This window comes from Hibiscus syriacus, unplaced genomic scaffold, assembly GCF_006381635.1.
Source record: "Hibiscus syriacus cultivar Baekdansim isolate YM2019G1 unplaced genomic scaffold, ASM638163v2 tig00111206_pilon, whole genome shotgun sequence".
NCBI lineage: Eukaryota > Viridiplantae > Streptophyta > Magnoliopsida > Malvales > Malvaceae > Hibiscus > Hibiscus syriacus.
Genome location: NW_024063018.1, coordinates 436,935 through 509,023, shown reverse-complemented (window position 1 = coordinate 509,023; position 72,089 = coordinate 436,935). Strand labels below are relative to the sequence as shown.

The following is a 72,089-nucleotide window of genomic DNA, read 5'->3' as shown; positions in this document are numbered from 1 at the left end:
TATTTCTCCAAATGCAGCTTCATGTGAACACACTCTCAATACTCTGAGATATGCTGATAGGTATTCTTGTTTCCATAACGAGCCGCTGCAAAATGGACTTTCTTTGTTGCAGCAGATTGAAATGATGTACTCAGTTTACTGATATAGATTATTGTTATCCGAATGAACAGGGTTAAAAGTCTTTCGAAAAGTGGTAATCCCAAGAAAGATAAGGCCATGGATTCTTTACCAACAAGTAACAAGGACGCTTCTTCAGCTTCGAATCCTTCCGTTACTGCAGATATAGAAGACGTTTATGAGCGACAAACGGAAGTAAAATTTATGGATACAAGTCGAAGGGTTGTAGAAAAATATGTTTATACTGTTGGATTCGACAAACAGCCTTCATCGTTTCCGTCAAGTTACCCTTTCAACTGGAGGGAGGAAAGTGGAATGGCTTCTGGCCCAACAGACAGCGATGGAACAGAAGTTAACAATTCTTATGGTGGTTCTACAAGTCAAAGAGTTTACTCATCAAATCCTCAAAACTTGGCCGGTACGGAAGAGAATGTGCAGAAGATGTCACCACCTGGTCGGAAAGCGACTAGAGAAGAAAAATCAAAGACGGGGAACTGGACCACGAAAGATGGAAATCGACGATATGATCCTGAACCTCCCACTGATGTAAATATGAATGAAATTCTTGAGGTAGGATATCAGTAAGGTTCATTTTGTTTGATTACATTAAGGGATCAAATAATTTCCTTCATTCTTTTTGTTTGTTGCAGGAAGTAGAGGCTCTAATTGCGGCTCACAGAAAAGGAACTAAGGACACAATGGAGATTGATCGTGAAGTGAGTAAACTTGCACTTACTCTTTCTTCAAAGGCTTCATACACTATTAACTCCCTAAACTATCCTCAAATTGATTAATAGGCGCCTAATGTTTCCAACGTTACACTTTAGGTGCTTGAATTGTAATGGCTGTTAAACTTGATCGTTATCTATCGCGTGTCAAGCATATAAAATTTAAAAAAATTATTTAAAACAAATAATATTATATATTTTTTTAAAACCTCAAATTTATTTTTCCACCATTGATCAACCATCGTCAGTCTGTGACCGTCACCGTTAACACCATCAGAATCGTCTCACCATCGTGACCAAAACCCATTCCTCCACTTACCATGAAACTGCATCGATCGTCGCGAAAAAGTCGCAAAGGATCATTGGATTTCTAAGTTTTCCTTTTTTGTTTTTCGATGATTCCAACAACTACAACCCCCATCATTGAGTTTCACGCCTTGTTCCAAACAAAACCAGTAGGTGGTGACCATTCGTCGTCATTGGAGGTGAGGGGATGGGAGGGAGAGGACGACGCAGGGTTTTTATATTTATTGATATTTTGTTCTTTTTTAAAATATTTTTATTATATATATATATATATATATAATAGTGGGCACCTAAAAGTGTAACGGAAAAATATTAAACACCGAGAATCAATTTGAGGTATAATTTAGACACTTAAAAGTGTATTAAGCCTTCTTCAAATATTCATTATCCAATTAAATCATTGTTCTTTATGAAGCTTTTGGCAAAGGTGGAGTGACCAACAACCTAATAGACAATTATGTGTAGGGTTGTACAATCAGGTAATCGTTTAAGTTTCGTCGGATCCTAACAGGTCAGGTAAAATCGGATACAGGTTGAGTCAGGTCAATTTAATGGTTCGACTCGGATCAGATCGGGTCTAGGTAAAACTAGTTTGGGTCATTTTCAGATTGATTTGACATCATATTCAATTCAGGTTCAGGTCAGGTTAATTTCAATTCGGATCAATGTCAGTTTATGTCAAAATGGTTCAGGTTCGAAGTAGTTAAATATCAAGTTAATTCAGGTTCGGATGGACTTCAGTCATTTCTCGTTCAGATCAGGTGACATCATTGACAGAAAAAATTCAGGTCGGATCTTACCGGATACGGATTGACTTCAAGTCAGATCATTTTTTGGTTAATTATTTTTCGCATTTCAATGTTTAATGAACATGAGTGAGAACGTCGAATTGTAATTCGTAATTGTATATGATTTAGAATAAATTACAAAAAATATTAATAATTATGGGTCAATTTTGATAAAACTATAATTTGAAGTACCAAATTGAACAAACATGAAATTGGAAATAAAACATTAAATCAATTAAACAAAACACATGGATGAGGGATCAAATTGAATTAATTATAAAATGTAAAGTTGATATTAATATTAAAAATGGACTAAATTGCATACATTTAAAAAGTTGGTGAACATAATTTGAAATGAAATTTATTATGTGATTTACATTTTATAGGTTTGAAGTAAATTACAAAAATATAAATAAGTATGGGTCAATTTCAGATACAAATATAATTTGAAGGACTAAATTGAACAAATATGATTTTACAAATTAAAATTTAAATACAATAAACAATATAAAAGGATCAAATAAAAAAACTGTAAAATGTGAGGAAAAACTGTAAAATGGACTGAATTACATTAATTTCAAAAGTTGGAGAAAAATTAAAACAATATATATATATATATGATGAATGTTATGATAATATGATGCATGTATATATAATGTACATTATACTTATGCACAGATTAATACATTAATACATTATAAGTATATATATAAACTATAAAGTATATAATATAAAGTATTAAAGTATATAAATATAAGTATTAAGTATTAACTTATAAAATTCGTATTAAAGTATTAGAGTATAACATATAAGTATATAATATTAAGTATTATTGTATATAAATATAGAGTATTAAAGTATAATATAAACTATAAGTATATATATAAACTATAAAGTATATAATATAAAGTATTAAAGTATATAAATATAAGTATTAAGTATTAACTTATAAAATTCGTAGGATCAAATTGAAAGAATTAAAAATTAAAGCCTAAATTAATATATTTTTTGACTAAATTGAATTATTTAAAAATTAGGGGAAAGGGCTACAATCCCCATCAAAGATTTTTTTCGGGCACATGCAGGCCTAGAGGCCCGAATCTAAGCAGTATTTATAGCCAAAATTTGTTATTTTCATAAATTTTATAATTTTTTTCATTTTATTATTTTGTTCTCTCTCTAGAACCTCGTTTCTCTCAAATTCTATGTTTTCTCTATAGTATTCTTAGCCACAAACACCAAAATCCCAGAAATTTTTGAATTTTCGATCAAACACCCATTTTTCATCTATTCTTCATCCATAAAACTCGTGTTTCATTCTTACAAACACCAAAAACTTTGGCCAAACCTTTTTCAGATCAAAACCCAACCTATTCATATTTTTCTTCATGTGTTCTTCCACTTTTCTTCTTTTTGATTCTCGAAAACAGAAAAACAACTCACCTCATTTGTTTCACTCAATCAAACCCAGCCAAAATTCAAACTTTTTCATCATCTATTCCTCGTTTGATCCTTACAAACACCAAACACTTCTCCCAACATGTTTTTAAATATCAAACCCCCTCCAAATCGAAGCATTGTTTATCTTCTTCCCTAACCCTAAATCTCAAATCCCACTATTTATCCTACTTTCTCCTTCTTCAACCAAGGCTCTTCCTCTTCCCCTTCTGTTTGATCCTTACAAACACTTTTCCCCAACCTATTTTTAAAGATCAAAACCCCCCAAATCAAAGCATTGTTCATCTTCTTCCTTACCCCTAAATCCTAAATCCTATTATTTATTCCCCTTTCCCCTTCTTCAACTGAGACTCTTCCCCTTCCCCTTCCCCTTCTTTTGTTTCCCATAATCCTAAATCCCAAACATCGTTCATCCCACTGTTCATCCCCCTTTCCCCTTCTCTAACTGAGACTCTTTCTCTTTTACTTTTCTTTTTTTAGAGTTCGATGGATAGTTATCTTACGAGTTGAACTTTCCAGGTAAAATACATATTTTTTTGTTTGTTTTAAATTTTTATTAGAAGACTAATAATATTTTTGTATTTTGTAGGAGACTTACAAGCAAATCAAAATGAACAGCAGCATTCTGAAAGAGGTAAAATATGTCTTTATGTTTTTTCACTTTATGATTTTTCTATTTATTAACACTTTTTTATTTTTTAAGGGGATTTAAACGATCAACTGTCTGAAGTAGTTGATGTCAATAAATCCTCTAAGAGGAAGACAACATATTCAGCCGAGTTCGGGAGAAGAACTTCTCCTGTTTGGGAGCAGTACACCTTCATCAAATTTGCCGATGATTCTGTTTATGTCGAGCGTAAGTATTACAAAATTAAAAGGTATAAAGCTGATTCTTATATTGGTACATTTAACCCTAGAAGGCATACTTAGAAATGTCAATCTTATTAGGAATATCTTGCTGAAAATATTGCTTTGGTAAGTTCTTTTGATCAAAACAAATATTGTGAATTGTTTACTGAGGCTATTATGTGTCATGGTTATACTTTGAGCATGGTTGAGCATGAAAAACTTAGGGATTTGCATCATCACCTTAATTCTAGTGTGAAGAATATATCGAGGTATGTTGTTACTAAATATTGCATGCTGGAGCATGAAAAACATAAAAATTGCTACTTGATTTAGTGCATTCTATTTCAAGTCGTATCTATTTTACATATGATAGATGGTCTGCATGCACTTCACGTTCTTATTTTGCTCTTAATGCACATTATGTTTATAATAACTGGAAACTTCAATCTAAAATACTGAATTTTCGATGTTTTCCTTCAGCCCATGATGGCGAGTCAATTTTTAAGTTTGTGAAAAAAATGATATGTGAGTGGAGTCTTGAAAAAAAAATTACCATAACACTTGATAATGCTTCTACAAATGATAAAATGGTTAAGAGACTTAAAGATGATTTAAATGTCATTTCTCCTCTTTCCTGCAATTGTAAGTACTTCAATATAAGGTGTGTTGCCCACATTTTGAATTTGATAGTTCAAAAAGGTTTGAAGGTAATTGATTCTTCTATTATTGAATTGCGTGAAATTGTTAAGTTTATTGATTCTTCTGACTCTCGCCTTTGTGCCTTTGAATTAGCTGTTAAAGACTGTGATTCTTCTTTTCGTGATAAGTTATTATTGGATGTTCCTACTCGATGGAAAATGAGGCTATATTAGCCATAAACTTGTTTGTGAATAGGGAAAATGAGTTAGAAATCATTACTGACCATGAGTGGGAAACTGTTCAAACAATATGTGATTTTCTTGAGCCGTTTTATGAAATTACTACTCTGTTCTCTGAATCTAAGTATCTCACTTCTAACTTGTACTTGGCTAATGTTGTTGCAATTTAAAAATTGTTGTATAATGCTCATAATGATCCTTGTGAAGGTATTTCAGCAATGGCAGAACCCATGCTTGAACTATATAAGAAATATTGGTTTGATTACTCTATGATTTCGTCTTTCATTGTTTTACTCAATCCTCGATATAAATTACAACTTCTGAAGGAGTTGTACAATGTTCTTTATGTCGAGTACAAGGTTCAACGGAGGGTAAGTCTCATTTCTAATGAGTTTCTTGAGTTATATGTATTTTATTAAAAAAATGTACCTTGTGGTTCTTTTTCTTCTGTCCAAAGTAACACATCTTTAGACAGAAGTGGGTCAAATTCCAATCAACCTCGATCATTTAAAAAATTAGATCTATTTTAGGTTAGTTTTTAGAATTTCATATTCAATTTTATTTATTTTAATTTATTTTATTATGTTTTCATAATTTAATTTTTTTTATTATTATTTTTTTCCAGAATTTTGATGTCAATTTAGCTGCTTCAAGAGGTGAACGATCAAATGTTGACTCTTACATTAGTTTGCCCCTTGTCCCTCGTAGTAGAGAATCTAACTTTGATATTTTAGAGTATTGGACAAATCAAAGTATTTCTTATCTGGTACTTTCTCGCAGGGCGAGAGATATATTGGTTATTCAAATTACTTCAGTTGCATCTAAATCGTCCTTTAGTGTGGGGGACGAATTTTGAACAAGTTGAGAGTTAAACTCTTACCTAAAAATATTGAGATTTTTGTAACAACCCGTAATTGGTTGTATGGTTTTGAGCCGGAGGAAAGGGATGAAGATTATCTTACTGTAGTTAATGATTCTGCTATGTAAAGGTAAATATATATTTTTATTTTACTTTTAATTTTAATTTCATTAATATTTTGAATTGCTTATTAATGATTTTATTTTTAATTTTGTAGGGTGTTTTACAATAAGTCAAAAATTGGATTTCGTTTGTGAATGATTATGTATTGTTTCTTCCCAGGTAACTTATTTTTTTATATTTATTATGTTTATTAAATGAATTTTTCAAAGTGTTGAATAATGCTTCTATTTTTTAGGATGTCTTACAAGTTACTATAAGCATCAAACTAAATGCTTCTTGAATGATTATGTCCTGATTCTGCTTGATATTGCTTGATTTAGAAATGTTTGTTGAATGCTTGATTTTGTAAGAGTTTGAAAAAGTCAGAAATATTTGTTACTGTTGGCCATCATATTCACTTTGGCTTTACCACTGACTGGATGCTTGTTGAATGCAGAAATATTAAATGTTGAATTGATGCAATGTTGTTTATTGTTGCTTGTTGTTGCCTTGTAAATTATTGTTGGACAGATTGGAATAAATTGTTGTAACTTGTAATTTTTTTCCAAATGGTTGCTCATGTTAAATTATGTTGGTGTCATTTCGGTTTTTAAAGCTAAAAAGTTGTTTGTAACTTAATAATATTGGCAACATTTAGATCTTTTGAGATAAAAGCTAGATGATGAAATTTCTGGTAGCAAAGTAAGACTTTTAGCCTTATAAAACTTTTGTTATAAGATCTGAGAGTTTAAATTTTAACACATTTATTTTTGTTTATTTTATTGTAATTTTATTGTATTGAACTATTATAAATTTTATGTTGTTCAAATTTCAATCTCATGTTGTTCAAATTTCAATCTCATGTTATTCAAATTTTCAATATCAAGAAATTCATCTTTTATATATATGTTCAAATTTTAAGATAAATTATCTTTACATTATTAATTAATTATTACATAAAACATAAATTAAACTAATAAATATTTAAATTAATTAGTTAATTAATCATGTTCAATAAATAAATTGTTTTAACTTTTAATGATTATAGCTAATTTAATTATTCATATTCAATGCCAATAAATTATTTTAACTTGTAATGATTATAATTAATTTAATTAATCATGTCCAATAAATAAATTACTTAATAAAATTAATTTAATGATTATAATTAAGATTTATAATACAATAATCATAATCAACATAATAAGTAAATTTATTAATTTTAATTATCATAATTAATAATTTATTATAGCATTTAAAAATTAATCATATTAATTAACATGATTTATTATAAACTCAAAATCTCAACACTTCATTGAAATCTTATAATTTCATCAATGATAATTTATAAGTCAGGTAAATATCATATCAATTCAATAACAAATTGGATCATTTACAGATTGAGTCAATTACAAATCAAGTTTATAACAAGTTAGATTGAAAATAAGTCGAGTAGTATCAATTATTTACCATATTAATCTCAAGTTCGAATTCATATCATTCGGATGCAGGTTGGGTTCAATTATCATATTTTCAATTCAATTTAGGTCTTTCTCAGATCGAGTGCAGGTCGAATTTAGATCCATAATTTCCAAGTCCAACTTGAGTTCAGGTCAACACCAATTTCGACTTGAGTCGATTTCGTATCATCATACCCAGATCACAAGCAATTTTTACTCGAGTCGGTTTCAGTCAGTTTTACAGTCCGGCTCAACTTTTTACATCCCTAATTACGTGAGCCAGTTGAGTTTTGTGCTTCACACAAAGCTGCCGACCTGGTGAGCCTTCAAGTTCGCCTTGCCAGGTTCCAACGTCAACTAAAAGAGCAGGAGATACCAAGTCGGAAGAGAGTTCCTTGTTAAGTCAGTGATTTAGTCTCTTTTCATTCCAGAATTCGACCTGGACCTCATCATACATAAGATTCTTTCACCCCAGTGGGACTTCTGAGAGGAAAGTTCAGTCAGTATCAACTAAACAAGCAGGAGATACCGATAATCGGACCTAGACCTAATGTTGCTCTTCGCATGCATGATTACTGTTGACATAATTGGCAACCAGAATTTGAATGCCATCCCATTAATGATGTTTTCATGTCGGCATGTCATTGACATGCCGTCTGTCTCGATAGTCCTAATTTGAACCATCCCAATAATGGTTCAAAATCGAGATAATCCTAATGACTCAATGGTCTAAATTTTGAGGTGATCCAAATCAGAAACTGAAATTTATCAACAAAAAAAAAAAAGGATGGAAATAGCTCTTAACAGAAAAAAAGAGGGGGATGATTGGGAAATATTAAAAGCCACAGCAAAAACAAGGCAGAAATGATGTACAAAAGACAAATGAAGAGTTAGAAGAAAGAAGAGACATTATAAACAAAAAATACCTATAACATCCAGTCACAATAGCCCTTTTTTGGGGAAAGTTCTGCAGCCCTACAATCTCATGTCTTTAATCTATATTTTTCTGCTTTCGTCTTTTGTACGAGAACATCCATACGTTGTCTTAGTAATTATATAGAAAAATCGGATCCGAAGCAAACTTTTTGTACACCTTTGAAGTTCCTAGTAAATGCTTTCCAAAGTAGTTTAGAAAAGCAGGCATACCCTTGTACAGTGTATGTTCACACTTTCGATCAATCAGCTCTCAAGTTCAGAATTTCTTTGGCAGTCCTCAAACGAAAATATGGCATGTGTTCCTACAATAGCACGTGAAAAGTTCAAAAGCAAATAACAAGACCTTGTTTTTCAAATGGATGTATGTCCATCTAAGAGCATCAATATTTACTGCCTTACCTGATCAAAACAAAGACTTAAACCTCTGCTATAGAAGTCGATATATTTTAACATAAACATGCCACAATCAAACCTGTCATAAAGAAAGTTAGTTAGGGGAAACAAATCAAATTCCGACAGAAAAAGGCATATGACACCATTAAACTAGCAGTAAAAGGTAAAAAATATAGTTAGCCAAATATTCAGAACCAATTGCCATCCATGGTTAGTATAAAAAGAGTTTCATAACTATAAAGTTACCACATAATCAAATACTTAACGGTTTAAGTTATTTGTTTATCCAATAAGCTTATGAACAATAAGTATTCCAAGCACTAATACGACAGCAATAGATCTTAGAATACACACCCATTCTCCTGTGCAGGAAGGTCTTCAACATATTCTAGTTCCCAAGAACTTATATCAATGTTCTTTCCACTTTTGTCCTTCACTTCTTCAACAAAGTATTTTGCCTGGCACATTACAACAAAATATTAAGCAAGTTCGAAAGAAGTTATAGGAGGTAAGAGTAGGAAGCGTGGGCTTTAAGCCAAAAAAACTATTATTGTGAATAGGATTAAGAAAGAGTTACAGCATAAAGAAGTAGAGGGAAAATGCGTCTAGCAGCTAATGGGAGTGTAGACTCTGAATCCTCTAAACACTTGAACTATATAATACACTTTGGATCAATTACTTAAATGCATCCGAATAATATGACATCTAAAGAGAAACCCTGGAAGATCGTACCAGTGCTCTCAGCACGTTAGGATCTTTTCCTTTTAGTGAATCAAGATACTGCAATTTCTGAACTTTCTTATTGATAACTGCCAAGCACCAGTGTATGTCTTTGTGTATGGGGACAAATATCTGAGCAAAATGAATAATTAATTTAAGGATAAATGCAATGAATCATGAAAAAGAAGAAGGAAGCGGTGAAAATACCAATACTTACTTTGTCACAGTCCAATAAGCAGTACCCTAACTTCCTTTGCGAAGTCCACCTTTTGACAGCTTTATAGTTATATCCACTCTCCGGATTCACTAACTAAGCATCATAATTCAGAAGGAAAAAAGTAGTTAAGGAAATGGAATTTGCAGGGAAAAGTAATGTATGGGAACACTATACGTAGAACCGAGAAAATACCTTTTTATAGAAGAAGGTGTTGAAGAAGTGGCATTTTAGAAACTTCTCTGGCTCCCTGTTTTCGCGATCTTTAAGTAATTCAAGATATAGATTAATGACCTATAAAAGCGAAATACTAGTGTTAAAGCCAGGTTCCCGTTGCACTTAATTCCAACATGAGGTCCATGACCTAACTGAATGTGGACAAATTAAGAAATCCTTCCAGAGGCTACACTATGCAGATATACAACACAAGATATAAACATGAACAAAACAAAAACAACCTCATCATTCAACCATGCGCCCGGTTTCAGACATTGCAAAACTTCTCCTCTAATATCAATGCTTGAGTTTTGGTGAGAGACTAATATCTTTCTCCTACAAAAGCAAGCATAAACAATGATGTTAAGGTACAAGAAACAACCAATCAAATAATCAAATACTAACACAAGCATCACCACATACCAGTTTTTAGCAGAAAGGGCATTCGACACCGAAGTCGTCTCCTCCTCAGAAAGAGGAATAAAAGGCTCGGGAGGTAACACCTGGAATTCGATAAATGATCGAACAATAACAACAAACCATTAATGCCAAACATTCTTAAAAAAAATGCAATTTATCCTATTCTAGAAGCAACACAATTGTTTGAAATACACTACCAAGACAATGCAGCGCAATTTAAACAAAGCAAGCAAAAGAATCTTACCTCCACTAGCTCCTCCTCTGGTTTCTTTATGGGTCGCAATGCCTGAAGTCCAGCTTTACGCTTCTCATTCAACTCAATTTGAATATCCAATGCTTTTAACTTGGAGTTTCTCCTCTCTGCAATCTCCAGCAACTTCTTATAAGCTTCTAAATCTTGCACATTGGAAATCTCCCTTAATGAAGACATATCCAACGAACTAGCCACTCTTAAATTCCCATTATTCAACTCAGGAACAGCAGATGAAGACGATGGCTGAAAATGCCTCACTTCTTCCACATTATTCTTCCCTTTCTCAATAATCTCCACTTCTTCAACAATAAGATCATCTGGAACCGCCCCTGTTTCTTTCTTCTCATCATCTTCCACAAAAATCACTTCTTTTTCCTTCTTGAAATGGCTCGAAGTATCCCACCAAGCTTGACTTTTCACATTACTGAATCTACTACTCAAGAAATACCCCAACTCGCTTTTAGGCAAATCCTGTTTGTGTTTTGAAGCGGATAACCCAAATTTTAGATGTCTGAAAGGGGCGTGGACTGCTCTAGCGAAAGGTATCTTAGGTTCTGGGTAACGAGAGATTCTCAAGACAGTGCTGTTGGAAGGAAAATTTTCTCTTTCCAGGCTTCGATTTATCACAGACAATCTGGGTTTTTTGAAAAACTGGTAACCCAGGGAATCTGAATATGGGGGTTTCTTTTTGTGGTTGAAATTGGAATTGAAATACTCATCTCCACCGCGTTTACGATTGCTTGCTAAAGCACCCATTGACGAAATCCACAAACTTTAATCCTTAAAATCACAGTACCCGTTTAACGAAAACCATGAAACTAAATTTGAGAGGTTAGGGTTTATGTTATAAACACAAGAAAACTATTTTTAAAGTGAAAACATTGAATTTGAAAAGCCGAACCACTTCAAAACACAATAAAGGATCGGATTTTCTTAAAACTAAAACAAGCCAAGAAATTTTCAGAAAATAAAGGGGAGAATGCGGAAGAAAATCAATTAAAATTTTGAGGAATTTTCAAAGGAAACAACCGTTACTGCTAGATTTGGATCCAGATACCAGCAAAAGGTACAGATTTGAAAGAGGAATTTTGGAAATTTCGCAATTGCTTTCGCGGGACAAAAAGGAATCAACTTTGCAACGCTGCGTTTTCTAGGTTTATGTTTTGGAAACGTACGTCTGCTAGCATATAATATCCCAAAAATAAAAAGAGTAAACTACATATTTAGTCATACAACTATCGCATAAGTTCTTTTTTGGTCATTTAATTATTTTAGTTTTCAAAATCGTGTCTAATATTATATTTTGATTCTGTTTTGGTCACCTTTCGTTAAAAGATTAACGTTGATGATGTGTCACCATAAGATAATATCACTTCAAGTGATAAAATACAAGAGCGACTAGTAGGGGTCATGACTGCCCTAAATTTTAAAAATTATAATTTAGACCCCTAAATTTTTCAAAATAATTAATTTGGTCTCTCCAAAATTTTTAAAAATTCATATTAAACTTTTAAAAGTTTAAATGTTCTTAATTAAACTCCCTACCATATTTTTTAAAAATTCTCATTAAGTCTCTCAAAATTTTTAAAAAATTTAGTTATAATCTAATTTTAGAAAAAAATGTAAACTAAACCTTAAAATTTTTAAAATTTTTTAAAATTTTTAATTTAAACCTCTGAATTTTTTAAAGTTTTAAATTACCCCAAATTCAATCACCAAGTTTCGCCTCTGGTCACTTTATCATTGAAAAAATAAAAAAATTTATCACTTCAGTAATTCTATTTATTTTTTAACGAAATGTGACCAAAACGTAATGTTAGGTAATATCGATACTACCTATTATTTTGACAAAATAGAATACCAAAATGGTACCAATACTCCACATAGTATTGACATTACTTATAATAGTAGTATTGATACTCCACATGGTAGTACTGATACTTCCCTTATGTTTTTGAATTTAAACATATTTCAATATACAAAAATGATACTAATACAATCAGGGATACCAATACTACTTATAATAGTAATAATGATACTCTTCTTCCTTAACGACTATATTTTTGTATTTAACGTAGACGTCCGAGTAAAGTTCGAGTTAGGGGACATCTTCGTGATAAATCAGCTGCAAAGTTTGCTTCTCGGTGAATAAGACCATCCATGGCATAGAGGTCATGCTTGAGACTGATCGTACCGTGGCAATCGGGCTAACGTGGGAGTCGATGGAGAAGATGAGCTTGTGAGCTTTCGCACAGTCGGTTTCGTATTGAACACGTTCAAAGCCAAGATCCCAAACAATGTTGAGGCCAACAAGCATGCCCCTAGAATTTGGCGTGGAGAGGTTGAGAAACCCAATATAGTTGTAGAAACCAGTGAGCCAATAGCCATTGGAGTTGCGAAGGAGGCCTCTTGTTGCACCAAGAGAGTTTTTGGGGTTGAGAGCACTATCAGTAATTAAAGTGATCCATCCTGTGGGGGTAGACTGTCATTGGATTTCCTTCGGCTAATTGGGCATCTGGTGGCTCGAGATGGAAAGAGATGAAGAGCAATAATATGAAGCCCGAGTATTTCTGCATTGAATGATGGCATTATTTAAGAGAGTGCTATCCAAGAAGATCATCGAGTTTCGTCGCTTCCATACCTGCCAAAGAAGAGAAGAGAACATGATAATCCAAGGAACTAGAGTACCTGTATGGAGGGTGGTGGATCTGAGGTTTTGAAGGATCTAGTCTTGAAGGGGAAGCTCGAGGAAATCAAGGATTTGATGGTGTTGGGGAATGGAAAGATCTTTAGCAGTTCCGCAGTCGCGAAGAATATGCAAAGTCGTTTCATCACCGGAACCACAGACCTGTGTTGTCGGTAAGGTGACGATGCCAACGACTGAGATTAGTGAGAAACTTGTCCGTTAAGGAGAGCCAGAGGAAAAAACCTGATGCATTCAGAGACATAAATCTTTCAAATGGATTTTCATTTCTCATCACGAACATCCCAATCAGCAGCGAGCATACCAATAAAGGTATTTGATACAAGGTTGAGAATAAATACATTTTAGGCTAAACTAGCATTAGGGTATATATTATTTGAAAAATAAAAATTAGAGTATATATTAACTATAAAATTAACTAATTTTATGATTTAACTAATGTTATAATTTTATTATAATATGATTGATAATTTTAATGATATTTCAATTAGTTTTATATTTTAATATTAATTAATAATTTTCAAAAAAAAAAATAGAATATGAATTAAATTCTGACACCAATTAATATTATAATTAATATTAATATTTTAGACATATATATTTGTGTGTGTGTCGGAACCGTCTTTCGGTTGGGCCCCGGAATTGGGCTTCGACTTAGGAAAATTGATTAGGAGTCGCCACCGATCTTTTATTTTAAAACAAATAGGTAGATTGGATACCTTATTTCTTACCTGGTCTGTGTCTTTCCAAAGATGTGTCGGATTCGGGAGTCGGTTACAGTCAAGGAAGGGTTAGCACCCTTGAACTGCCCTTTCGGTACTACGCAATTCCCAGTTATCTTTAATCAACAAAATTGAAAGTTTAAATTAAATGGTAAAATAACGATCCTGATCATTTACTTCCGATTGGTTTTAAAAGTGTACCCTTAAGAGGTCGTGAAAAGTGTTAAATGGAGAAATAAATAAGAGAAAACAAAACAAAGAAAATAACTAAGACGAGACAAAGGAAAAAAAATGAAAATGTGATACATGAGATAAGTACTATAAAGATAAAATATATATGTACAAAGAATAAAGAAAATAAACAAATGAATCAAAGATAAAAAGGGATCGAGATATAAATAAAAAGTAAAAAATAAAGGTAAAAAAAAGGTAAACAAGATAAGTACCATATAAATAAAAAATAAAATAATTAAAATAAACTATAATAAGTAACACAAACGAAAGGTATATATATAATGATAATAATAAAAAAAGGAAATAAAATAAAAGTAAAATATATATGAATAATGATGAAAAAGAAATAAAAAAATATATATATTTGTAATAATAAAAATGTGAAGGGATCGATCTGCAAGAAAAACGAATCAGGGGGCCAATTTCGAAGAGAAAACGTCAAATTAGGGGGGAATTAAATTCTTTAAAAGCAGGGGGGACCAAATAGGTGATTTTCCCTTTAATACGTAAAAACACGCGGATCCTTTGCGTGGAGCGGGTCAACACGCAGATCCAACTCGGGTAACCGGGTCGCTATATATACCAACAAACGTTTTTAAAATTTCATTTCTCTCCTTCAAGCCAAACACCCCTCATCATTTATGTTTTCCTCTCATCTGTTCATCAATAAGATGAACACTGCTATGGGTTTCAACGAACCCAGAAACCGACCGCCCTCTCACCGCCTCGTTACCATCGATAAACGACGCCGACCACCGTTCATCGGCGGCGATATCTAAAAAAATATTTTTTGAAGGCTCTTTGGATTCTCTTTTTAAAAATTAAAACTATTTTCAAAAACTCGTTCTAGGAAGGCGTAGATCTAAAAAAGGGTTTTGAAAATGAGGGCCTCACTTCGTTCATCGGCTGAAAAACTTTGGTTTTTTTTAGCGAGAATAACGATGCCACCACGCATGCAAGTCACCAACGAAATGAAAGAAAAAAAGGTTATACCTTTTTTGTATTTCTTTGCTATTCGAAAAGGTATAAGTGCTTCCTTTACTCCTCTGTATTTTTCTAGTACTCTAGTAAGATTTTCGTGGTAATATCTCTGTGTAAAAACGTATGATATTTTATAGACTAGGATTTGCTAAGCATTTGATTCCTATTCTAACTTGGTTACTTGGCTATCTTTGTGGGTTGTTGGTGTTGATGCCGAGATCCTTGTGCCGGAGAACTCAGGCTGTTGGAGTGCGTGGCCGTGAAGACCGGAGTCATGGGTGAGGAAGAGTCCTCACAAGTGATATGAAAGGATTATGGAAGCATAAGGAAAAGATGTGATTTATGAGATAAGAAGATGGTGGGTTATGAAGAATCAAATAGATATAAAGAAATTAATTGGAATTGAGTGTAAAGTGTGCGTTATAGGATTGATAAGGAAGTAAGGAATGATAGATAGTGTTGTGGAAAAATGGTTTGGTTTTAGAAATATATGATTTTACCCATTTTGATGAGGAGTAAATGTTATAGATAAGAAGATAATGATTTAGTTATATGTATTAAGGAAGTTAAAGTATAATTGAAAGAATGTTTCTCTCGGTTCAGATAATGAAGGATAAGTCTGATGTGTTGCAAATGATATGGATGTATAAAGTCGGGTTATGATAATTTGAGATCAACTAAAGAGGTCATATGTGAATATGAATATGAGAAGGGTGGATAGTAGTTTAATCTATTAGTACAATGAAAATTCGAGGACGAGTTTTCTTTAAAGGAGGGGATATTTGTAACATCCTCAATACCGGGTTAATGACCAAATTATAAAGTTTCAGAAATTAGTGATTAAAGTAGGATAATTGAATAGTTCAATGATTTATTGGAAATATGATGAAGGTTATTTAATAATTATTGAATGAATTAAAGGGTAAAATGGTCAATTGACAAGTAAGATTTTTATATTCCTTTTATAAGATAAGGAACCACGTACGAAATGAGAGAATTATCCAGAGTTTTCTTTCTTCTTCTTTCTCCTCCCGTATCTCCAAGCTCAAAGGTGAGTTTCTTTGTTTATGGATTAATGGTTGATTTTAAGGTTGGGCTTTGATTATTAGATGATAACTAAGCTTTAGGAAAGCTTAAGTTATCTTAAAATCAAAGTATGATGGAGTTAGGAGGGATTAAAGATTTGAGGTTCTGGGGTGAAATCGTGAAATAGAGTTCGTAATTAGAGTTGGAAGTTAAATTTGACTTGTCAAGGGTCTAATTAAGAAGTTAGAAGCAATAGAATTGAATTTGGAACATGTTGAAAATTTAGTGTAATTCTTGAATTACATATGGAGAATAGGATTTTGGTGTTAAAGAGGTGATTAATGAATAGAAATGAGTTTGAATATGAGTATGTAAGTTAAGAATAAGAAAGGGGATGATATATAAAGTAATTAAGCTGAAAAGAGTGGATTTTCGGGCATAAATTGGAATTCTGGGCTATGTGCATCGACGCACATTCAATGTGTACCGATGCATCAAGGGTAAAACCCAGAAATTGTTCAATGTGCATCGATGCACCTGAAGTGTATCAATGTACTCCTTTAAAATAAAACATCGAATAGGATTTATGCACCGATGCATAGATAGTGCATCGATGCACCCGTCAAGGGATGCATCAATACATGGGGTAGTGCATCGATGCATGTCTTTATTAAAAGATAAAAATAGCTTTCTTTTTAGCCTAAGGAGTGATAGTTTATAATATATCAATTATAATACTGATATGGATCCATGTATGATTATGTAGATACCGAAATCGAACAAGCTTTGGAACGATCACTGAGTTAGAATTTGATCGAAAGGAAGGAAGTCATAGGAATAATTAGTAATCAGTGAGGACAAGGTGAGTGCATATTAGATAGTGTGTTATGTTTAATGGAAATAAGACTTGCGATAAGTCTATTTCCTATAGTAGAATACATGAACACATTAATATGAGCATATGTTTGACATGATACATGTGTGTTATTAGTTATTGCATATGTTAAATGATATGTGTGAATACAGGTTTATATGATATATGATGAATGTATATAGTATATATGAACACATAATGATATGAAAAAGGATATAAGAGTATTATGGGATTTATAGAAAAAATATGTGAACAATAAATAGCAATGATATACATGTTATATGAACACAATAGAAGTGTTATAAGTTACGTGATATATGCATATGAAATCGTATGAGCAGTGATAAGTACATGTGAAGATATGAAATAATAAATAATGATGCCCATGTTATATGATACAAGAGCTATAGGTATAATTGGCATGCCAAGAGTCGAGGGTTTACGCGGTCCTTTGGGACATACAATGATCCTTCGGGATATTTCATAGTGGTCCTTCGGGACAAATCTCATAGCCCCTAGTGGGACCCCATACGAGCTGTGGTGACAGCATAGTGCACAAGCTCAATAGACTCACATATCTACAGTTCTCACGTGTGTACATGGGCTAATAAACAAATAACATGTGTTGTATATGTTTTGTGATATTAATTGTATGATTTATCAGATGATACATGTATTGCTCGGTTAAATGAATCAGATGTTGATTAAAAGGCTAGGTACAAGAGGATACAATTACAAGATACAGATGATAGTAAGATTGTGATGGAACCGATATGTGATATGTATATGTATACCTTACATGATATTTTATGTTATAATGGTTTGGTATGGCATTACAAGATTACTTGTTCATGCATGTTTAAATAGTTAGAGTTTTCTTCCATATTTGATTATGCCTCACTAAGTCTATGACTTAGCATGTAAGTGATTTACACGTAGGTACCAAGAAACAAGAAGAATAGGATTAGAAGTGGCAAGGACAGCAGTACTACTAATAGATCAGATCAGAAGTAATTGACAAAGTAGGTATTTTGGGTTGTGTATAGAGTGTTGGCATGTAATAAGTTGTTAATTATGAATGCTCTGATAAATTTTGTATTTTGTGGTCTCTTTTATGTAAATTAACATATTTTGTTTTAATAAAAGTTTAAAATTTCCCTGTTTTTCTTTTAGTGTCAAAGTTTGAAAAGTCAATGTTACACTTCAGACTCGTATCCGGGTCGGGTACAGGCTCGGGGGTATTACAAACAGGCTCCATAGAGGGTGAAAGCCAAAGATACAGTCATTCGAGACTTCTTGGAACAAGTACAAAAAGCAGCTTGTCACTTACATGGTTTAGCGAGAGAAGCCAGAGTGGTTCGACAGGGTATTCAACCGGTAACAGATGAAGGAAGAAGACAACCTGCTAGAAGCTGTTCGGGGTCTAAAAGAATTAGTCAGAATATACCTTTAAGATGTTTTTGTTTCTTAAGAAATGATACTTTTGTCCCAATAAAGATAATTTATTATAACAGACATGTTTTTGGATCAATGCCTCAGACATTTCATGCATCATGTATTTATACATATTTTGCATTTTGTTATTTTTTCTTCATTCCTTTACATTCACATTAACTAACAAAAAATGTCTCATAAAAAAAGAACAAACACTTGACGTACCACCCCAAGCATTGGACACACCTCATCCACAAACACCCGTTCAAAGAAGAAGAAAATTGAAGCAAAGATAGCTCAACTCAAGGAGAACATGTTAAGGTTGTAAAGGGAGCTGGAGGGGAAAATAAGTCAGAATAATCAAAATAATTTGGAGTCGATCACCAAAAACCAAGAGTCTTTGGTTGACCAAATTGTTGCAAAATTAGCTGTCTGAATCAAGCAAGTGCACCTGGGGCAGGGACATCTAAAGGGGTAACTATGCCACCTACCCCGCAAATGGCTATTCCACCTAGAATCTTACCAGAACATCAAGGGGACTCATCCGCTACAAAAACAAAGGCCTCATCCGCTGTAAAAGTATAGACTTCTATATCCAACCCTGAGAATAATCCGGGTGATTGTCATATACCGAATTTTAATGAAGAAGATAAGGCAAAGAAAATGGAAGAGAAAATCAAGCAGTTGGAGGACCAAATGAATATGGTTAAAGAAGACCATGACTACTATGGAGTCGATGCCGCATAATTAAGTTTACTCCCAGATTTGGTTCTTCCTCTGAAATTCAAATCCCCGGAGTTCCAGAAGTTCGATGGAAACAGCTGCCTATCAGCCCACAATACTGTAACATCCCGAAATTCAGATTCAGTGACTAAATTGCAAATTTTGAAAACTATGTGCTTGATTTTGAAATAAGTTAAAAGTTCATGGATTTAATAGTAAAGCTGGAAAGTAACAAGGGTATTATGGTCTTTTCTAAGAGAAGATTTTTATTCTCTCTTTTTAAGGAATATAAAAACATGGGAAATGAGGAGATTTATCCATAGTCTTCTTCTTCAGCTTCTTCTTCTCCCTGTAAGCCTCAGTTAAAGGTGAGTTTAATTTCAGCTGTTTAATTCTTGGATTTATAAGTTGATTTTGATTCTTTGAGTATTATATAAGCTTAAGGAAAGCTTATATAAGCTTTAAACATCAATAATAGAGAATTAATAAGGAAATTATATGAAGGGTGTAGAAATGAACTTTTGTTATAGAAAGGTTTCTGAAGTTCTAAAGATGGATTTGACTTGTCAAAGGGTTAATTAAAAATTTAGAGGTGATAGAATTGAATTTAGAACACATGGAAAATTTGATGAAATTCTTTGATTCAAGAATTATGGTGAATTATGAGATATGGTGAAGTGTTATAGTATTATAAGAAGGTTTAAATATGTATAGATAAGTTTTAAGGTATAAGGAGGGATTAATAAATAGAATTTGGGGTCAAAATAAGACATTTTCGTGCTTAATATGTAATTCTGGGTAGTGTGCATCGATGCATCTTCAATGTATATCGATGCACTCTCAAATAAATGAATATCAAATGCAATTAGTACATCGATGCATAAGGAGTACATCGATGCACCCCCTTAAGATTTAAAATATCGAAGGTAATTTGTGTACCGATGCATGAGTAGGGCATCGATGCATATGTTAAAGAATTCATCGATGCACTACTCATGCATCGATGCACTACTCATGCATCGATGCACTACTCATGCATCGATACACAAATTACCTTCGATATTTTAAATCTTAAGGGGGTGCATCAATGCACTCCTTATGCATCGATGCACTAATTGCATTCGATGTTCATTTATTTGAGAGTGTATTGATACACATTGAAGATGCATCGATGCACACTACCCAAAGCACGAAAATATCTCGTTTTGACCCCAAATTCTACTTATTAATCCCTCCTTATACCTTAAAACTTATCTATACATATTTCAACCTTCTTATAATACTATAACACTTCACCATATCTCATAATTCACCATAATTCTTGAATCAAAGAATTTCATCAAATTTTCCATGTGTTCTAAATTCAATTCTATCACCTCTAACTTCTTAATTAACCCTTTGACAAGTCAAATCTATCTTTAGAACTTCAAAAACCTTTCTATAACAAAAGTTCATTTTTACACCCTTAATATAATTTCCTTTTTAATTCTCTATTCTTGATGTTTAAAGCTTATATAAGTTTTCCTTAAGCTTATATAATACTCAAAGAATCAAAATCAACTTATATATCACAGAATTAAACAGCTGAAATTAAACTCACCTTTAACTGAGGCTTACGGGGAGAAGAAGAAGCTGAAGAAGAAGACTCTGGATACATTTCCTCATTTCCCACGTTTTTATATTCCTTAAAAAGAGAGAATAAAAATCTTCTCTTAGAAAAGACCATAATACCCTTGTTACTTTCCAACTTTACTATTAAATCCATGAACTTTTAACTTATTTTGAAATCAAGCACATAGTTTTCAAAATTTGTAATTTAGTCACTGACCCTGAATTTCGAAATGTTACAAATCTCCCCTTCTTTAAAGAAAATTCATCCTTGAATTTTCACTGAACATATCAATAAGAACATATCTTCTAATGTTCTCATGCTACCTCCTTTACTTAATCTTTCCTTCCTTTATTTCTTCAACCACCTTTTTCCTTTATACATTTATCTACTGTCACTTATCATATACATAGTAACCCATAACCTCAATTCATTTCTATCTTTTCTCTCATTCGATTCTGTATTTTTCCTTTGACCTTTCTAAAATCCATATAATGTCACTCATCACATAGACAGTAACATCCATTTACATCACTCAACATCATAAATCCATCTCTAACTACCTTATAATAATAACCAAATTCGTTTTCCATCATCATTTAACCAAAAAACACGACCTTAAATCTTCTTTAAATATGATTAAACATACACTTTAAAGAATCCTTTCACATCACCTTGCACACTTTTCTTACTTCTATATCAAAATTATCGTCTACACTTCCATATAACCTTTATCGTATCTGATCCTTTAACTCAATCCCTTTCATTTCTTTATTCCCTTATTCCTTTATTTATTCCTTATACACAAATCATATATTTCCTTTCATGTTCACATACTCTTGTCCTATCACCTATACTCATCTCTGTGTAACAATCTTCATTGCATCCTCATAACTTTGATATCCTCATTTACTTATACAGAACTTTATTCTTTATCCTCTCTTGTACTTGTATTTTCTTCTTTAAAGCCACTTTTAAAACATACCAATGCTTATCTTTTTGCCTACATCATATCTGTATGATCAAAATACATAACCACATCCAGATTCATATCATACTTGATTAACTTCACTTTATCTTTTCTTCAAATCTTATAACTCTATCACCTTTACTCTAACAGCTAGTCAATAACAACTGTTCAATCTAGGGCACAAGCCCTAATCGACCAATCATATACATCATTTCTAATCGAAATTATCTCAAAATTAGTTTACTTAACTCATCAAATTCACCTTTATTCTCATACATCCTACAATTTCTGTTGTTCAAACTTAACATTCTGACTTCCTTTATCTTATAAACTGACCACTGATGTATTCGTTCTTAAACTCTTCTTATCAATCTTTAGCTTTACTCAAATATACAAATCCTCACTTCCTTTACTATATCACATTAATAGGATCCAAATATACAACTGTATCCAGATCCATTTCATATTTGGTTATCATATCCTGACAATATCTTATAATCTTATAATTCCGATACATTTTTATCACGTACTCTGGTTAGCCAACGCTAACTCTTTCCGTCTTAACTGCAAACCCTTATCATATTCGCACTCTTGCTTATACACAATATTATTTCTTTGTTTCAAATTCATAAACTCTATCTCCATATATCTTATACACTTGTCACTGATGCATTTATTCTTGAGCTCTTCTATAAGTACTCACCATGTCATTTGTTCTTTTTAACGTTCTTATGGTGACACTTATTCACCATATTCTATCTTATCCACGTACTAACAAAACTAATCCATATCATTTTTTCGATTCAAAATAATGAAGATCTTCTATCACTATTCTAATATGATTTCAATCTTCTGAAATCAACCTTTAATCTTATAGACACTTTCTGAGGTTTCTGCTTTTCATCCTGCCTGGCCAGGGTAGGTGAATTACTATCACCATCAGATTTGTCAGCTATCGATTCACTTCGATAATTTCTTTAATCAATTTCTACTATATCATACAAATCTTATTCTATTAGCAAGACATGATACTCCTTACACTATCATATCAGAAATTTTCAATTTGAGTTGGCATGTAAACATTTTTAAACCTCATTTGACTTTGGTTTAAGCCTAGAATCGCTAAACCTTAGCTCTGATACGATTATATGTAACACCCCAACTCGTATCTGACCCGGATCCAAGTCTGTGGTGTCATATTGACTTTTCAAGACTCTGTTCTTTACAAATCCAAAATCTTAATTTCATCATTTAAGGAAATGAGTATTTTACATTAATAATTACAATCAAATTGTTTCTTTAAAACGATCAGAGCATATTTAATTTAAAATCTTGTAACTACATGCCAACTAGCTCCATAAACAAAATACATATGTTCAATATGTTTCTTATCTGATCCTCATAAGGAAAATACTAACCTGTCTTGCTCCTCGCTACTTCCATTCTCGCTTCTCATACCTACGTGTGAAACATTCACATGCTAAGTCTATGACTTAGTGAGGCATTAACATTTAAATATGAAATCTCAACTCTAATTACTACTATGCACACTTCATAGAATTGTAGTAATTTAATTAAACTCATAATACCTGCAAAACATAAATTCATACATATACATATCATACCAAATTATATATCTTTGATGTACTAGTTATACCTAGACACACATATAATCATTTACATTCATAACCTTTTTATATGTTATCATCATTTCTCCCTTTTTATATTATCATGTTCTTCTTATCTTTAATACCTATACACATCATATAATAACACATCACCAAACAAACATGTAACATCACATAGAATTTTCGCATATTATATTTTTAATGGCCCATGTACACATGTGAGAACTATAGATATGTGAGTCTATAGAGTTTGTGCACTAATGTTGTCACCACAGCTCGTATAAATGCACCGGAGTGCCACGTAGAATTACACCGAAGTGCCGCGTAGAAATGCACCGTAATGCCATAAAAGATATCCCTAAGGACCACGTAGAAAATTCCTTAAGAATCATATACATATGCAAGGACCAAATATGTGTCTCAAAACACCTCATACATGTTCCAAAGAATACATATATGTCCCAAAGGACCGCGTAGACCCTCGACTCTTGGCATGCCAACTATACCCTAGCTCTCATGACACATATCATGGGCATTATCTTTTATATCCTTTTTCATATTCATGTAAACATATCACATATTCATATAAACTCGTAGCTTCATTCACATATATATTTAATCACGTAATTCATGTAAATTCTCATATCATTTCGTATTCATATATCTCATAGCATATAACACTTTTCATGTGTTCCTATAAACATGTCATACATATCAGGCATGTTTACACAACTCATTTTTATATAACTTACATGAATCTATATTCTTTTTCATATACTCATATAATCATATAATATAATATTTCATATAACCTCATGTATCACATCACATAGATACATACTCAAGTACTCATAGCTACATATCACTTAAATTATTCATATTTACATAATTCATGGTCATATAACTTTTATCACCAAGTCACTTATCTTATCTCTTATTCTCATATGTTCATATTTATCATATAACACATAAGATTTATTGCATATTTATATCATATTCCTACATCACTAATTCATAATATAATTTATATCGTATCATTTATCTTATTCTTTATTTCTTAGTATGCACTTACATTACATAACCTATATTATACTTATAAACATATATATATATATATTACTTCTATTATTTATTTTATATACAAATTAATCTATTTACTTAATTCAATTCCATATAACTCCTATAATCTTCTCATATCACTCCATAGCTTTTATCATACAACTAATATATCATAATTTTATTTAAGCATATGAATCTTTCCCATCTATCTTATCCTATATGTTCATATTATCACTTAATTGATCATACTACTATGTACTTGCCCAACTCACCTTCTTATTATTTATGTAACCTTTTCCTTTGCTTACTTAGTTCATATCATTTCTCATAACCTCACTTTTACCATATTCTCATATTATTACTTAAGTTATCTCATATCATGTATTCACGTAGTTATATTTCATTTCTATATATATCTCAAAGATCTTATATTTTATATTCATATAATTTATTATCATCTAATATGGTTTATATCATCATAACATAGCATATATTCACGTCAACCATATAATACATATATACAATAACATGTCAACACATATAATTCATACACACATATACTTCTATTTATGAATTCATGCATTTTACTATTGGAAATAAACTTGTCGTAAGTCTTATTTCCATTTAACATTATATACTACTAATATGCACTCACCTTGACCCCATTAAGTTCCAATCCACTTTTATGCTTTCCTTTTTTCAGATCGAATCTTAACATGATAATCGTTCCGAAACTTGTTCGTGCTCGATATCTACATAAACATGTATTTATACTATCAGTATCCAATTGATATACTATAATCTATCATTTCTTAGACCAAAAGAAAGGTCTATTTCTATTTCCCTTTTGGAATGCATCGATGCACTGTAGAATGTATCGATGCACTTCAAAGGGGAAATAGAAATAAACCTTTCTTTTGGTCTAAGAAATGATAGATTATAGTATATCAATTGGATACTGATAGTATAAATACATGATTGTATATATATCGAGCACGAACAAGTTCCGAAACGATTATCAAGTTAAGATTCGATCGGAAGAAAGGAAAGCATATAAGTGGATTGGAACTTAGTGGGGTCAAGGTGAGTGCATATTAGTAGTATATAATGTTAAATGGAAATAAGACTTGGGATAAGTCTATTTCCAATAGTAAAATGCATGAATTCATAAATAGAAGTATATGTGTGTATGAATTATATGTGTTGACATGTTATTGTATATATGTATTATATGGTTAACGTGAATATATGCTATGTTATGATGATATAAACCATATTAGATGATAATAAATTATATGAATATAAAAGATAAGATCTTTGAGATATATATAGAAATGAAATATAACTACGTGAATACATGATATGAGATAACTTAAGTAATAATATGAGAATATGGTAAAAGTGAGGTTATGAGAAATGATATGAACTAAGTAAGCAAAGGAAAAGGTTACATAAATAATAAGAAGGTGAGTTGGGCAAGTACATAGTAGTATGATCAATTAGGTGATAATATGAACATATATGATAAGATAGATGGGAAAGATTCATATGCTTAAATAAAATTATGATACATTAGTTGTATGATAAAAGCTATGGAGTGATATGAGAAGATTATAGGAGTTATATGGAATTGAATTAAGTAAATAGATTAATTTGTATATAAAATAAATAATAGAAGTAATATATATATATATATATATATATGTTTATAAGTATAATATAGGTTATTTAATGTAAGTGCATACTAAGAAATAAAGAATAAGATAGATGATACGATATAAATTATATTATGAATTAGTGATGTAGGAATGCGATATAAGTATGTAATAAATCTTATGTGTTATATGATAAATATGAACATATGAGAATAAGAGATAAGATAAGTGACTTGGTGATAAAAGTTATATGACCATGAATTATGTAAATATGAATAATTTAAGTGATATGTAGTTATGAGTACTTGAGTGTGTATCTATGTGATGTGATACATGAGGTTATATGAAATATTATATTATATGATTATATGAGTATATGAAAAAGAATATAGATTCATGTAAGTTATATAGAAATGAGTTGTGTAAACATGCCTGATATGTATGACATGTTTATAGGAACACATGAGAAGTGTTATATGCTATGAGATATATGAATACAAAATGATATGAGAATTTACATGAACTACGTGATTAAATGTATATGTGAATGAAGCTATGAGTTTATATGAATATGTGATATGTTTACATGAATATGAAAAAGTATATAAAAGATAATGCCCATGATATGTGTCATGAGAGCTAGGCATGCTAAGAGTCGAGGGTCTACGCGGTCCTTCGGGACATATATGTATTCTTTGGAACATGTATGAGGTGTTTTGAGACACATATTTGGTCCTTGGCATATGTATATGATTCTTAAGAAATTTTATACGTGGTCCTTAGGGACATCTTATATGGCACTACTGTGCATTTCTACGTGGCACTTCGGTGTAATTCTACGTGGCACTCTGGTGTATTTATATGAGTTGTGGTGAAAGCATTAGTGCACAACCTCTATAGACTCACATATCTATAGTTCTCACATGTGTACAAGGGTTCTATGTGATGTTACATGTTTGTTTAGTGATGTGATATTATATGATGTGTATAGGTATTAAAGATAAGAAGACCATGATAATGTAAAAAGGGAGAAACAATGATAACATATAAAAAAGTTATGAATGTAAATGATGATATGTGTGTCTAGGTATAACTAGTACATCAAAGAATATATAATTTGGTATGATATGTATATGTATGTATTTATGTTTTGCATGTATTATGAGTTTAATTAAATTACTATAATTCTATCAAGTGTGCATAGTAGTAATTAGAGTTGAGATTTCATATTTAAATATTAATGCATGTCTAAATCATAGACTTAGCGTGTGATTTTTTCACACGTAGGTATGAGAAGCGAGAATAGAAGTAGCGAGGAGCAAGACAAGTCAGTATTTTCCTTACGAGGATCAGATCAGAAACATATTGAACATATGTATTTTGTTTATGGAGCTAGTTGGCATGTAGTTACAAGATTTTAAATTAAATATGCTCTGATCGTTTTAAAGAAACAATTTGATTGTAATTATTAATGTAAAATACTCATTTCCTTAAATGATGAAATTAAGATTTTAGTGGATTTGTAAAGAATAGAGTCTTGAAAAGTTAATGTGACACCTCAGACTTGGATCCGGGTCGGATACGGGTTGGGGGTGTTACAAATACCATGTTATGTAGAAAGATGACATGATACGTAGGAAACGACCAACTCCTGATTCATTACTTCCAGGAGAGTCTGTCTGGTTCAGCCATCCGGAGGTACAACCAGTTGAATCGATCTCAAATCAATACCTGGAAGGATTTGGCCAAGTCATTCTTGGAACAATACAAACATGTAAATGATATGAGACCAGATCAAGTTATACTACAAAGTATGGAGAAGAAGCATAATGAAAGTTTCAGACAATATGCACAGAGATTGAGAGATTTAGTTGTGCAAGTTCATCCACCTTTGGATGAGAAGGAAACCAGGAAGCTCTTCGTGTAAACACTGAAGGCTCCTTACTCGGGCACCTGGTTGCAATAACATCTGGAAATTTTTCTAACTTAGTTATGGATGGGGAGATGATAGAAATGATCATAAAGCAAGGTAAGATCGATAGAGAGGAGGTTAGTAAGAAACCTCCTATGAAGAAGAGGGATGAAGAGGTCAACAACATCAACACTTACAACAACAAAGGCATTATAATCTCCAACCCAAAATCAACTGTTGTTGTACTGTCAGATACTTCTAGAAAAGATTCAAGGGAACTTAGGAAGGAAAGTGAAAGGGAACATTTCGATCCTATTCCCATAACATACAAAGAACTTTATCAGCAACTCTTTGAAACTCATGTAGTGTCACCATACCTGGTGGAACCTATGAAGCCTCCATACCCTAGGTGGTATGATGAGAACACACATTGCGAATATCATGGCGGTGTTTTAGGACACACTATTAAGAATTGCATCACATTCAAAAGGATCATGCAAAGAATACACAACAAGAATTGGATCCACTTCAAATCAGGAGCACCAAATGTTACACAAAATCCTTTTCCTAACCACCAAGAAGGCGGATTTAATGCAATTGTTGAGGAAAGGAACAAGAGAGTCAAAGCAAGTGTTGCTGAAATAACGTCTTCCCTAGCCTGGGTATGTAGACAGATGGTGAAAGCATAGTTCATGATATACAAAATTATGTCAAATTTAGAGCCTTGATCCAGCTAATGATGGATAGAAAAGAGTTGGAATGTTACGATGAAAGCAAGGACAATCCTGAAGCAGATGTTTGTGCAACTGGAGATGGGTCTGAAAAAGTAAATATTGTAACCGAAGAGTGAAGGTATCTTGGGATGAGACAAGAGGATGTCACCACTATTACCACAGAGTTGTGTTACCTATGAAATGATGTCTTGTTTGAATTTATATTTTATATGCTTGAACTTTTTTTCTAAAAAAAATGATGACATTTCTTTGAGTAATAGAGAATTGTTCGAAACTTAGTGAATATCTAGTATAATGAAATGCATATTTTGAGAAATGAGGTTATAGCCTTTTAACATATGTCGAGATTAATTTTCTTTTAAAAAACACAAGATCCATATCTTTTACCCGAAAAAGAAAAATGTTATCTCACTCATATAAATATGCAAGTAAACAAGATAGGGCATCTCCGATGCATGACATTGCAAGACCAAGTTTAGGATGTTCCCTGACGATATACAATTTTCACAAATGGAATTGTGGAATAAACAAATTTGTCTTAGATCATTTGTTAGAAATTGAGCTCTAAAGATGAAGTTTTCTGATTTCCACTAACACTCAGACTATAACAGATTTTCCCTGATAAACTTAGGAAATCTCGAAATCGAAGAATTAATGTGATATTAAAGAAAAATAATTTTAAAAATGTTGGGGGCATTCCGCTGAAAGTAGTTGGTTGTTAATCTTCAGAGGTAATGTCTGAAGCAGCTACGGTGGTAATGTCCGAGCTTTATGAAGTTCCCTAACTTTATGAATACGAGTACATTCAGATCATGAAACTAGTATATATGTGTCGAGATGAATCTCCCAGAAAAATCTAAAGTGAGGTCCTCAAGTTTAACAAAGTACAATTTAAAGAAAGGTAACAAGACCTGAAATAAATGTGGATTTGAAATTAAACTTCGATGAAAGGTGGACTAAGGGAGTCAGGAAACATCTGTTATAGTTGACTATACAAAAGTACTCCGGGGTTTTGTTTTTATATTGAAATTTTGGCGCTATCACTGCTTAAGGAATCTATGAAACTTGAACAAATGGAAGATTCTTGAGAACTAAAATAAAAATGCTCTCTAAAGGGCCTTACAGTGGAATGCATCAGTTGCTCTATTTTGTTTACATCATGTTTGAAAATCATGAAATTCAAAACCAAATCGCATGGATCTTGATACTTGTCAAATGGATATAACCTTTTTAAAATAACTTGTGTGATTCATTTATTTTATATTCACTGAATTAATACTTTGCTTCAATTGCTCTGACATCATTTTTATACCAAACCTTTTAAAAAAGAGAGATATATCTCAGACAATACATAGTTTCTCAAAAAATCGGTTGAAGGACCTAAGACGATGTAAGGTATCTCCAGGTTTCCAACCTCTTCTCTTTCTACCACCTGAGCCTCCTGACGTGGTTCCTACCAAAATAGAGCTTGACGTTGTGAAGGGTACTGTTACATCCATGGCCAGACGTGATACTAGATCGAAGGAACAAAAATAACCATTCTAACTAATCAATTCAAAATGAGTATGAGTAATATAGGTGGTTGCTTTATCTAGCACAATGTATTTCTTTACTATAAAGATGATCGTCTAGTAAGGTGCAAAGAGACCTACAACAATGAGTTGGTCAGAAAGAGTTTAGCCCATGATAACGATAAATTCATTCACTATCGGATCCTTCCTGAAGCATGAGTTCACTATTGTACTTGAGGATGTCGTACCAAAGAGAAACAATGTGAATACAAACCCTGATGATAATGACAGCCCAAATGAGCATGAAAGAAAGACGCTTTTAACTCAACGATGCTTAAGACAAGATTTGTTGCCAAAGCACTCTGCAAGAAGCACGAAGGGTGATTTATATAATTTCAAGGATGCATGCCTTATTTTTTGTTAGTCTTTTTCCATAGCAATCAGAATAATTTCACGGTCACTGGAAAAGGTAGCCTTGGCTGTAGAAGTTGCCATTTGAGCTTCCAAGCCACGTAAGGAAGCCTTTCACTGAATATTGATGTGTCAACTACAATCATGATTCAATTAGTTCCAATATTTGGTCATAAATCGAAATACAAAATAGTCTTACTTGCTCGAGTAAACAAAGGCTAAAAGAACGCTTAAGAATCTCTGGATTAAAATTGATCCATACAATCAAGAGTGTAAGATCACTGGATTGAGCTAGCAAATGAGCAAATGTCAAATATTTTCCGTGAAGCCGTCAGTGCCTGGGCATGATCGATTCCAAGGACAAGACAAGCAGACAAAGAATGAGATTCCATCCAAGAAAAAAAAACAAGAACTAATTCATTTTGCATACATCTTAGACATACTTAAGAGTATCATACTTATTATTTTTCGCATACATAATTTTTATAGTTTTAGAGTCAAGTTTCAACCTCATGATGAAGGATACTCGATTCAAAAATGCCTTAAAAAATTGGTGGTGGTTGCTTAACTCAGTAGTGAGGAGCTACACCTTAACCGACTTGACCTATAAAAAGATCAACATATCTTAGAATCAACTTCAAATCAGGTTCAAGAGCCAATTTAGTCGGGTTCGAGAGTCAATTCAGAACGGGTTCTACTTAATTCAACAGTGAATGGCTAATTAAAGTTTTCAAGCCATATTTCAACTCCACGATGGATGATATCCGGCTAATAGACTACCTCACTTGGCTTTTTTGCAAAGAGGGGTCACCTGAAGTATATAATATATGGCTTTCCTGTAAAGGGGAGTCATTCATAGATCATCTCTCCTGGTTCAAACCCACGAAGGGGAACCACCTGAAGAACATAGTACTTGGCTTTCCCTCGAAGGGGAGTCATCTAAGGAAATAAGTGTGGCATAGACCCACGAAGGGGATCCATCTTCCGCTTAGAGGAACCATTTACAACATAGCTCAAGGCGAGAAGGGTTATCTGTCAACAAAAACTTTCGAGTTCGATTCCAATCAGCTCGAGGGTGTATCAACCGCATGGTAGCAGCGAGGAACTATTTACCTGTTGAACTTTAAACCTGAGGTCTTTAAGTCAAGAAGAAGACCTAGATTGGCTACGATTTAGCAACAGGGAGCTATCTCCTAAGCCTAGTTTACAGTATAACTCAAGACAAGAAGGGTTATCTGTCAACGGAGACTTTCGAGTTTGATTCTATTTAGTGTGAAGGCATATCAACCGCATAGTAGCAATAAGGAATTACTTTTCGATCAAGTTTTCACACCGAGGTCTTCAAACTGAGAAGAAGACCAGGGTTGAGTACGATTTGACAACAAGAAGTCAATTTCTGATTCAAATTTCAAACTACTATTTCAACTTCAAAACGAAGGATATCATGTTCAAAGACAACTCAAGAGTCACCTGTAGTATGACTCAGCAACAGGGAGTCGTCTTCTTCTATTTTTTGAATCTCAACTCCACAACGGTGAGTAGTTGATAAGAATTCAACGGCAACCTTAAGTTTGATTTCAAACCCAGAATTCATCAACTATCACAGAAGCAGGCTTATTTCTAAGCCCATATGCACCGAACGAAAATTTGTGCCTTTTTGTCTTTGCCCTATTTTTGTTACATGATAATGAGCAAAGAGGGGCAGTTGTAGTCACCCATTTTCATCCGGGGTTCTATTTAATATATACATAATATATGTAATTTTGAAAACATTTTTCAAAAATATATATAATAAGTAGTTTTGAAAAAAAAATCGAAAATATATATAATATATAGTTTTGAAAACATTTTTCAAAATTATATATAATATATAGTTTTAAAACATTTTTGAAAATATATAATATATATTTTAGAAAACATGATGAAAAACTATATAATATTTGGGGTTTTAAAATGTTTTTTCGAAATATATATATTATAGTATACTTATTTTTTATTTATTTTTATTTATTTGTTTTTGTTTTTTATTTTTGTTTTTATTTTTTTAACTCCAATAAAGTCCAGCAGTGGCCCAGCAGAAAGCCCAATCGGGTAACCCTGGCCTAGAAAACTCGATTAGGTGGGCCTGACCTAGCCCAAAATCCAAAACTAGAGTTTTATATCAATCCAAAGGCACTGCACAAGGAGCACATGTGGATTCAAGCTCCCGAACAACTCGAGCACCGGTCGAATTTCTCGGCCCTTGAACAGGGAATCAGAAAAACAACAACGTGCCAACAATCGGTCGAAGGTAGTGATTGAACTATCCCTAAAACCCTAGCCAACAACGCACGAGAAAATCAGAGAAAAATACCCACAAATCCTTTTCTGAGCGGGACTCAAAAAGGGCTAAAATTGAGGAAATAAAAAGCCTCCGACGAGGCCAAGCAAGACACAAAAAACATAAGAAGAAATCTAGTGAACAACAAGCAAAATCCAAGCATAAACAACCAAAATACCCAAACACCATTCGGCCATACAACCCAAAACACAAAAAAACCAATAAGCAAAGTTCGAATAGAAAAACAAATAAACATATATCAATGGCAAGGGTGCAGAGGAGCATTGTCGGAGAAGAGAACGTCGGCAAGCTGAGAAGACGTGATGAAAAAGGTAAAAGTCGAGACCTTGTTACTTAGATCTACCCCGACTCGGCTTGTTTTAGGACGATCGAGCCTCAGATTCGTGATTACGGGGTCAGGGAGAGCATTTTCGGGTAGTTTGGGTTTTTTCCGGCCACCGGTGATGGCGATCGGAATGGTGGTCGGTGGCCACCGGCGATGGTCGGCCATCGGGGCTGATTTGAGTTGAAAGTATTTAGAAATGAGATAATTCGATTTTTTTGGAGGGAGAAGAGGAAATGAGAAATGATAATTTTGTTGTGAGTTTTGGATGGTATTTATAGAGGGACCGAAGTGTAATATGAGATTTTTAAATTATTTTTACAGTCCCTATACTTTTGATGTGTAATTCATTTTGGTCACTTGTTACAATTTTACCTCCTAATTTTCAATTATTTCAATTTAATCCTCATTATATTTATTATATTTCGCGATTTAATCCTCTAACCTTTTTTTGGCAGCTCATTTTCTAATATTAATTAGAACCATAAATATAATTTTAGTTTTTTGATCTTTATTACTCATTTATTTATTTTTTCTTTCTAGTATTTTTTTTGTTAACATTTGTCTTCCTTTTAACATTTTATTTTTTTTTCTTTTTTTTCCTCTTTTAAAATTTAACATTTTTTATTTTATTGTATTCAATTTTTTATTTTTATTTTTTATTTTATTTTATTTCTTTTCGCTTTTAATATTGTCGTATTTAACTTTTTATTTATTTTAACTTTTTTTTCTTTATATTTATTTCACGATGTAATAAGTCTTTTGATTTTTTAGGGACAATTTTAAACAATCAAAGGTAAGTAATTTGAATCGAGTCTTTAAATTTAAATTTAAATTTTCGCAATTAAGACAACCGAGAAATTAAAATGGTACCGAAAGGGCAGTTCAAGGGTGCTAATCCTTCATTGACTGTAACCGACTCCCTAATCCAACGTATTTCTGGTAAAACTCAGATCAGGTAAGATGGTGTCCGATCAACCAAACTTTTTTTACAAAAAAAAAATTATCGGTGGCGGCTCTAACGTTTTTATTCAAGTCGAAGCCCAATTACGGGCCCACCCGAAGGACGGTTACGACACCTTCTTTAATTTAAATTTCTTCAAAATTTTCTGTAAAAAAATAAAACCCATTCACGCATATTTTTCCTGGTGTTGTTCTTGGCTTCTTCTTCTTTTTCTAATTTTCATATTTTAGTTTCCTTTGTCCTATATTTCCTACATATTACTGGTACTTTATATTGATTAGGAAAATAGGTGTTATGCAAATTTTATTAATCTATGAGTTTAATATATGAAATTATTGGAAACTATATTTATACTGTGTAATACAAAATAAATTTAATATACTAACATTATTGGAAAATATATTTCTAGGCTTCTAGTGTCTTCGACAAGTGTTGAATATAATTATATAAGTGCTTTAAGTTGTCCATATAGAAAAATAATATTAATTTTTAAAAATAAGAGTACTTATGGAATTGTGTTTTTTTTTTATATTTAACTATTTTGTTTTGTATTTTTCAAACAGAAAAATGTCTAATTTATGAGATAATTATATTTCTTCAATATCTCCTGTTTGTAACTCTTCTCAGTCTCTAATCGATGGAAGTCCAATTCCAAATTATTAGGGAAACACAATTCCCTCGTTAAGTCAAACCAAAACTGTGGAGGTTGATAATGATGAATCAGTCTAATGCAACCCATAGAAGTTAAAATCTTCAGTATGTGAGCATTTTAAGAAAGAAAAAATATCAACAATGAGCGGAAGGTAATATGTCAACATTGCAAAAAAAAAAAAAGTTTAATGGTAATTTTAAGAATGTAACGAGTCATTTACGTGATCATATAACAAGGTGCAACAAGAAAGGTCAAGTAGACATTCAACAATAAGTTCTACTAAGTAATCAAAGAAAGTTGAATGAAAAATTGACATTACAAGTCGTCTCATTTAATCTAGATGCTTCAAGGATTGAGTTTACCAAGATGATAGTCATGCATAAGTATCTTTTATCAATGGTCGATCACGTACAATTCAGAAAGTATTGTTTTGACCTAAACACATGTTTGATATGCCTTCTCGCAACACTATAAAGTACAATATGATGGATATGTTTGAAAAGGGAAAGATGAAAATAATGTCTGAATTAGAGGCTAACCAAGGTATAATTGTCATCACAACTGACAAGTGGATTATTGATCACCAAAACAAAGGATACATGGTTGTTACTGCTCATTATATAGATAACTCTTGGACTTTATAAAAGCAAATCACAAGGTATATTTTTTCATGTTCAAATGCTTATTATTTTTCTACACAAATCATGCTTCTTTGTTAATGTACGTTATTTTGCCATTGTTTGTTTAAGTTTGAATACGTGCCAACTCCACATACTAAGGATATCATTGCTTCAAGTTTGATGAATTTTTTTTTTTGGATTGGAATAATGATATAGGAAACTTATATCCATCATCGTCGATAATTGTAATGTAAATGATGGTGTTGTTGAATTATTAGTTGATAGATTGAGAAATGACACACTAGTGCTTGATGAATCTTTTTCACATGTGTTGTTGTGCGCAAATATTGAACTTAATTATTAAAGATGGAGTGAGTGTGCTTGGGGATGGAATAGAAAGAATTTGATATAGTGTCTTTTTTTTTTTTTGAATAAAACTCTAAAAAGATGAGAAAATTTTGAAAAGGTTACAAGACAATTATGCGTTTCACCTTAAAAAATAATATGTGGTGATGTTAAAACACAATGAATTAAATATTTTTAATGCTTCAAACATATTTATCTTACAAGAATATTTTTCCTCGTGTGTAATTATATCGTGATCCTTTGTACAAATACTTTTCAACTGAAGATGATTAGAACTTTGCAGCAAAGATTTACGAGAAGTTAAAGTTGTTTTATGATATTTCCAAAGGTTTTTCAGGAACATAATATACAACAATAAATCTTTGTTTTTCGAGTATTTACTCAATCAGAGTGGCGTTGAAAATGGATTGTTAGTGATGATAACACTATTTTGAGCATGACAAAGCGTATGTTAGAGAAATTTGAGATGTATTGGAATGATATAAATGATATCATGGATATTGCCACACTTTTTGACCCAAGGTATAAAACAACATTATTGAAGTATTACTTTGAAGATATTTATGGGGTTGCTATGAAATATGAAGTTGAAAGAATTGTACGACTATTTCGAGATTTGGTAAAAGAGTATCAAGAAAAAATGATGTCGTTCGAAAGTGAAACTCCTTCCTTTAACATTTAGATGGTGGTGTGACTGATTTGGGAAAATTAGGTGATTATGATGCTTATGTTTCAAGGAAGAAACAAAGAAAATTAAAAGTCAAATCCGAGCTAGATCGCTATTTGGAAATAGATGTCATTCCTATAAAATCAAACAATGATATATTGAATTGGTGGAATAAAATTGGACCTAAATTTTCTATATTGCAAGCTATTGTTAGAGATATTTATGCTATACCAGTTTCTACAGTTACTTCAAAATTTTCTTTTAGTACTGGAGGAATATTGGCGAGTGTACAACGTAATAAACTTCATCCATCAACTGTAGAAGCTCGACATGTCAAAATTAGTTTTGGGCCAAATAAAGTACAACAATGTTTATCGTATAATTTTTATTATATTGTTAACTACTATTTACTTATTAAATTTTATTTTAGATTCAATTTCAAATGAAACAAACTCGTTCAATGAAGACATTGATGCAAGCGTGTAATAATGGATAACCATAATGAGTAATTTCATATTTATTAGTTTTATTATATTATTATTTATATATGTTGATTCTATGAATTTATTTATAGGATTTGTGTGATTAGTGAAGATTGGACAGTATGAAGCCGAAGTGCGGAGGATTTTCTTTTTGTGGACGTTGATGAACTTACTTTAATTTTATGTTTGAACTCATTTTATGTGAACTTGTGATTTTAATCATCTTTATGTTCAAACTCATTTTATGTGAACTTGTGGTTTTAATCATCTTTATGTTTGGATCACTTTAATTTTTGAACCACTATACTTGTTGAGCCCATTTTCTTTTTGTTTTAATTCAAAAACAAAATTTATGCATGCTTCTTGAATCTTGATAGCCTATGGTTAAGAGTGTTGTAATTTGTATGTCTTAATTATTCTGTTACTTTTGTTTTTGTAATTGTTTGTTTTGTATATGTTTGTAGAAAGTATTGTTATATAAAGTTGAATTCCTTGAAAATGATGCTTTGATTTTAATTTGTGATTCAAAATGTTACATATTATTAGATTAAATTAAATGTACCAGATTGTTTGTAAGACAATTTATATAATTGTGTTATATAAACAAGAGCATAATAATTAGTTAACATCTTATAAATGCTTGTATTTCTATTGTAAACGAAATAGATCATAATAGCATAACTTTTTTATAACACTTGTGCTGCATAGAAAGGTGAACTTCAAGTGAAAAATGAGACATTTTTATAGTTAAAAAATGTTGTTGGGTCGCGTCGGGTCGAGTCGGATATGTATATTCAATTTCAGGTCAGATCGGGTTCAGTTGAAACTATATAATCTCTCGGGTCAAGTTAGTTTTGAATGTGTAGACACCAAATTTTGTCCCATTATAATATTTAATATAAAATATATTATATATATATATATATATATTATGTGTTATATTATTTATTTATTTATTTATTGTTTTTGTTAAATTTACAGGCCCTAAAAAAAACATGAGGCCCAACAGGCACCACATGCCCAACAAACCAACTCAGATCAAGGTTTCCAGGAACCCTAGCAAGCAGCGCCACACGAAACTTCCCAAGCTCGGATTTCAGGGATGCATATCCCATCTTCAACCACTCCGATTTCTCCGACGTAAGGATTTCATGGAGATAACAAACCAACAAACAACCGAGTTAGAATTCTAATAGGGATCAAACTCTAAAATCCTAAGCTATAAATCCCATGTAACTAGAACACTCATGGGGGACACAAAAAACACACGAGTTGTACACGAAAAGAACAGAGAGGGTTTACGAGTTGCATAAGCAGGGTAAATAGGTCGCCTGTTGATTTCATCTTTTTCAGGCGACCTTCATCGTCGAAGATGCCAAAGTCTAAGCGTAACAAAATGGTTTCGCTATAAAAGACAAATAAGAAGAACATGGAACATAAAGAATCAATTTTGAATTCCATAAGCAAAGCAGGCGGGCGAGAAACAATGAGTCGGAGTTTGGGCATACCGGTGAAGCTACTACACGAGGCGTCGGGTCACTTCATAACGGTGGAACTCAAGAGTGGAGAGCTTTACAGAGGAAGCATGGCCAAGTGCAAGGATAATTGGAATTGCCAGCTTGAGAACATCACCTTCACTGCTAAAGAGGGAAAGGTTTTGCAGCTTGAGCATGTTTTCATCCGAGTCAGTAAAGTTGGGCTCACGGTCATACCGGATAGGTTAAAGAATGCTCCTATGTTAAAACGCCTTGATGCTAAAATCAAAGGGTAAGAACTCATCTCTTGGAGTGGGCCGTATATAGACGCTGAGAGCAATGCCAGACAAAATGCGGTATTTTTTTATTTTAATTATACTGTTCTCGTTGGTTTAATTTATTTTGTCAATTCTATGTCAGGAATTGAATTATTTCGAAAGAAACTTTACTGAAAAAAATATTGGGTGCTATGTCATTGTCTCGACAGTTGGCAGAACAAATGACACTTGCCAAAGCTTATTTCATAATTACAAAAGAGCAAAATAGCTTTTACATGGCCAGGGAACTTGTCGTTTCTATTTTGCTCATTTTTCAACTTTTTTTTCTTTTAATTTATATTTTTTCCTCTTTAGTTTATTTAGTATTTTTTTTAAATCTAACATTTTTAGGAAGAGAAAATCGCCTCAGTGACCAAAAAAAAGTTATAATATACGATTTTAACCAACTTTTTTTGGATTTGCCAAAATGACCAACAAAATCGCAACGCGAAATAAAAATCGCAACGCGATCCCCAGAATCGCAAATCAGTTTCCAAAATCGCAACGCGATTCTTGAAAATCGCAATGCGATAGTACAAATTCGCATTGCGATTTTCCAAAATCGCAACGCGAATATGAAAATCGCAACGCGAACACATAAATCGCAACGCGTATCCGTAAATCGCAACGTGTATCCGTAAATCGCAACGCGTATGGGTAAATCGCAATGCGTATCCGTATATCGCAACGCGTATCCGTAAATCGCAACGATAATACATAAAATCGCAACGCGTATCCGTAAATCGCAACGCGATATTTAAAGCGCCATTATAATCGCTACGCGTATTTTATTTTCAAATTACAAAAAGAATATTAAGACAAAATCCCGTAATCGCAACTCATAACCTAAAACCTAAAATCACAACTCAGTCCCATCTCCATCTCTCACTCTCTACGGCGAAGAAATCCGTCCCCATCTCTGAAGATTTCCGTCCCCATCTCCGGCGAAATCCCTCACAACCATTCACGGTCAGAAATCCCTCACAATATTCAGAAATGGAAAATCAACCTCCGAGGGTTAGTTTTTTTAATTATTTTTATTTTGAAATGTTTGCATTATTGTAGGTTTTTCATATTGAAACTGATGATAAGTTTACTGGTCATTTCAATAATAGATTAACCATTTCACTTAGATTTCATTTCGCGTTACGATTCTGTCGTTGCGATTTTCATTTCGCGTTGCTATTCTCTCGTTCCGATTTTCAAGTTAGTATTTGTCTTTGTCTTTGTTCTGTCTTTTGGTTGAAGTAATGCAATCCATTCAAGTTTCAATTTGCAGAAGAGTCGCAACGAGATAAATGAAAATCGCAACGAGAGAATGACTGTCGCAACGAGAGAAATGAAAATCGCAACGAGAGAATCGCAACGCGAAATGAAAATCGCAACGAGAGAATCGCAACGCGAAACCAAAATCGCATTGCGATTTTCATTTCGCGTTGCGATTCTCTCGTTGCGATTTTCATTTCGCGTTGCGATTCTCTCGTTGCGATTGTCATCTCGCGTTGCGATTCTCTCGTTGCGATTTTCATTTCAACCAAAAGATAAAACAGTGTTGCAAATTTTAGTTTCAAGAATAAACTACTACTTTTTATGTTTATTGTTTTTGGTATATCTTCACAGTGTAGTTTTTGGTATATCTAACTTGGTATGTTTATTGTTTTTGTAGAAATTTTTTTCGGCTCAATTGACCTTGAGAAATAAAGTCAGCCTGGCCACTACAATTGCAAAGAAGCTTTCACCTGCTCAAAGACAATTGTTTGAGGAAACCTGCTTCGGGCCATGGCTGAGAGTACAGCATCCGGGTGGAGATGCTAATTTGACCCATTTGTGGCTTCAGACCATGACATCAAATCTACCCGACAGTATACAACGTGGCTATTAGGGGTCGAAGACAATGGCTATTTCGATGGGGGGTAAGTCTTATATTTTTCTTATATTTCAATTTGATTAATTTTTTTTTTTAAATTTATGTAAGTCACTAATATATGTCTTTTTTTGTAAAACAGCATATCGATGCGTGGGTGACACGTCTTCTAATAATAAGAAAACTTAAGAAAAATAAAAATATATGATATACAATTATGCCGACGTCTTTTCACGCCGTTCACTTGAAGAATGCACGAAATGAATCATTTGATTTGGGCAATGGACAAGCTAAACTTTATCCTGCATGGTGGGAGGTCGATAAGGTTAGTATTTATTTTAGATTGAGTTTAAAGGTTTTATAAAATAAGTGCGCAAATGAATGAATTATTACTTATGATTGCAGGTGTTTATCCCTGTTTTGGAACGTAAACATTGGATTCTCGTCGAGCTTCAGCTCCCATCCCTTAAGACAATAGTGTATGACAGCATGATAAATTACATATCATTGGCTGATTTAAGAGATGTTATTAAGGGATGGAGCTCTCATTTGGCTAAATTCTTGGATGCGATCAATTATTGGACTCGTTCTGGAAACAAGAAGCCAAAGAAGCTCAATATTACAGTTATTAGAGACGAGACCGCGCCACAACAAACGAGCGGAGCCAGAGGAGATTGTGGTCCTCTCGTATGCTTGGCGTTGGAGCGTTTGACGACGGGAAGCATCAAGTATCTACCTCCCACCGATAGAGATAGAGCTGCAGTAGGCTTGTGGTTTCGGCATTATATGGCTAAATCGATATATACGAGACGCTGCCTACCTGCATCCGCGTTATAAAAATGTCCATAAACAATTGGTAAGTTTATATACTTTTGGTTTGAAAATGTTTGGTTAAGTACCTAGAATTCAATAATTTGCTGTTTGTAGGTTTTAGATGTGTAGAAAGTGTTGTTTGAGCAAATGTTTGGTTTCTGCAGGTTAATCTCAGAAGTGAACTGCGTGAAAATGATGTATGGCTGCAAAAGTTGATTCAATAGTTTAATTGATTGTTTTTTGATTGTTTAATTGATTTGTAAAAGTTGATTCAATAGTAGATGATCGGAAATAAGAATTATTGCTTATTTTTGATTGTTTAATTGATTTGTAAAAGATGATTTGTAAAAGTTGATTTGTGTAATTGATGCGAATATAATTCTTATTTGTGCTTGTTTAATTGATTGAAATGTAATGGTTGATTTTGTTGATTTCAATCTGCATTATGTTGAAGGCAAAATTGACTATCGCAATGCGAAATGAAAATCGCAATGCGAAATGAAAATCGCAACGAGAGAATCGCAATGCGAAATGAAAATCGCAATGCGGAAATGAAAATCGCAACGGGAGAATCGCAATGCGATTTTAATTTCGCATTGCGATTCTCTCGTTGCGATTTTCATTTCGCATTGCGATTTTCATTTCGCATTGCGATTCTCTCGTTGCGATTTTCATTTCGCATTGCGATTTTCATTTCGCATTGCGATTCTCTCGTTGCGATTTTCATTTCCGCATTGCGAAATGTAATGGTTGATTTTGTTGATTTCAATATGCATTATGTTGAAGGCAAAATTGACTATCGCAATGCGAAATGAAAATCGCAATGCGAAATGAAAATCGCAACGAGAGAATCGCAATGCGAAATGAAAATTGCAATGCGGAAATGAAAATCGCAACGAGAGAATCGCAATGCGATTTTCATTTCGCATTGCGATTCTCTCGTTGCGATTGTAATTTCCGTGTTGCGATAGTCAAATGCATGCCTAATAGTGATAACAACTGAATAACAAGAGTTGGTTAAGTCAAAATGGTTGGCCTGAGTCATTAATTCAACTGAAAATGTTAAAAGTTCACACATAAAATCCACATAATACAACGTTTGCATTTAAAAATCACCTAAGTTAACAGTCCCAAAAGGTGAAGCCAATTGTGATTGGGATTTTGAAGATGGTTGCCTTTTGCTTGACACCATATGAGCTTTGGATTTTGATGAGGATCCATATTTTGGTAGAGGAAAAGATGATTTTGATGGCACTGGTGATCCACATGTCAACCTTGTATGACCACTTTCCTTGCACCGACTACATGTCGATCTCTTCTTCTCTTCACCCTTAGACGGTATACGATCGTGACTTTTTGGTCGGCCAGGTAGCCTTCTGTCCATGGCTGGTGGCAAAACTGTTTGTAAGTCATCTGGTATGTCCCACTCAGAAGGATGTGGAATAGGGTAGACAATCTCGGCATAAGTCTGTCGATAAACTTCTGTAGTGTAGCAATCCATAGCGTATGCGCTTGAATCATCTTGGTTTAAATGAAGAGCAACTTTTATAACATGGCCACACGGATAACCAGATGTTTGCCATTTCATACAACTACACGTCTTTGCATTTAGATCGACTAGCCCATTTAAGTTATTATCCAGTACTTGAAACAAAGTGTTTGAACATGGTTCAACTCTCCATGACGTTGACTTCACAACACGTTTCGTTATCTTTTTTCAGTCCATGGTGTAACACGATGTTCCAATGTTCCTGTAAATTTAAATAAACAATACTTAGTAAAATATATAAATATGATAAGTTACGAATTCAAAGAAATAATACCTGCATGGTTTCTTTTCTTGTAGTACCACTGTTGAATAGAGGCTCGAAAAAACTCCATTAACATAGTAATGGGTAATTTCCGGGAATGACGACTTAGAGCGTTGATTGATTCTGCACTATTAGACGTCATGAAACCATATCTTGCTCCAAGTTGATGTACTCTTGACCATCTTTCAAACCCGACATCTTCTAGTGTTTGAGCACACTGAGGCAAAACACGTCTTAAACAATTTATATGCTTATTGAAATCCACTTCCCGATAAGCTTTTACAGCCTTCCAGTATGTCCATTTGTGCTTTTTTATACCAGCAGACCTTGATTTTAGATTTCTATACAAATGAACACCACAAAGTCCATGAAAAGCATCTGAGAAACACCTTCTAACAGCGTTGTCAATTGAGTTTGCCCTATCGGATATGATTGTCAGATTGCTAATAGGACCTATGCAATCCCTAAGATGCCCCATAAACCATGTCCATGAATCAGAGGTTTCAGATTTGCCAACCCCGTAAGCTATTGGCAATATCCCATTGTTAGCATCCATGGCTACTGCTAATAAGTTTACTCCAAGGTATCGACCTTTCAAATGTGCTCCGTCAACTATAATAACTGGGCGCATGCAAGTAATAAACGAACGAATCTACAAAATAATATACACAAGAAATATAATCATTTAAATGTGAAATGCATGTAACTAACAAAAATGAGTCAACAAAATTATATTGATTTACTAACCGTAGCACCAATGGCGATAAACAGCAACTCAAAGCGTCCATCTCTATCTGTTTTGATATGAGTTACCGACCCAGGATTTTTCAGCTTTAAATTGTGACAATAAGCCGGCAGTTGGGCAAACGATGCTTCTGGCGACCCCCTCAACAATTCCAAGGCATAACATTTGGCTCTCCAAGCTTGAGAATATGATATACTAATCTTGAACCGAGCATTCATGTCAGTCATAATTTCATGTCCCCGATATACCCTGCCATTCAAAAACATTAACTCAGCCAGAAAACCACCCAACACCTTTTTGTTTGCCTGTCTATGGTGAGGAAAAACTTGGGTTCTTGAACATGTATGTTTATCAATAAAAGTCCTAACTTGAAACATTTTGCAATCTTTTATTCTCTTTGCAATCATACGCCACGTACAGTTTTTGTCAATCATACACCTTGTTTCGAAACGATCTTTGCTTGATTTGTTAACTTTTAGTTGATAGCCATCTTCCACACATTTCGTATACAAAGCTATCTTCAAGTCTTCCTTTGTATCAAAACAATCATCTTTCTTGACACGAATAACTTTTGTGTAACAATCAACTGCTTTCTTTGCCAACTCTTCTTCCGGTAACTGAAGTAATTCTGGCATATTCCAGTTATACTCCCGTGGCATTTTCTTTCTTCGGGGACTTTTTCTTCTTCTTTTTCTTCTTCAGGATTATATGAATTACAGAATGGATGTTCAACATGTTCATTCACAGTCGTAACTTCCTCCTCATTATCATCAACAACATCTTCCTCGGCAACGGGTGTTTCATCATCAAAATTCGGGTATTGACCAATATTAAAATCATTACACACATGGTCTGTTTCTTCTTCTGAAACATCATCAAAATCCGTGTATTGACCAATATCAAAGTCCGGATATTGACCAAGACCAAATTTCGAATACTGACTAGTACTCACAATTTTTTCTGTTGGCTCATCATCGTCTAACTGGTCAATACGAAAACCGGAATTTGGTGCTGAAAGTTGATTGGGATTTGGATTAGAGAAAGGTTGTGGGTTTTGAGAAAAACTTAGTTGATTACTACCCGCTACTGACCCAACAATACTACTTCTAGGTTCAACAACATACAATGTAACATCATCTTGTGAAACACTAATGTAAGCAATGAATCGTTCAACATCTTCATTGTCGGTTAACAAATAAACTTTACCATTTCTCTGATAAGATAGCCTAAATCCACTTAGGGGCTCTAAATTCAATTTATTTGAAACACGTAGCATTAGAGTTTCATAAGTTAACTTTTTTAAAGAAAATTTTAGTTGAAGATTCATGGGTAAAGGCATATATTGTAAAACACCATGAACATTATCCCATGACCCTCCAAAACACAAATCTATCCAAACATGATCAACATTAGATGATTTCATGGTTGTAAATTAATTTACTAAACAGACGAGCTGCGAAACTAAAACCTGTTGCCGGATTGGGAAGGATGTCGTTGGATATAGGAACGGATGTCGCCGGAGAGAGTGATAGATGGAGATGGAATGAGTTGCGATTTAGGGATTTAGTTTATGATTTCAGTGTTATATACCCAAAATTTCAGTGTTGTGATTTACAGATTCTCGTTGCGATTTACGGATTATCGTTGCGATTTACAGATTCTCGTTGCGATTTACGGATTATCGTTGCGATTTACAGATTCTCGTTGCGATTTACGGATTATCGTTGCGATTTACGGATACGCGTTGCGATATACGGATACGCATTGCGATTTACGGATACGCGTTGCGATATACGGATACACGTTGCGATTTATGTGTTCGCGTTGCGATTTTCATATTCGCGTTGCGATTTTGGAAAATCGCAATGCGAATTTGTACTATCGCATTGCGATTTTCAAGAATCGCGTTGCGATTTTGGAAACTGATTTGCGATTCTGGGGATCGCGTTGCGATTTTTATTTCGCGTTGCGATTTTGTTGGTCATTTTGGCAAATCCAAAAAAAGTTGGTTAAAATCGTATATTATAACTTTTTTTTGGTCACTGAGGCGATTTTCTCTTTTAGGAATAGTTTTAACTAATCAAAGGTGAATGATTTGAATCGGGTTAAATTTTAATTTTAATTTTGAATTTTCGCAAATAAAGACAACCAGTAAATTAATTGGTACCGAAAGGGCGGTTCAAGGGTGCTAATCCTTCCTTGATTGTAACCGACTCCCGAACCCGACATATTTCTGGTAAAACGCAGATCAGGTAAGAAATAAGGTATCCGATCAACCCATTTTTTTAAAAAATAAATGATCGGTGGCGACTCCAATCCACATTTTTCAAGTCGAAACCCAATTCCGGGGCCCAACCGAAAGACGGTTGCGACAGAATGTTCATCTCCATTTTTCAGGTTCGGCTATATTCAATTTCAGGCCAGATCGGGTTCAGGTGAAACTATATAATCTCTCGGGTCAGGTTAATTTTGAATGTTCATCTCCGTTTTTCAGGTTCGGTTCGGGTCGGTAAAAAAATCAACCTGACGTGACTCATTACCATCCCTATTTGCAATTGGTTTAAGAAAAAAAATGAACGATACAAAAGAAATAAATTCATGAAGTGGTCTCAACGATAAAAAAAAATTGTTATTACTAATTTTAGGTTTAAATAATTGCATCTATAATAGGTTTAGGTTGCCAATTAAGTTAAAAAAAATTATAAAGAGATATTATATTGTAATCATCTTATGCTATTAAAAAAGATAAAGTACACAAATGATTCATCAACTTTAAGGTGTTGTTTTGTTTGAGTCCCCACTATCAAAAGTTAAAAATGGTCCCTTAATTATAGGACATTTATTTATTGAGTCCTTTGATTATCAAAAGTTACAAAACGGTCACATAACTAATAATATTTTCCAAAATCTTCATTTTATTTTAAAAAATTAACGGACGTTTGAGCTAAACGTTAACCTGCTGATTGAAATTGACTGATATCTGATCAAATAATCATTTGAGTTATATAATTGTTTGATAATCTAAGATCAATAGTCATGTGACTAAAAAAAGTAATGTACGATAGTCAAATGATCCTTTTGTACTCGATAAATAACACTATATAGTGCCCAAAAAAAGCTGTGTTTTCTGTCTGCAAATAAGCTAAAAACTTTAGCTAACTCTTTTCATCGATTCATCAAGTTTGTTTAATTATCTCTTATCTGCTTGTTTTTTCCCCCTTTACATTTTCGTCTGTTCTATTTTTTTTGTTAATTTTTTTTTAATTCATCGTGGCTTTATCATTCCTCTTTCTTTTTCTCTCAAAGAATTTGTTTTATTTTCGATTTGCAAGTTTAATGTTTAACGAAACTCAAGATTTTAGCATTTATAGGGGTGGGTATCCGAAACATCCAGATCGGTTGTCTCGACCCGGATGTTGCAGGTACCCGGTACCCGATTTTTTTTCATTTTTAAATTATTAATTTAAAAAAATATATATAAATTTAAATGTTCGAAACTTCAAATTACATACTTTAACATCCGAACATAAAATTTAAAAGTTCAAAATATAAAATTTAATAATCCATAATATAAATAATCTATTATATATATATAATAAAAAAAATAAAAACTAACGGTGTACTCGGGTAACCAGGTACACAGAAAATATTAATTTTATGACCCGGGCTCGACCTGAAAAATGTTGGGCCGGGTACCCGACCCAATTAGATAAATTTTAAAAAAATTTACCCGATTTTTAAATTCGGGTCGGCGGATTGACATGTCAAGTTAACCGGATCGGATATTTTCGTACAAGGTGGCCAGTAAGCAGAATTCATTTCGTTACTTGAATATCCCGTCTTCTCTTTCAAATTCAGCATTTCCTCTGTATTTAAGGCTCCGAACAAAAACTTCGCTGACAATAGGCCTTTGAATGTTTTTATGTTGTAGAAACCGAACTTTGAATGTTTATGCTTTGTGATATATTGAATTTCAATTTGATTTCTTAGGGTTTAACGAACTTTCTTTATTTTGTTGCTAGATTCCTATATTTGGTAATTTTTTGCTTCGACCTTAAGTGAAATGAAATCTTTTTTTTTTGGGTGATGAGTCCTGCTTACAGTTAATATTGAAGCTGAAAGACCTTCATTAGAGCAGCGCCAAGATGTCGAGAAAAGGTTTGATGAAGCAAGACTTGAGTAAACTAGATGTAACAAAGTTGCATCCGCTCTCTCTCGACGTTATATCTCGTCAAGCTACTATAAATATCGGTAATTCTTGAACTCTGTTGGGATCAAACTACTTGTAGCACATATTGTTATTGGACAAGTAGTTATGGTTATTTTAACTCATTGTTGTTGTTCCTTGTTTTATTAATTGAAAATTTGATTTGGGTTTCAATTTATCAGGCACCATAGTTCATGTGACACATGGGAAGTCAACGGTCGTGAAAGCAATATCTGGCGTGCAGGTGATCTAGCTTATTTTTAATGTACCCAAATAAGATAAGATATTGATAAGTCACCTTCAGAGAGTCTGTTTTGTAATTTTGTGCCTTTTGTATGGTGGATAGTGCTAGTGTTGCTGTTGAATTTTGGAGTCTGGTAAATGTAACATGTTATGCATTGTGCACTTTATGCACTTATGTAGACTGTTCGTTTTAAGAACGAGTTGGAGCGTAATATGACTATCAAGTTTGGATATGCAAATGCAAAGATATAAAAATGTGAAGATGAATGATGCCCTCGTCCTTAGTGCTACAAGCAGGTTGATATCTAGTAATTTTTTCTTAATAAATTTCCCGAGTATTAATAACAGCTGCAGCTGTGATCGGCATTTTGTTGTTGTAGGGCTTATGGAAGTGGAAAGGAAGATGGTCCTCTTTGTGATGTGTCTGGATTTGAAAATTCCAGGATGAAGTTGCTGAGGCATGTGTCCTTCGTAGATTGCCTGGTAAGGTCCTAAGTAGTACCCTGTGGAAATGAGGTGATTACGTTTTAGCTTTGCTGATTCATGCTTGCTCAGCCACTTTTGTCTTACTGCTCTAAAAGGGATTAGAGATTTTGCATTTTGGATTTCTAAAATTCTTCTATATAAGAAATTTTTAAGTTTTCTTCAATGGTTCCAACACGGTCACGATATTCTCATGGCTACTATGCTTAATGGAGCGGCAATTATGGATGGTGCATTACTTCTCGTAGCTGCTAATGAAAGCTGTCCACAACCTCAAACTTCTGAGCATCTGGATACTGTTGAAATCATGCGAATCCAACATATTATAATTCTTTAAAACAAGGTTGATCTTATTCAAGAGAATGTAGCTATCAACCAGAATGAAGCAATTTAGAAGTTTATTCAGGTTGTCATTTTTTTAAATAATAATAAAGTGGATGGACATTTCATTCTTGTTTTCCTTCTGAATCTTTTGGCTAAAAATAATTCATTGCAGGGTACCGTTGCTGATGGTGCACCAGTCGTACTGATTTCTGCACAGCTAAAGTGTAATATCGATGTTGTGTGTGAATACATTGTTAAGAAGATTCCTATTCCAGAGAGAAACTTCATCTCCCCCTTAACATGATCGTCATCCGATCATTTGATGTCAATAAGCCAGGGTATGAGGTTGATGAGATTAAAGGTGGTGTTGCTGGTGGAAGTATACTCCGGGTAAGTTTATATATGAGATGTTATTGTTAGTCTTATTTGGAGATGAATCATGATTGTTGGGTGCTTATTTGTGGTTATTGCACAATTTAACTTGCTAAACACTGGATACTTATTTTTTTTTGCTTGTTTTAATGCTTGTTTATAACACTGTTAAGGTCTATTTTCTAAATAATAGCTTTATTTAAACATAACATTTTAAAAAATGAGAACTATTTTTTTATAGTTGCTAGAGAATGGATTTAGAGTGAACTTATGTTGCTTTGTTTTGTACTGTGGATTATTTTGTTAATATTTGTTTGTTCTAGGGTGTTTTGAAGGTGAACCAGTTTATTGAAGGGTGAAAGCGGTAACATTAAATGCACACCCATATATTGCAGAATAGTCTCACTGTATGCTGAACAAAATGAGCTACAATTTGCTGTTCTAACTTCTAAGAGGTTTAATTAGTGTTGGAACAACCTTGGACCTGACTTTGAAACGTGCTGATAGATTGGTTGGTCAAGTCCTGGGAGAGGTTGGGTCACTCCCAAAAGTTTTTGTTGAGCTCGAGGTATATGTTGATTTTCCTCTGTAAGAAGCCATAGCGGTGAAATCAATTCTGAGCATGTTCTACCTATAATTTCTTTTTGGAATTGATTCAACACATACATGCATGCTTGCTATTATTATTTTTTCTTTTCTTAAAGAGGGGTTTGATTTGCAAGATGTGGTGGTTTCCATCGGATGCAGTCAGTGGTTGCTGCCACTGTTAACAAATACCGTAGAAATTCATACTGCTGTCAAATGGTGTCTTTTCTAATTTGTGTAGGTAAACTTCTTCCTTCTTGGAAAGCTTCTTGGTGTTAGGAAAAAGGGATCAGAGAGGTAAGGAAAGGTGTTGAAGCTAGCCAAAGGAGAGATCCTAATGTTGAACATTGGGCCGATGTAAACTGGGCACGAGTCGTAGCTGTAAAGAATGATTTGGCAAAGCTGCAACTCACGTCCCCGGTTAGCACCAGCAAGGGAGAGAATACTTCTCCGAGTAGGCGTGTTGAGAAGCATTGGTGTCTAATAGGATGGGGTAAAATTCAAGCTGGAACGACCCTTGAGGTTCGACCTTGCCCTCTTCGAGCGCCGGTTTAACAGGTATATAGAAAGCAAAAACATCTGTAGAATAAGGCAGGGAAACATAATTATTTTTTGTTGAAATGTGGGAGGCAGAAAAAACATTGAACCTGGTTTTACTATTCATCAGTCAGTCGGTTTCTTCTCTTTGATTTTGACGAATGCGTTGAGATGGAGTCTATCGATTTCAATCATCCTTCGTTCCTGCATCTGTCAGGTACGTTGGGGGTGCATCTCGTTTCGCATCAGCTTGTTGGCCTAGAAAATTATAACATTTGGATTCAATTGATGAGAATCGTTCTTCTGACAAAGAACAAACTCATTTCATTGATGGTGATTGTTGCAATGAGTCGTTTGATTCGATTCGTCATTCTCAATGAGAGAGGTGTAACGCCATTGTGTTATTGTGGATTTTGAACACGGTGAGCTCAGAGTTATTGACTAGCATTGTTTTTGCTTCAAGTGCAGCGGTTGTGTGGAAAGATTTGAAGGACTGGTTTGATAAAGTCGACGGCTATAGGGTTTTTTTCCTCCATCGCACAATTGCAACACTTACGCAAGGTGATTCTATTGTTTCGGTTTATTTCACTCTATAGTGATTTGATTTCGATTTCTGTTTGTGAGTGTGAAGTTGCACTATAAAATCAGAAACATTTTTTTAATAGAAACTATTTCAGTTTCTAAAAGGTTTAATGAGACTTACTCAGCCATTTGAAGCCAAATCCTACTCATACAACCTCTTTCGACAATCAATCAAGTGTATTCCATGACTATTCAAGAGGAGTCACACTTATTATCTCTTAGAATCAAACTTTTAAGCCCATTAAATTCTCCTTGCATATTACTTGCATCGTCAAAACCTTGTTCTCTTATTATTGAAAAACATAATTCATGAGTTGCAAACATGTTTTCGAGAGCATTCATTAGTGAAGCAACCGTAGTACTAGAAACATGAACAAGACACATAAATCGTTCAACAACTTTTCCTTTCTTATCTACATAGCATAGAAAGATAATCATTTGCTTTTTAACATATATGTCACGAGAATCATTAACTAAAAAAGCAAAAAAATCATTTCCAAGATTATCAATAATTGCACAAGTAGTTTCACTAGCAACTACATTAACAATATCTTTTTGTATAGTCGATGCTACTAGTTTAAGATTGCCATGAACATTTCTGAAAACTTTGTTACAAATTTTATTATGAGTAGCAAGAAATTGTAAAAAGCTCTAGAAAGTTACCTTGATTACAAGAATTAGAATACCCATCATGTCCACAAAAAGCCAATCCTTGTCGCAAAAGGAATCAAACACAATCAACTATAGTTGCAAGATGAGTTCGATATTCTTGCTTGACTTGATTAGATTGCTTCTTAATGACAACTTTAACATGTTGCTTCTGATTTATTGAAGCTTCACATATTCTCTAAGCTACATTATGAACACTATTAGGACCTCTAACACGAAGTTGCAATCTACTCCTCTTTTCAATTTTTAAATCCAACAACAACAAATGTATCACCTGTCCCTTACTCTCCTTTAGATTCAGATCTCATAAGGTAAAGATGTAATCAAAATGTTGCATCTTTGGATACATTATATTCTAACCAACTTTTATGTTCTTCGAATCGCTTAGGATTGAAACTTCGTAACTTATCATTATACTTCTTAGGAAATTTGTGTTCTTTTGGTTGGTAGAGACCTTTCAACAAATAAGACCTTCGAATTTCTTCATGATCATTAGGATGAAATTCTATAATCTTTGATCTTTTTTCCAGGATCCCCTTAAAGATTTCTAAAACCAACTTGTAAAAATCTTTTATTTCCTCCCGAAGATGAATCATCTGTTGTTGTCTTCCTTTAAAAATATTTTTCCATACCTAAATAAGAAAGACATAAAATTAGTTCAATTGTAACAGTAAAAAAGCACATAGAAAATAAAATGAGAAAAATGTCTTGTGTGTAATGCTATTCGTTCATGGAAAGACATAAAGTTCCTAAATTATCATGTTGATTTTTTAACAAGGAAGTGCACCAGTGTTATTATTAAATTTCAAAGAAATAAAACCAATAAACAAACTAAATTGTCATTTTGCAAATTTCCAAATGCAAGAAATAAAAACACATGAAATACAACAAAGCAATAAAGTCTCATGGAAAAAAATAAAGCAATAAAGTTTCATAGAAAGCAGTAAAGCAGTAAAGAGAGAATGAGACAACCGTTGTAAGTTTTGATCTAATTTTTGTTTTTAACATTTTAAGTTTTCAATCTTTTTTTTTTCTCTCCTAAAAGCTATGAAAATTCTGGTCGTGACTGTATGTGCAGCCAGACATCAAGTCATCAACCGTGATAGCCGTCGTTCACTGGCATCGTCCATTGCCACCGAAAACCGTTAGCGACTGTTGGGAAAAAAAAGACACCCCTTTATACATTTTTTCACGATGCACTCAAATCCAAGGTTAGTTTTTCAAAAACCATTTAGAATTGTGTAGATCTAAATTAAAAATTTGTTTCTGGTCTCAAGCTTGAAGATCTGTCGTCTGGTGGTGGTGGTCTCGGGATATCATTGCCCCACTCGTCGTAACAAAGTTTCTCACCGTACGGATTCATGAACGATTGTGTCGTTCGCCAAAAAATCTCAAAAATAGGTTTGGTCTTTTCGTTCAAATCTACTTTCTTTTCTTTCTGATTTTTAAACAAGCGTTGGATGCTTGATTGTATCCATGCAGATTTTGATGAGCAGCGACGTCTTGAGCAGCGGAGTCTCTCGCAGCGATCGATGAACACTCGAACCGAACTCGCCCATCCTTTTGGGCACAAGGGGGGCGAGAACCAATCCGAGTAATCAACCGCTTCTTTTTTAATCTGCCTCCCGCACTATACGGCTTTTTGTCTTCTTCCTTCACTTGAATTTCCAAATCCGGCTCGCTCTCGGCCACGTGTCCTTTAGCTGTCTTCGTTCATCGAGTAGGCGAATGTAAGTTTGCCTGAGTACGAGTAGAGGATTGGTTGACAGTGAGAAACCTCTATCTGGTTGTGGCAACGGTTTTCAAGCGATCGGTTAACTAAAGGGCGAAAGAGTTTCTATCATTTTTTTTTCAGGTTTTTCAACATTCAATCAAAAGTTCTAATTTAGTCTAAATTGTTCTCCAAACGTTTTGTCGTTTGGATTTTTTCTATGTTAACCGGTTGACCCAGTTGAGAACAGATGAGTATGGGACAAACCGGTAGAGGAGATACAGGTTGGGGATAAATTTAGTTTTAGTTTTGGTTAGGGCTTATTGAATAAAATTATGGGCTAAAATAAAAATTTTATTTATAATGAGAAATTTTTAGTCTTCTTCTGGGCATAAATAAATTAGAGGAGACACAAATGAAAATTAAGATAGGAACAAATGAGCAAGAGTGGGCACACATAAATTTCAAGGTGGTTCTGAATAAATAAATTGAATATATAATAGATAAACTTTTCTAAGGTGGGCACTAGCCCACTCTCAAGCATATATATATTTGCCACTGAAAGTGTAGGTTCAAATTATGGTTCATCCACTTCACCAATTTCTGTGAGTGTTCTTATGTTCACAACTAAGCAGTACAATCAAATCTTGGGCTTGTTGAATAAAGCTCCATCTAATTCCACCGTAAATCTTTCAGGTACAATAGCTAGTAGTTTACATGCTGATGATTTTTGTCTTCAATGGATCTTGGGTACAGGTGTCACTGATCTATTCTATCTGATTTTTAAGAGCTTGTGTTTTCTTGTTTAATGTTTTAAGCCTCATTTTGTACACTTGCCAAATGGTAAAATAGAAACTGTTACACACACAAGTTCTCATCATTTAACCAATGATTTTCTTCTCACAAAGGTTTTGTTTGTTTCAATTTTTTCCCACAATCTATTGTCTATTTCAAGACTTGCCAGAGATTACTCCAATGGCAAGATCCTGGGGATTGGTGGAGTCTAAGGGGTTGTATATCTTCGAGTCTGCTAAAGGAGATGCTAGTTTGTCTTTCAATGTTCAGTGTAATGGTTCTTCAGTTTCTAGTTCTAGTAGTGATAAGCATGCTAATGCTCTGTCATCATCAATGCTTACTAAAATTTTAGGTTCTTTGAGTAATAAAACCAATCTTCAGCATGCTCGTTTAGGGCATGCCTATGCTACTGCTATGAATAAAAGGCCTCTTTGTGTTTTTTATAAACTTGATCATGATTGTATATCTTATTGTCCAGTTCATCCTCTAGCAAAACAAACTAGACTGTCATTTCCTTATAGCAAGTCTAGGTCTCAAATTCCTTTTGAGCTCATCCACATAGAACTTTGGGGTCCTTATAAGGTCTCAACTCACAGTAGTCGTAGATTCTTTCTTACTATAGTAGATGACTGTTCTCAAATGACGTGTATATTTATTAAGGTAAAGAATGTTTCTATCCTCTTTCTTAAACAGTTCTTGACCTTGGTCAAAACTCAATTCACTACTAATACTAAAATAATTCGTAGTGACAATGATGAGAACTTTTTAATTTCGATTGCTCTCATATCTGCACATCTTTTAGAATTATACATCAGATGTGCATACTCCTTAACAAAATGGTGGTGTTGAAGGTCAACATAGACACTTGTTAGAAGTGGCATGAGCTTTAAGATTCCAATTAGCTGTTCCTGATAGAATTTGGGGAGAGTGCATACTAGAAGCTTGTCACATAATCAACTATGTTGCATTGATACGGATACGGGGACGGGGACGTGAAACGATAATTTTTAAAATTACAGGATACGAGGACGACAAGGGTACGACATATAAAATAATTTTAAAATTATAAATATATATATAAAAAATCATAAATAAAGTCAAATATAAAGACTCAAACCACAATATTAAGTTTAGAACAGCAAAATCCATAAACAAATCACAATATTAAAATGTCAAATTTCAAGATTCAAACCACAATATTAACTCTATTAAAGTGTCAAATCTTAAGACTCAAACCATAATATTAAGTCTAGAAAAATATTAAACCCAAATCAAACATTGTTAACATCCTAATTTAACTCTAATTAAAGTCCTAACATTTGAGCATTTTTTAAAATTATAAAATTGGTGTAACACCCTAATTTAAATCTAATTAAAAATCCTAACAATTGAGAATTTTTTCTAAATCACTAAATTAAAATTAGCACCAAGTTTAACTGTAAGCTTGGCACACACTAGGCCTGTTCATTTTAACAAATCATATTATTTTTCCAGAAAATGTAACTATGCTAGATTGTGACAGCCAATCTGGAAGAGTGGAATATGTTATTAATTACCGAATGTGAGTAATATGCTACCATGCAAGAATTTTTGCAATAAAAGTAAAGGGAAATTGAGGCATCTGCCAACAGAACACAAAACTGCATTTCGAGCTTTGCAGCATAAGCTACTAAGCTTATTATACCAAACTGTAGGAAGATAAGGAAAAGAAATTCTAAAAGAATGACCCAAAACAATTATTTTTAATTTTAGATATGGTTGAAAAAAAGACTAAAAGGAAAATGTATGTCAAAAAATCATTTCATTACAATGTACATACCGAGGAAGCCAAATCATCTTCCTTTAGAGTTTTAGCAAGCCCAAAATCCCCTAAAACAATACAGACAAGAAAGGAATTTAGGATAACAATAGCAGAATAGCCAATTAGGTAGGATATCTGACATAACTTAATAGGAAACATAGATAAAGAGAAAACCTGTAAGAAAGTAAGAAGAAAAGGGAAAAGACAAACTCACCAAGGCGAACATCTTGATCTTTAGTAAGAAAAATATTGGAACACTACCAAGAAAGTGCTGAAGTCAGCCCATAATAAATAAGTTAATAGAAAGACCAATATAAATTGACATTCGTACCTTTATGTCCCGATGCAGAACAAAATTTGAATGCAGATATTCAACTTCCAGAAGTAGCTGCGCGAACCATTTGCAGAGCTTCTGCACAATGTTCACAACCAGTGGAATTAACTGTAAGTCATAACCACCTCATCTCTTCCACAATTAGGTGAGGACCATGGAAGCGGAAACCCCAACGGGGAACCTTTTACCGTGCCACACAATTCTAAGAAGAAACTAACTTGTAAAATCAATAGGAATAGAGAGATAAGATTACCTCCTCCGAGAAATAGATCCCATTTGATTTTTTCATCAATTCATCCCTGTTAAAAACAGTTAAACAGGAAAATAATAAAATACTACAAATTTTGCAGGATGTCTAAAAACAAAAAACTCCGAATCAAACTTGTAACACCTCAATCTTTAGTTAATTATAATATTCACGTGGTTTGTTCAGAATTAGGTTTAATGTGGACAAATTATTGGGTGAGATGGGAATTTTATTATTTTTTATATATTATTATTTTATTTAGATTTCCATGAACCATACAATTGAGATATTTTGAAAGTCTCTCTTTTGTATAGTGTATATACATAATGGAGGAAATCATTTGGGAGGACAAAAATACAAACCCAAACTTATCCTTATCTTCACCCGTTCTCATGCTTCGTTGTTCTCTACGAGCTCTGCTGAACCATGGAAAGTTCTCAACCAGTCTAGGTCCAAGCTCCAGCATTATGCTGCAGCTGTGTAAGTTCCGATTGGCTTAGAAGAAAACTTTAAGGGTATTTTCGACCTTGTTCAAAAAAAAACTTACTATTTTCAAGGTTTTATCGGAGAAAATGTTATTGGTAAAGAAGTACCGGAAGAAGAAGCGGTCGCAGCGCTGATTAAGTTCACTTTCAAATATTCGCTAGTCGATGTTGCTCTTCGGATCTTACTATTTGTAGCAGCTTTAAGTTCTGTGGTGGTCATAGTTACCAGCAAGCAAACCAAGGGGTTCAGACTACAGAGGAAGAAGATGGAGCAGCTAACGATGGCTCTACTATGGTTACTACTACTGCCCCGTTAAAACCAAGAAAGAAAAGGCAGTTTGCCATTTTAAGAGAGACAGAATGAGATCCAATAGATTCTTGGAAATTCAAAAATTAAAGGAAAACAAAAAGGAATATCATATGAAGACAAAGGGAAAATGGGGTTATGATTCCAACATGAAAATTCACGTGGGTGTTGTCTAGGAAAATAAAGGGGTAAACCATAAGGTATGTCATTCAAGTTTGGTGAGATCTTTACTTTGTCTCTTAATTTCCAAGTGTTTATAGTTATGACATAATAGTTTTTACAAGATCAATTTAGTCCATGATGTGAGTAATTAAATATTACTAGCTCTTCAAGTTTTTAGTTATGCAAATTGGGTTTCCAAATTTTTAATTAGATTCTAATAAGTTATTTTTTTATAGAAAGGAAAATTATTGGAAGTCGTATTTGTACGATAAATTATCCGTGTTCGTTAGAAAAAGATTGAAAGCTAGAAATCAAGTTGGTGAGCTGGAATTTAAGACTAATATTGTGGGTTTTATTGATGTTCCGATTTTGAGGTTCGTTTTGCCAAATTCAAATTCGGTAAGCTGTTTTTCACTGATTAATCACCTAATTCGATCTGTTTTTCAGAATTAAGTTTCATTTTTGATAAAATTTCTGTTAATATGTATCTGAGGAATTATTAGAAGTCGATTTCAAGATCGAGGGCATTCGAAATTAATTTAAATGGTCGAGCAATATGGCATGGAAATCGAGGTAATACTTTACTACCTCTTTATGCTTTATGAAACATGTTGATATTGGTAAATGCATGAATAAGATAATATTGATCATTTTTGTGGAGTTGATTAAATTATACACTCGATATGAATGTGGTAGAAATTCTGTAACTGAATACGGATCGAATGACTAATATAAGAGATTGAGGAATTGTTAGAATTAAATTACAAGTTTGTGATTGGCGATAAAGAAATCAGCTCTGGATTTGTAACTTATATTTTATATCATCAAAGGTTAAATGTTAAAGGTACTTGGATGAAAAATTATGAGAATACTCTGGTATGGTAAAATTATGAAAATACCCTTATATTGTAGGATGACAAGAATTGTCCCTGAAAGGTGGTTAATAACTCTGAAAAGACATATTGATCCGATATAACTACTGATGTGCATAAGAAATCTTAGTTTTACTTGGAAATTTTGGATAATCGATTTTTAACCCCAAGAGGGTTTATGCAAGATACTAGAAGTCTGTTAAGGAATCATTTCAAGATCAGAGAAGGTTCGGGAAAACAATTAATTATAGGATTTCCAAATTATATTATTTTCGTTAAGAGATAATACCAAAAATATCTGGTTACAAATTTACGAAAATACCCTTGAGAGGTAAAAATAGTCCAAGTTGACTCTGAACGAGCAGATAACCTGAGAATTTGTAATTAAACCGATAAATTACTGATTTAATGGTTGAGATTCTACTTTTGTATGGAAATTCCTAATCATTCGTTAGTAATATTTAAAAAGACTTTTAACCTGGAAATCTCCGAGTTATGAGTAAATACCTGAAAAATAAATTATCAAGGGTGTTATTTTGTCAGAATTGTTTGAAAGGACTGGAAAAGATGATATGTTTGAATTAAATGATAAGATCAAATGGAAGGAAATTATTGGAATACACTGTATCTGTAAGATGACCAAAATACCCCTGTAATGGAAATGATTAAAGAATATCACAAAGCCAGGAATGAATGGATATCCTCAAGCTTTGAAATGAATGGAAGAACATTGAGAATAAAGATGTCCAAAATACCCTTATGACCAAGGATAAGTAAATGAATTGGATTCATTAAGGAATCCAAATAAACATGGATGTTGCATTGTTTTTTTTAAGTTATGGAACATAGTTTAAGTCGGTCGACCAACGTTAATGCTATGTCAAAACATGAATGGAATAAATACCACTTGAATGTTTGTTCATCTTCTCAAATTGGGATTGATGATAATTATGGAAGTACTCAGCTCAGCTCAACGTTAGAGCGCATTCGATATTAAGAAGTGGATATTAGTGAGATAAATCAACCACGAACACAAAATAATGATTTTAGTAAATGACCAAAGAGAACTAAGTAGAAGTACAACATGTATCCGAAACGCAGAAGCATCTGAATTACTCAGAAATATTCTGAAGTAACTGGGATATTGATTTGACTACTAAATGAACCGAGTAACTTTAATGACTGAGAATTTAGTATGTGATTGAATGAGTCTGAGAACTCCAATGATATTGCATTATATATGATTACTATGGGTTATGAACCAAGAATTAAATACGTTGACAATTCGTGATATTGTTGCCATGTGGATAGAAATAAAGATTATTTGGATTCTCTATTGCTTCCTTTAGATGTATTCAACGATGATTTTGAAGATGATTTATAAACAAGAATTGTTGGTATTAAAGTGTGAATACCCTGGAAGGGCAATGAATTGACCAGTTGAAATACATCAGTTTTAGGAGTTGTTGATAGTCCGATCGATTGACATGGATCGTAAGTGCCTTGAATATTCGTTCTTACTTTATCAGCTCAAATTACTCTGGTCATACTTGAACACTTTCCTGAGATATATGAATCATAGAGAGATTCGAAAATATCAACCATAAATGTCTGATTAGATTGGTTATTAATCGATTCTCTTCAATATGACCTCGTTCCTAGAATCAGATCAAATTTCATAAGTTTCGTGTTATCCATACTGAAAACTACAATGGCCTCTGAAAACACTTGGATTCTCTAGTGTGTTCCCTAAGTACTATTTAATTATTTTATCTATTTTAAAATATGGTACACTGAAATCTATGGTTTACTGCTTATTGATACACCACTAACTGGTGATGATTTATAGACTATGACTGATATATGATTATTGGTTTTCACTGATATATGATTACGATGTTTACGGATTTATGGAATTTATGCTTACTGCATAAATTGTATTTTTGAAATACTGATTTTGGATGGATTGAATTACAGAGTATAGCTCTAATCGAGCTGATAAACCTTACGGATCTAATGTGACTCTTGTGTAGGCTCACAGGCCCCAAGATGCTCTATTAGGTTGGCTCCCTTTGGTGTGTGCTTAGGGTAAGCCCTACGGACTTACGAACTTAAGGATACAGGACCCAAAGCCTATCCTTAGGTTGGCTTTTTTTTCACTGTATGCTTAAGGTAAGCCCTATGGATGCAGTTCTGGGAACTGCGGCTGGTGTACAAGAGAATGGTTTAAACTACGAGTTTCAAAAGTTAAACTTCATTATGATTTTATGAGATTTACTGAACTATCATTTGATTGGTGTACCTATTATGATTTTATCGTACTGATGGAACACACTAGACATCCTATTCGACCTCATGAAAACGTGGCTATATGAAAGGTTTCTTATGAACTGAGATTTATGGCTTCTACTCGATGAACTACTAATGGAACCCTATATTATTCCGCAATTGGTATACGTTTGATTCAATGAGGAAATTATGGCTTCCCATTTATCTACATGTCATGTAGCATCATCTGGTAGTTTTTTATTACCGAGCTTTCCGAAGCTCACTCTATTACTCACCATTGCAGGTTAAAAGATTGTACCAGTACAACTATCAACATCAGTAAGGGAGTTCTTCCGGCGTTGCTTGCAGAGTATGATACATGTGATTAGGGGGCATGTAATTGTATTTTGCTTTATATATGAGTCTGAAAATCTATTTTATTTCAAATACTGATAAATTTTATTTTGTACTCATAAAAGATTTTATGAGTTTACATGTTTTAAGAAAAGTTTTAAATATTCTGTTATTTTTTTCGGTGGGTTGCTCCGGTGGCCCTAATGTGACACTCCAGATCGGATCGGGCTATCTGCATCGGTCTGAGGGGGTTACATTTAGTGGTATCAGAGCTATGGTTTGAGTCAAAAATTTTCAAGATAGATCGGCCGGTCGAATGTCAACATATGTCTGATCAATACATGCCCCTAGACTGCAATCGTACCTCACTGAGCCGGAACTCCAGGGCTGAGTCCCTATCTACAACGAGTAAACCAAAGTTTCTATCCGTTATAGCTATACTTGTACAAAAAGGAATACCAGTAACATCTGTCTAAACGCTGTAAAGTACCTCATGAGCCATGCGAGAGTTAATTATCTGAGAAATGCTGACCCGACTCTTGAAATGAAATTGAGATATGCTACTACTTTCTGAGCCTATTCTCGTAACCAAGATTGAATTGACTCATCAAGGAAATTTTTGTTCAGATTCTTTTATTGAAATGAGGAAAAGTTCTGATAAGAATGTATGCTCAACTGGTTAAGGATTAGTGGAGGATCCGTATTTCTATAAAAGCTACTTGAAAAATGGAAGAATTATTTGGAATTTTCATTTCTGTAATTCTGTAATATAAATGAATTTCTAGGATGAAATTCTTTTAAGGAGAGGAGAATTGTAACACCTCAATCTTTAGTTAATTATAACATTCACGTGGTTTGTTCAAAATTGGGTTTAATGTGGGCAAATTGTTGGGTGAGATGGGAATTTTATTATTTTTTATATATTATTATTTTATTTAGATTTCCATGAACCATACAATTGAGATATTTTGAAAGTCTCTCTTTTGTATAGTGTATATACGTAATGGAGGAAATCATTTGGGAGGACAAAAATACAAACCCATACTTATCCTTATCTTCACCCGTTCTCATGCTTCGTTGTTCTCTACGAGCTCTGCTGAACCTTGGAAAGTTCTCAACCAGTCTAAGTCCAAGCTCCGGCATCATGCTGCAGCTGTGTAAGTTCTGATTGGCTTAGAAGAAAACTTTAAGGGGATTTTCGACCTTGTTCAGAAAAAAAACTTACTATTTTCAAGGTTTCATCGGAGAAAATGTTATTGGTAAAGAAGTACCGGAAGAAGAAGCGGTCGCAGCGCTGATTAAGTTCACTTTCAACTATTCGCTAGTCGATGTTGCTCTTCGGATCTTAGCAGCTTTAAGTTCTATGGTGGTCATAGTTACCAGCAAGCAAACCGAGGGGTTCAGACTACAGAGGAAGAAGATGGAGCAGCTAACGATGGCTCTACTATGGTTACTACTACTGCCCCGTTAAAACCAAGAAAGAAAAGGCAGTTTGCCATTTTAAGAGAGACAGAATGAGATCCAATAGATTCTTGGAAATTCAAAAATTAAGGGAAAACAAAAAGGAATATCATATGAAGACAAAGGGAAAATGGGGTTATGATTCCAACATGAAAATTCACGTGGGTGTTGTCTAGGAAAATAAAGGGGTAAACCATAAGGTATGTCATTCAAGTTTGGTGAGATCTTTACTTTGTCTCTTAATTTCCAAGTGTTTAAAGTTATGACATAATAGTTTTTACAAGATCAATTTAGTCCATGATGTGAGTAATTAAATATTACTAGCTCTTCAAGTTTTAGTTATGCAAATTGGGTTTCCAAATTATTAATTAGATTCTAATTAGTTATTTTTTTATGGAAAGGAAAATTATTGGAAGTCGTATTTGTACGATAAATTATCCGTGTTCGTTAGAAAAAGATTGGAAGCTAGAAATCAAGTTGGTGAGCTGGAATTTAAGACTAATATTTTGGGTTTTGTTGATGTTCCAATTTTGAGGTTTGTTTTGCCAAATTCAAATTCGGTAAGCTGTTTTTCACTGATTAATCACCTAATTCGATCTGTTTTTCGAAATTAAGTTCCGTTTTTGATAAAATTTCTGTTAATATGTATCTGAGGAATTATTGGAAGTCGATTTCAAGATCGAGGGCGTTCGAAATTAATTTAAATGGTCGAGCAATATGGCATGGAAATCGAGGTAATTCTTTACTACCTCTTTATTCTTTATGGAACATGTTGATATTGGTAAATGCGTGAATAAGATAATATTGATCATTTTTGTGGAGTTGATTAAATTATACACTCGATATGAATGTGGTAGAAATTCTGTAACTGAATACGGATCGAATGACTAATATAAGAGATTGAGGAATGTTAGAATTAAATTACAAGTTTGTGATTGGTGATAAAGAAATCAGCACTGGATTTGTAACTTATATTTTATATCATCAAAGGTTAAATGTTAAAGGTACTGGGATGGAAAATTATGAGAATACTCTAGTATGGTAAAATTATGAAATTACCCTTATATTGTAGGATGACAATAATTGTCCCTGGAAGTTGGTTAATAACTCTGAAAAGACATATTGATCCGATATAACTACTGATGTGCATAAGAAATGTTAGTTTTACTTGGAAATGTTGGATAATCGGTTTTTAACTCCAAGAGGGTTTATGCAAGATACTAGAAGTATGTTAAGGAATCATTTCAAGATCAGAGAAGGTTTGAGAAAACAATTAATTATAGGATTTCCAAATTATATTATTTTCGTTAAGAGATAATACCGAAATTATCTTGTTACAAATTTACGAAAATACCCTTAAGAGCTAAAAATAGTCCAAGTTGACTCTGAACGAGCAGGTAACCTGATAATTTGTAATTAAACCGATAAATTACTGATTTAATGGTTGAGATTCTACTTTTGTATAGAAATTCCTAATAATTCGTTAGTAATATTTGAAAAGACTTTTAACCTAGAAATCTCTGAGTTATGAGTAAATACCTGAAAAATAAATTATCAAGGGTGTTATTTTGTAAGAATTATTTGAAAGGACTGGAAAAAATGATATGTTTGAATTAAATGATAAGATTAAATGGAAGGAATTATTGGAATACACTGAATTTGTAAGATGACCAAAATACCCCTGTAATGGAAATGATTAAAGAATATCACAAAGCCAGGAATGAATGGATATCCTCAAGCTTTGAAATGAATGGAAGAACATTGAGCATAAAAATGTCCAAAATACCCTTATGACCAAGGATAAGTAAATGAAAGGAATCCAAATAAACATGGATGTTGCATTGTTTTTTTTAAAGTTATGGAACATAGTTTAAGTCGGTCGACCAACGTTAATGCTATGTCAATACATGAATGGAATAAATACCACTTGAATGTTTGTTCGTCTTCTCAAATTGGGATTGGTGATAATTATGGAAGTACTCAGCTCAGCTCAACGTTAGAGCGCATTCGATATTAAGAAGTGGATATTAGTGAGATAAATCAACCACGAACACAAAATAATGATTTTAGTAATTGACCAAAGAGAACTAAGTGGAAGTACAACATGTATCCGAAACGCATAAGCATCTGAATTACTCGGAAATATTCTGAAGTAACTGGGATATTGATTTGACTACTAAATGAACCGAGTAACTTTAATGACTGAGAATTTAGTAAGTGATTGAATGAGTCTGAGAACTCCAATGATATTACATTATGTATGATTACTATGGGTTATGAACCAAGAATTAAATACATTGACAATTCGTGATATTGTTGCCATGTGGATAGAAATAAAGATTATTTGGATTCTTTATTGCTTCCTTTAGATGTATTCAACGATGATTTTGAAGATGATTTATAAACAAGAATTGTTGGTATTAAAGAGTGAATACCCTGGAAGGGAAATGAATTGACCAGTTGAAATACATCAGTTTTAGGAGTTGTTGATAGTCCGATCGATTGACATGGATGGTAAGTGCCCTGAATCTTCGTTCTTACTTTATCAGCTCAAATTACTCTGGTCATACTTGAACACTTTCCTGAGATATATGAATCATAGAGAGATTCGAAAATATCAACCTTAAATGTCTGATTAGATGGGTTATTAATCAATTCTCTTCAATATGACCTCGTTCCTAGAATCAGATCAAATTTCATAAGTTTCGTGTTATCCATACTGATAACTACAATGGCCTCTGAAAACACTTGGATTCTCTAGTGTGTTCCCTAAGTACTATTTAATTATTTTATCTGTTTTGAAATATGGTACACTGAAATCTATGGTTTACTGCTTATTGATACACCACATACTGGTGATGATTTATAGACTATGACTGATATATGATTATTGGTTTTCACTGATATATGATAACGATGTTTACGGATTTATGGAATTTATGCTTACTGCATAAATTGTATTTTTGAAATACTGATTTTGGATGGATTGAATTACAGAGTATAGCTCTAATCGAGCTGATAAACCTTACGGACCTAATGTGACTCTTGGGTAGGCTCACAGGCCCCAAGATGCTCTATTAGGTTGGCTCCATTTGCTGTGTGCTTAGGGTAATCCCTACGGACTTACGGACTTAAGGATACAAGCCCCAAAGCCTATCTTTAGGTTGGCTTCCTTTTCACTGTATGCTTAAGGTAAGCCCTATGGATGCAGTTCTGGGAACTGCGGATGGTGTACAAGAGAATGGTTTAAACTACGAGTTTCAAAAGTTAAACTTCATTATGATTTTATGAGATTTACTGAACTATCATTTGATTGGTGTACCTATTATGATTTTATCGTACTGATGGAACACACTAGACATCCTATTCGACCTCATGAAAATGTGGCTATATGAAAGGTTTCTTATGAACTGAGATTTATGGCTTCTACTCGATGAACTACTAATGGAACCCTATATTATTCCGCAATTGGTATACGTTTGATTCAATGAGGAAATTATGGCTTCCCATTTATCTACATGTCATGTAGCATCATCTGGTAGTTTTTTTATTACTGAGCTTTCCGAAGCTTACTCTATTACTCACCATTGCAGGTTAAAAGATTGTACCAGTACAACTATCAACATCAGTAAGGGAGTTCTTCCGGCGTTGCTTGCAGAGTATGATACATGTGATTAGGGGGCATGTAATTGTATTTTGCTTTATATATGAGTCTGAAAATCTATTTTATTTCAAATACTGATAAATTTTATTTTGTACTCATAAAAGATTTTATGAGTTTACATGTTTTAAGAAAAGTTTTAAATATTCTGTTATTTTTTTCGGTGGGTTGCTCCGGTGGCCCTAATGTGACACTCCAGATCGGATCGGGCTATCTGCATCGGTCTGAGGGGGTTACAAAACTTCTACATACAAACGTGGAAACTTACATATCTTCACCTTCGTAGTATCCAGTAACAATGCAAACATAGCAACCCTACATTACAATTGCAAAACACAAAATCAACAGAAAAAAAATGAAGCAATCACGGACACAACAAGCTACAAAGTGAAGCCAGATTTTGATTCAATAATCCTAGCAAAAAAACAGTAGTCTGGTATCTTACTTTCTCAACCCAGGCTTCCTTAAATTGAACAACGTAAGGGTGTTGGATTCGCGAAATAAGTGACATCTACATACCACAAAAATGAAACTAGATCGTAAATTGGAATATTAAACTCGCTATTCCTTTAAGGCAAAAACAGATTAATTTGTTTAGATGAAAGTAACAACTAACTTCTTGATGCGCAGAACTCCTACAGCGCTCCGTTTGCCGCGCCAATCTGATATTCTTCAAAACATACCTATTTTTTAAAGAAAAATAGTCAAAAAATCAAATTACACATTAATTAAAATCAAAAATTGAAAAAAAATAAAAAAAGTACATGTTCTTTTCAATTTTATGATAAACGAGAATGGCAGCGCCAAAAGCTCCACGACCAATCCGTTCCATATCTCGTAATGATCCATTCTCGACTCCATTGCTATTAACTCTTTACTGGATATCCTTTTCTTTTTTTCTTGCCTTTTCTTCAGAAAATCAAAACAAAAGGAGCAGCGAAGAATTGTTTTGAAAAATCGTTTTCGTTTTTAGACGTTTTGTTTTTTCTCAGAATTGGGAGTAGAAAAGGGGGAAAATTACCTGAGTAGAGATACGGGAAGCGAAAGGCGAGAGAGGCTGCAATCTTGAGAGATCTCAAATTCATAGAAATATAACATAATAATTCCTAAGACCAGAAACCCAAATTGAATGGTGGAATAGAGAACGAGGAATACCTGTGGAAGAAGCGGCGTGAACTGATAATTATCGACAGGAAGAAGCGAGAAATGATGAAAATAATGGGGGGGGGGGAGAAATTAGAAAACGACTCCTAAAGATGACACACAATTAAAACTATACTCCGTGTTTTTGTAAATTTTTTGAATTATGACTATTAAATATGACACACATTATTGTAAGTCATAAATCGTTCAGATTTTAAAAAAACATGCCATTTTTTTTATGACACACATGTTTTGCAAGTCTTAAATTAGTGTGTGTCAACGTTCGTGTGTCATTAAAGGTATGTTCTCTTGTAGTGTTGGTTTATGGTGCCTTTACCACCTGGTAAGGTGCCCATTGGCTACTAATTGGTGTAAAAAATCAAATGCAAGTCCTTTAATGAAATTGGGAGGTTTAAGGCATGTTTGATAGCCAAGGGTTATGTGGACATTTTTTCTCCAGTTGTCAAGTCTGTGCTTACCTTAAATTCTATTTTCAATTGGCTTTTTTTCAGTTAGATGTCTACAATGTTTTTTTACAAAGAGACTTGTTGGAAGAGGTGTATAAGGATCTGCCTAGTGATTTTTGCAGTCAGGGGGAGCATCTAGTATGTTGACTGCAAAAATCTTTGTATGGATTAAAACAAGCATCTCGACAGTGGAATTTAAAGTTGATAGAGGCACTTTTAGGTGCTGGTTATGAGCAAAGTAGATATGGTTACTCTTTGCTCACAAAAAAGGTTGATGATAAGATAGTGATCATGTTGATTTATATCGATGATTTTCTGATTACTGAAAATGATAGAGGGTTGATTGAGGCACTAAAGAACTATTGCATTAGAATTTCAAGATGAAAACTTAGGATAATTGAAAATTTTCTTGGGTCTTGAAGTTTTAAGATCAAAAGCAAGGATTATAATTAAATCATGTTTTAGTCCCTCATATTTAAGAGTGTTTTTACATTTAAGTCACTTATCTTTTTTATTTATTTTAATTTTGGCGTATTATTTCATATTGTTTTAATTTGGTCATTATTTCTGCTGTTTTGTTTGATTCAATTTAGCCATTGCTTTCTATATTATTTCACTTCAGTCACTGTTTAATTGCAATTTGTCTAATGTTTTATTTTATTCTATTATATTCTGGTCCCTATTGCTAAAATACAAATATTAAACGTTAATACAACCTCGTGATGACCTGCCCTGGGGTATGATTCATGTTATTCATGGTATGGGTAAAATTTTGAATTTTTAACCGCTAATTTATTAATTTACTAACCGTTAACTTTTTAATATTCAAATCATTGTACGATCTCGCGATGATCCGTCCTAGGGTATGATTCGCGTTATTTATGGTCCGGATTACAATTAAAAATAACCCTTAACTTCTAATTTTATATTCCATTGATTTATTTTCTATTATTTATGTATTTGCCCTTTAAATTTTTGTTATTTTGATTTATGTATTTACTCTTTAGCATTTACATTTTAGTCATTTCAATTTCAGCTTTTAATTTTCTGCACTATTTTGATTTAACCTTTATATCTGATTTCTTACATTTTGGTCCTTTTACTTTATTCTTTAATTTTAGTTTTGCATTTTTAATTTATTGCAATTTAGTCCTTTTACTTGGTAATTGCTTTTAAATTTTTCTTTAAATTTAGTCCTAGAATTTTAGGTTTTAATTCTAAACTTGAATTTAGATTTTTAATATTTTAGTCCTAATCTAGATTACTTTTATTTTAGGTTTAATCCATAAATTAGGTGAATTCTTAATTTGGTCCTCGCGTTTGCTCGAGGTTCCGAATTAATTATTCGAATCACATAATTGATTATAATTAATTAGGATTACTATTAGAGCATCAATTTTAGGCCTAATTTCACATTTAGTTCTTAAATTATGAGAATTTTTTATTTGGTTCCCGGTTTTGCTCGAGGTTCCGAATAACTTATTCAATATGTCATATTTGATTAAGATTAATTAGGATTAAAATTAGAGCCTGAACTTTTAGATTTAAACTCTTAGGTCATTTAAATCTTATAATTAACATTTTAAGTTAGAGAGAAACCGTTAATTATTTTAGAATAATTAGGTTCCATAACTGATTGTTTGATTGCACTTCGATTTTCAAAGAAGGCAATATTAATTTATTAGGGGTTAGTAATGTATCTCCCGCTTTTGGCCAGGGTGACAGCTATTAATTCTCGAAGTAAATAAACATCATTTTCAAAACCTCACATCATGATTTCAAAATTATCAAGGCAATGTCTATTTATTGTTATTGATAACGAAGCTTCCGCTTTTGCATGAGATGGTCTTTATTATTCTTGGTAAATTAACATCATTTTTAAAATATGCATACATAGTGTATTTTAAATTAACTAAAATTTCAAACACATAACTTCCAATTTTTAAAATATAGGGTAATCGACTAGGTACCAATTTTGGGAGTTGTGGGGGGTGCTAATCCTTCTTCACACATAATTGACTTCCGAACCCGATTTCTGATTTTGCAGGCCAAAACTTGATATTTTTGATAAAATAAAATATTTTATTAAATTTATATGATTTTAGGTGTTCCAATCACACCTTAAAAATGATTGGTGATGACTCCCCATGTCTTTTCATTAAAATTTGATTTACTTTTCATAAAAAAGTTGTATCGATCTTTTCGAGCCGAAAATCAGTTACGACAACTTGGAGACTCCGATGGAGAACTTTTTTCTCTAAAACAACAAAGAGTTGAGTCACGAATTGAGTCCCCTATATTTTAAGAATTTGAAATTTTGAGTTCGAGCTTACTTAATTCGTGATTCACTCTGTTTTTAGAAAAATAAAACCGAAAAAAGATTTTCTCTCTGGTTAATGCTTTAACTTACTTGAATATACATAGGATTGTCGCATATCATAGCTCTACACTCAAGCTTTGTCCCATTTCACTTAAGTAGTGGGAAACACCTTACCACTAAGGAATATTGTTTTTCCTTGTGTAGGCCCCGCCGAATACCTTTGGAAATCATTGTTTATGTATGTCAAGATACTTTTTTCCTTGATAGTCCTCTAGTGATGTGATCATCTGGACTGAATTCGATCTGAAAAGTCTGTAATGGGCTAGGATCAAAGTCCTTATTTAACTTAGCAGGTTGTAAGAATAGTTTGGGAACCCTTGCTAGAACCAAACTACATACATATAATGTAGTAAGACCATATCTCTAGAGCAATGTGGACACCCTAAGAGAACTAGAATGCATGCAGTTAGGGTTTTAATTTCCTATATGTGCTTTGTTCACTATATTTATGGTTTATTTACCAATTGAATTTAATCATTTCAGATTTTTTTAACACACATTTCTTTTATTTGATCATTATTTCACTAACTTGATTTCCTTCTTCCTTGTTATGTTCTTTGTTGTGTTTTATTTTTGCATAAACATGATATATCATCAAAGATATTGATCCCCAAAATATCTATCTGCAATGTCTTCCGATGGGTTAGATAGAATTTCATAGATTGATATGTGGTCAAAGTGGAAGCAACTTCAATCAAGAGATAATCTATCCATTGATGAAACGACTAGAGCTCAACATGATTCAATACTGAGGTAGAAGCTGAAGACCACGAGCTAGCTAAACTAATCTTTGCTATGAGTTTTAGTAATGCTAAAGCCCAACGAGGAACGATGAATTATCCAACTACACATAGGAGTCGAAGAGTTAGGAGATAGATTTGATTTTATCTGTAATCACTTATTTCCACTTTCCCACTGTATAGAGACAATGCCAGTTCTTTGAGAATTTTTTTATGAATAGTTATTTTTAGATCAATATCTTTTTCACACATTCATTTTGCATTGAATTTGTATTAATTAACGTATTTTCAAATCACACATTAAAACATTTCATTCATTTAAAGACATAAAATAATAAATAAGGTTTCCAATCACAGTGATCTGGCTCCTACTAGTAGCAAGAACACTTCGCACTCGCACAACACAAGAAAAATAACTAAAGAAACATATGATAGGCTAGCCAAAATTGAGAAAGAGCAAAAAGAGATGCAAGAAGAAGTGAGGAGCAATTGGCACAAATTGAGGCTTATATCGCTGGCTCTCAGCTCAATCTACTGAACAAAATAGAAGAGAGATTTAGGAAACACTTAACTGCT

General features: G+C 33.2%; 2 protein-coding genes, 2 long non-coding RNA genes and 2 pseudogenes across 7 annotated transcripts in view; 4 read left to right on the top strand and 2 right to left on the bottom strand.

Annotated features, from left to right (window-relative positions):
- Window positions 1-7,947, top strand: part of LOC120155720 — a 13,003-nt pseudogene extending 5,056 nt beyond the window's left edge.
- LOC120155727 (ubiquitin-like-specific protease ESD4) overlaps window positions 1-11,847 on the bottom strand; it is a 17,717-nt gene extending 5,870 nt beyond the window's left edge. Inside the window, exons 1-9 of one of the 3 annotated variants that reach the window (XM_039167213.1) lie at window positions 10,689-11,841; window positions 10,448-10,527; window positions 10,267-10,360; window positions 10,004-10,102; window positions 9,812-9,904; window positions 9,607-9,726; window positions 9,229-9,332; window positions 8,881-8,953; window positions 8,469-8,783 (exon numbers count right to left, since the gene is read on the bottom strand). In XM_039167213.1, the coding sequence (XP_039023144.1) occupies window positions 8,721-8,783; window positions 8,881-8,953; window positions 9,229-9,332; window positions 9,607-9,726; window positions 9,812-9,904; window positions 10,004-10,102; window positions 10,267-10,360; window positions 10,448-10,527; window positions 10,689-11,453 (1,491 nt within the window). In that variant the 5' untranslated portion in view covers window positions 11,454-11,841 and the 3' untranslated portion in view covers window positions 8,469-8,720. Of the gene's footprint in view, window positions 1-4,118; window positions 4,122-8,468; window positions 8,784-8,880; window positions 8,954-9,201; window positions 9,333-9,606; window positions 9,727-9,811; window positions 9,905-10,003; window positions 10,103-10,266; window positions 10,361-10,447; window positions 10,528-10,688 lie in introns of those variants that run through there. The other 2 variants (XM_039167215.1, XM_039167214.1) reach the window with 2 other exon arrangements.
- A 26,880-nt stretch (window positions 11,848-38,727) lies between these two features.
- On the top strand, window positions 38,728-39,069 carry LOC120155719 (small nuclear ribonucleoprotein SmD3b-like). The gene has a single exon (XM_039167205.1). It carries the CDS (start codon window positions 38,728-38,730, stop codon window positions 39,067-39,069), a length of 342 nt encoding a protein of 113 aa, XP_039023136.1.
- Window positions 39,070-48,153: 9,084 nt separating this feature from the next.
- On the top strand, window positions 48,154-51,133 carry LOC120155707 (annotated as a pseudogene).
- Window positions 51,134-53,239: 2,106 nt separating this feature from the next.
- Window positions 53,240-54,369, top strand: LOC120155711. Of its 2 annotated transcripts, XR_005518990.1 has the most exons (4): window positions 53,240-53,301; window positions 53,404-53,536; window positions 53,603-53,726; window positions 53,808-54,369. It is a non-coding gene; the product is annotated as an uncharacterized LOC120155711 (long non-coding RNA). The 2 variants fall into 2 exon arrangements; XR_005518989.1 differs by lacking the exon at window positions 53,240-53,301 and having other exon boundaries at window positions 53,328-53,536.
- Window positions 54,370-56,648: 2,279 nt separating this feature from the next.
- On the bottom strand, window positions 56,649-57,240 carry LOC120155725. The gene is made up of 4 exons (XR_005518993.1): window positions 57,220-57,240; window positions 56,964-57,044; window positions 56,847-56,889; window positions 56,649-56,700 (listed from the first exon to the last, which is right to left on the bottom strand). It is a non-coding gene; the product is annotated as an uncharacterized LOC120155725 (long non-coding RNA).
- Between the last annotated feature and the right edge of the window lie 14,849 nt (window positions 57,241-72,089).

Excerpts from the sequence above, each read along its gene's own strand:
- LOC120155719 (XM_039167205.1), top strand. The coding sequence starts at position 38,728 with ATGGAACATAAAGAATCAATTTTGAATTCCATAAGCAAAGCAGGCGGG.